Source organism: Camellia sinensis, chromosome 1 (genome assembly GCF_055761805.1).
Source record: "Camellia sinensis isolate YWXY chromosome 1, ASM5576180v1, whole genome shotgun sequence".
Classification (NCBI taxonomy): Eukaryota; Viridiplantae; Streptophyta; class Magnoliopsida; order Ericales; family Theaceae; genus Camellia; species Camellia sinensis.
In genome coordinates, this window is record NC_138961.1 from 125,095,970 (window position 1) to 125,168,058 (window position 72,089).

At 36.8% G+C, this 72,089-nt stretch overlaps 2 protein-coding genes across 7 annotated transcripts; one reads left to right on the forward strand and one right to left on the reverse strand.

Annotated features, from left to right (window-relative positions):
- Positions 1 to 9,174: 9,174 nt before the first annotated feature.
- LOC114279529 (cyclic nucleotide-gated ion channel 1) lies at positions 9,175 to 30,538 on the forward strand. Of its 2 annotated transcripts, none has more exons than XM_028221784.2 (8): positions 9,175 to 9,496; positions 11,209 to 11,370; positions 18,597 to 19,164; positions 19,684 to 19,896; positions 20,194 to 20,474; positions 23,007 to 23,118; positions 28,697 to 28,933; positions 29,661 to 30,538. In XM_028221784.2, the coding sequence occupies exons 2-8, from the start codon at positions 11,327 to 11,329 to the stop codon at positions 30,357 to 30,359; spliced, it is 2,154 nt and encodes a 717-aa protein (XP_028077585.2). In that variant the 5' UTR covers positions 9,175 to 9,496; positions 11,209 to 11,326; the 3' UTR covers positions 30,360 to 30,538. The 2 variants fall into 2 exon arrangements, with proteins under 2 accessions (XP_028077585.2, XP_082739893.1); XM_082883767.1 differs by having other exon boundaries at positions 9,196 to 9,464.
- Positions 30,539 to 33,194: 2,656 nt separating this feature from the next.
- LOC114279530 (pyruvate kinase family protein) lies at positions 33,195 to 45,656 on the reverse strand. Of its 5 annotated transcripts, none has more exons than XM_028221785.2 (5): positions 45,453 to 45,656; positions 43,397 to 43,495; positions 36,441 to 36,874; positions 34,115 to 35,764; positions 33,195 to 33,581 (listed from the first exon to the last, which is right to left on the reverse strand). In XM_028221785.2, the coding sequence occupies exons 2-5, from the start codon at positions 43,454 to 43,456 to the stop codon at positions 33,446 to 33,448; spliced, it is 2,280 nt and encodes a 759-aa protein (XP_028077586.2). In that variant the 5' UTR covers positions 43,457 to 43,495; positions 45,453 to 45,656; the 3' UTR covers positions 33,195 to 33,445. The 5 variants fall into 5 exon arrangements, with proteins under 5 accessions (XP_028077586.2, XP_082739844.1, XP_082739849.1 ...); XM_082883718.1 differs by having other exon boundaries at positions 34,115 to 35,767; positions 45,453 to 45,606; XM_082883723.1 differs by lacking the exon at positions 45,453 to 45,656 and adding an exon at positions 45,297 to 45,395 and having other exon boundaries at positions 34,115 to 35,767.
- Between the last annotated feature and the right edge of the window lie 26,433 nt (positions 45,657 to 72,089).

Here is a 72,089-nt window from a genome sequence, read left to right on the forward strand (position 1 = left end):
GGTGCTGATAATATGCCTCCGCCAAGGCATTAGCTTGGGAGGACTTAGAGCAAGAGCTTCATTTTGTTGGTTCTTTTTTTTTGTGTATGTTTTGTACAGGCCAAGGGCCTTTAACTGTATTGGACTTGAATTCCACTTTTGTTATAATCAAAAACTATCTTGGAAAGTTGCAAGCCTTTAGGGCATTTGTATCTGTTTTATTTTCATAACTTATCTCTTGTTGTGACATATGCTATAGATTCAGGGTTAGACTTGTGAATGTATATCTGCATATGTTACCCTTTTGTACAAGTACTTGAGATTAATAGAAAACTATTTCATCGCATGTTATTATATAATTAATTTTGTGAGTGGTTTATTGTAATTATTTCGGGGCGTTACAATTCACTTCAAGTATTTTACTTTATGTGATTGTTGAATGCTTTCCATGCCATGGTTTTCTATTATTTCATATTCAAGATATGAGATGAGTCATATTATGAGAGACGAGTCTTGTTGCAACCCTAACTTAGAGTGAACGACTTGTGCTACTCGAGATGGTTCGTGCATATACATGGAATGTGATAATCTCTTGATTGATGTTTTGAACTTGTAATTGTGAAGTATTATTTGGTTCGAACCATAACACGATTGATTTCCAATTTTGAGACCTTATTTATGTAGTTAGTGGTGAATTCATAAGCTTAAGATTTTCCCAAAATCGCTATCTCCAACTTCAATTTTAATTGCTAATTTAATCTCTTAGTTTGTTTTTATTATTATTAGTTTATGAACCATCATCTTGTTAATTTAGGAATTTAACAATTAAGTTGGTTTAATTTTACATTTGTCCTTGTGAATTGATACCTGAACTTACCATTATTTTAAGGAATTTGATATAGTTTAATATTTATTTTTGGTGTGTAAAACGACCCACAACACACAAAAACTCCTGAGTGTACTTTTTTCAAATGTAACACTAAAAAAAATTAACACTTCAATGTAACATACTAAAAAATTTCTTAGTGAAATGTAACACTCTAATCAATTTAACACACAAAAATCACTTATTATACTTTTTCTAAACGTGACATTCAAAAAACGTAATACTCCAATATAACACTAGAAATCGCACTAACAAACATGTAGGCTCCGTTTGGTAAGCCTCTCAAATTATAGTTCAACCCATTGATTTGAGTGTGTTGTTTGTTTTGAGCTTTCAAATCATAATTCTACAGTCATTTCTCAAAACTTAATTCAAAACATAATCATTACTTTTCAAAACTCATAACCAAACACATAATTCAAAACTATTTTCAAAACTCAATTCAAATTAATATTTTAATTTTTTAAATATTTTAAATATTTAAATATTTTAAAAATATTTTAATTTTGTTAAGATTTTAAATATTTTAATATTTAAACATGTTACGATTTTTTTTAATTTTTTGAATATTATTAAATATTTTAATTTCAAAATATTACGATTTTAATTTTTTAAATTTTAAAATATTTTATAAAAATAAATTCAAACTCTATTTTATAAAATATTTTTAAATATTTTAATTTTTTTGTTATGTATTTGATTACGATTTGAGTGTAGAGTTGTGAAAGTAATATGAAGTTTCGAGTTATGTGTTTGGTTATGAGTTTTAAAAATAATTTATTAATTGAGTTTTGTTTTATGTGTTTGGTTATGATTTGAGTGTAGAGTTGTTTTTAAATTTAAAATATTAACATTTTATATTATTTAAACTTTTTGAATATTTAAATTATTTATATTTTTACGATTTAAATTATTTGAATATTTATTTTAATTTTTTTCTTATTAAATTTTTTAGATTATTTAAATTATTTAAAGATTTATGATTTAAATTTTTTGAATATTTATTTTTTAAAAAAATTATTTCCTTTGTAGTATTTTCAATTAAAAAATTGATTAATGTTATTTTCTATTAATAATAAAAAATTTTAATTGAATTTTAAAAAGAGTTTGGTTAGGAGTGTTGATCAAAATTTTCGATAGTATGAAAGTAGTGTGTTTTGTTAGAGTTATGACAATTTAAATTAAGTTTTGAAAATTCTTTCTAAAACTCATAATCAAACAAATTTTCTTACTTCATATATCAAATCAAACTTTCAAAACTCAATTCCACACTCAATTCAAAACTCAATTCAACAATTATTCAAAAATCATAACCAAACAAATTTTTTACATTCAAATCATAATTCCACAACTCACAAACTCAAAATACAACTCATACTCTCAAATCATATTTACAAAACTCTACCAAACGCAACCGTAGATTTCCATACTCGACAACAAACACTTCAACCACCAATCCCTCTAAAAAGAATATTCCACACCTCACATTTTTATTCCCATCCCAAAAACGAATCACAAAATTTAAAATATGAATCACAAATGGGTATTCACTAAAACTCAAATGATACCAAATCAAATAAATACAGCTTTCCAAAATAATAAAAAAAAAGACTAATTGATTAATAAGAAAACTCTTAAGACTAAATATATCAACATTCCTCTATATGTGATTTATGGATAAATTTTCCAAAATTATTTTAGTAATAGCTTCATAGCTAAAAGGGAAATTCTTAATATGATATCAAATAATTACTTTTGTAAAAGTATTTTAAGGCTTCGTTTGGCAATTATAGTTGGGGCTAAATTAACCATTAAAAGACAAAATAGACTAAAAAATTAATAAGATAAAATGTCATATTCAAACTATAATCATTTCATTTTTTCTCTCATAAAATCTAAAAAGGTCAACCCAAACAAACTTTTTATTCTCAAGATAAAAAAATCTCAACTCCAAAAAGCCAACTAAATTTTTTTTTGCCAAAAGACAACTAAATGTATCATAATAGAACTCTTTAATATAATCTTCAAATTCTTTAATAAACTATTAAATTTAAGTTATTCTTCTTAATTTTTTTAAATGAATTATGCTAAGTCCATGCATTTCAAATCCATAAATACAAACGGAGTCTAAGAGCATCTCCATCAAATTAGTTATTTTCATTTTTTGGCTAAAATAGTAAACAAATTACTAAATTTCACTTCTATCAAATTAATTATTAAGTTAGCTATTATATTTTTGATGATTTTGACTGAACAAATGTACTAGCTAGTAGTTTACCCTAGCCAAATATTAAGAATATATATATATATATATATATATATTACTTTTCATATTTTGGAATTAATTATGTTGAATTTATAAAAAATAATTCAAAATTAAAATGATTAAAATAATATTTAAATAGTATTGAGAAACGGGGCTTTTTTGGCTATTTTAGCCACAAAAGACAAAATAGGCTAATTTAGTCACAAAAAACAAAATATCACATCCAACCCATAATCATTACATTCTTCTCTAAAAAAAAGGCAAAAAAGTCAAAAAGTCAAAAGCCTTTCCCAAACTAAACTTTTTAACCCAGATTAAAATAGCTAAAAAAGCCAAAAAGTCAAAAAACTAACTCACTTCCCAAACGGAGGCATAATAAAGAATTTGTTTGAGAATGTATTTAAGAAGATGTAAGACCAAAATAATAAAAAAAAAAGAGTAACTTTTAAGTTAAAATATGATAATTTTTTTTAATCATTGTTTATTTATTAATCATTGTTTATTTATTTATTTATATTTTATGGGCGCTAACTCAGGTTTAAATTGCCTATCGTTGTCTATGTGCCGTGTCTATAACGAGGGAAGAAAATCTTGACTTATTAAATACGTTGCATAGAAACTTTGACCACTTCTAAAGTAGGCTTATATATTTTCCATAAAAGAAAAGAAAAAAAGAGGAGTAGACTTTTATATTCAATGATTATTGTTATAAAAATTAGAAAATTTTAATTAGTTAATTTTTTTCTAAAAAAAAGCATTTTCTTCTTTCATTTAAAAATTTAAAAATAAAGCCAATAAATAATGCACTAACACATCTCCTGTGATTTGCTCTTAATATATATATATATATATATATTTTATATTTAATAAATTAAACTATATCTAATGTCAATAAATTAAACTATATCTAATGTCACTGATAAAAATAATTGATGCCATCACCACACCAATGACTACAATTTCATCAGTAACGAGAATGAGGGTTTCCTGTATCAACATCATACATTATGGCATTATCACTTGTTCTTCATTATTATAGAATAACGTTATATTTGATTGCGGGAATTTAAGAAAGGATTTAGAAAAGAAAAAGAAAAAAAAAAAAAATTAAGTAAAATATGAATAAAATATACCTATATTTCACTTAATTTTACACATCCTTTCATTTTTTTCTTTTCAAATCCCCTCATCAAATCATCCAATCACACATAATATAAGTGTATGATTATCCAAATCCTTGACTATCGCCCTTTACTGCGCTTACTAAAGGTTAGCGAGAGAATCAATCACCCTATTTCTATCCCTACTATTTCTTCAAATCTATTTGTGTTAAATTATGATTTTGGTGTTAATTTAAAGAGAGGCAATAGACGATGGCTATGAAATTTACGTGAGTGAATTTTTTTCCCTGTTTTGATAAATCAATATTTACTAGACAAATTAATTCGAAAGACTACTTTCATTGTCTATTAAGAGGAAGTTTAATTAGTGACCTCAATAAATTATTTGTACTTAATTTTTTTTTGAATTTAAGACCATTAAGAGAGCACCCTGTGACCAACGAACACAATCTCTACCTTCCATTTCATTCTACTTATTTTGTGCTTGTATTTGATATTTTTAGTGATTTTTTTATTTTTTTTAAATTTTTATAAAGTAAAAAAATTATATGTTTAAAATAATTTGTTTAATTAAATTCATAATTAGGAGAGAAAAAATAATTAATATATAATGTGACATTTTGCTAATAAAATTAAATTGGGAGCTTTTTTGATAAATCCATTTTCTAAGAGCTTTATTCCATCCAACCCATATTCTTTTTGACTATTCCATTAGGTCCAATTTGAGATAAGAAGACCAAAATACCCTTTTCATCTACTTATGTTCCATTTAGTTCACATTATTTTCTTATATTTCAATAAGTCCTACGGGTGACATAATTACCAAAATACCCTTAATGTGAATGTTCACACCGTCAACGTAAATGTTCATATCGTCAATGTGTAGGGGCCCGGCCCATGTCGATCCTCGTGGGTGCCCGGAAAAATTCGAGTCGGGCAGGGCCGGCCCACAGGCCAAAAAAGTAGGCCCAGCTCGGCCTGTTGATAATATGAATATTCACATTGACAAGTTAACATTCACATTGATAGGAGTGTAAAATTGGCCCGCGGCCCGTGGGCGGCCCGAAACCGGCCCGCCGCCCGGGGCGGGCCCGGACCGGCCCGTTCACAATGTGAATATTCACATTTACATATTAACATTAACAATAACATTGACAAGAGTGTAAAATTGGCCCATGACCCGTGGGCAGCCCGAAGCCCGGGCCCGGGTCGGGGCGGGCTCGGCCCGGCCCGTTGACAATGTGAATATTCACATTGATATGTTAACATTCACATTGATAGGAGCGTAAAATTAGCCCGCGGTCTGTGGCCAGCCCGAAACCCGCCCGCGACTCGTGGGCTGCCCTGGGCGGGCCCGGCCCGACCCGTTGATAATGTGAATATTCACATTGACATATTAACATTCACATTGATAAGAGTATAAAATTAGCCCGCGCCCCGTGGCTGCTCGAAACTAGCCCACGGCCCGTGGGCGGCCCGGGGTGGGCCCAGCCCAGCCTGTTGACAATGTGAATATTCACATTGACATGTTAACATTCACATTGATAAGAGTATAAAATTGACTCGCGTCCCATGGGCGGCACGAAGCCCGTGGGCGGCGCGGGGCGAGCCCGGTCCGGCCCGTTGACAATGTGAATATTCACATTGACATATTAACATTCATATTGATAGGAGTGTAAAATTGGCCCGTGGGCGGCCCGAAACCCGCCCGCTCCCTAGGGTGGGCCCGGCCCGGCTCGTTGACAATGTGAATATTCACATTGACATATTAACATTAACATTGATAAGAGTGTAAAATTGGCCCGTGACCCGTGAGCAGTCCGAAGCCCAGCCCCGGGCCGGGGCGGGCCCGACCCGTTGACAACGTGAATATTCACATTGACATATTAACATTCACATTGATAAGAGTGTAACATTAGCCCGTGCCCCGTGGCTGCCCGAAATACGCCCACGGCCCGTGGGCGGCCCGAGGCGGGCCCGGCCTGGCCTGTTGACAATGTGAATATTCACATTGACATGTTAACATTCACATTGATAAAAGTGTAAAATTGACTCGCGTCCCACGGGCGGCCTGAAGCCCGTGGGTGGCTCGGGTTTGGGTCCGGGCCTACCTCGGGCCGCGGACGAGCTTCGAGCAGCGGACAAATTTTGCACTCCTATCAATGTTAATGTTAACATGTCAATGTGAATATTCACATTGTCACGGGTCGGCCCAAGCCCGCCTCGGGCTGCGATCAGGCTTCGAGCCGCCCACGGGCTGTGGGCCAATTTTACACTCCTATCAATGTGAATGTTAACATGTCAATGTGAATATTCACATTGCCAACGAGCCGGGCCCGCCCCGGCCTAAGGTCAAGCTTCGGGCTGCACACGGGTCACGGGCCAATTGTACACACTTATCAATATGAATGTTAACATGTCAATGTGAATATTCACATTGTCAACAGGCCGGGCCGGGCTCGCCCCGGGCCACCCACGGGCCGTGGGCGAGTTTCGGGCAGCCACGGGGCGTGGGCTAATTTTACACTCCTATTAATGTGCATGTTAACATGTCAATATGAATATTCACATTGTCACGAGTCGGGCCAAGCCCGCCTCGAGCTGCGGTCGGGCTTCGGGCTGCCTACGAGCTGCGGGCCAATTTTACACTCTTATCAATGTGAATGTTAACATGTCAATGTGAATATTCACATTGTCAACAGGTCGGGCCGGGCCGGGCCCGCTCCGGGCAACGGGCGGGCTTTTGGCCGTCCATGGGCCACGGGCCAATTTTATACTCTTATTAATGTGAATATTAACATGTCAATGTGAATATTCACATTGTCAACGGGCCGGATCAGGCCCGCGCCCGGGCCGCCCATGGGCCGCGGGCGAGTTTCGCGCCACTACGGGACGGGGGCCAATTTTACACTCCTATTAATGTGAATGTTAACATGTCAATGTGAATATTCACATTGTCAACGGGCCAGGCCGGGACGGCCCGCCCTGGACTGCTGTCCAGTTTTATACTCTTATCAATGTGAATGTTAACATGTCAATGTGAACATTCACATTGTCAACAGGCAGGGCCGGGCCCGCCCACGGGCCGTGGGCGGGTTTCAGGCAGCCATGAGGTGCGGGCTAATTTTACACTTCTATCAATGTGAATGTTAACATGTCAATGTGAATATTCACATTGTCAACGGGCCATGCCGGGCCCGCCCCGGGCCGCGGGCAGGCTTTTGGCCGCCCATGGGCCGCGGCCCAATTTTATACTCTTATCAATGTGAATGTTAACATGTCAATGTGAATATTCACATTGTCATGGGCCGGACCAGGCCCGGCCCGGGCCGCCCATGGGCCGCGGGCGAGTTTCGCGCCGTCACGGGACGAGGGCCAATTTTACACTCCTATTAATGTGAATGTTAACATGTCAATGTGAATATTCACATTGTCAACGAGCCGGGCCGGGTCGGGCCTGCCCTGGGCTGCTGTCCAGTTTTATACTATTATCAATGTGAATGTTAACATGTCAATGTGAACATTCACATTGTCAACAGGTCGGGCCGGGCCCGCTCACGGGCCGTGGGCGAGTTTTGGGCAACCACGAGGCGCGGGCTAATTTTATACTCCTATCAATGTGAATGTTAACATGTCAATGTGAATATTCACATTGTCAACGGGCCGGGCCAGGCCCGCCTCGGGCCGCAGGCGGGCTTTTGGCCGCCCATGGGCCGCGGCCCAATTTTATGCTCTTATCAATGCGAATGTTAATATGTCAATGTGAATATTCACATTGTCGACGGGCCGGAGCAGGACCGCCCCGGCCGGCCATGGGTCGCGGGCGGGTTTCGCCCCGTCACGGGACGGGGGTCAATTTTACACTTCTATTAATGTGAATACTAATATGTCGATGTGAATATTCACATTGTCAACGGGCCGGGCCCGCCCCGGCTCGCGGCCGGGTTTCGGGCAGCCCATCGGCCAATTTTACATTCCTACTAATGTGAATTTTAAAATATGAATGTTCATATCATTAAATTGCTAATCGTTCAAAAAATATTTATAAGGGTATCAAAATTAAATATAAGGGCATAAGTGTCCAAGAAAATTGTGTAAATCAAGAAAATGGACTTTATGGAATAAAACTATACATACATGGGACTAAATGGGTTAAAAAGTTTCTTCATAGACTTCTTGGGTTAAAACACTTCTAAATTGGACTTATCAGTAAAAATCCCAATTAAATTTGTTGATTTTTTTTTTAGTGCCTTTCTAACTTCTTTTATTCAAAATAAAAAGGCACCTGTCAAACGAGACTTTCCAGAATCAAATCAAACAGAACAAAAATGGATAAGTAGGATAACTATAACGATTGCAGTTACTGGAAAGACCGGACAGCAACTAACCGGAGAGAATGGTACCCATTTTGAAAAGTTACCAATTCAATGAGAGCCCACAACCCAAAAGAATAAAAAATATCAGGCATTCTAAAAGTTTTACTAAGGCACCGTTTGAGAAGTAGAATATGGAGTTTTTTTTGGTTATTTTAGTTATAAAGATAAAATATATTATTTTAGTTATAAAAGATAAAATATCACATTTAATTTATAATCATTACATTTTTTTTTAAAAAAAAAGTCTAAAAAATTAAAAAGTCAAAAAGTCATTTTCAAATCAAACTTTTTAGCTCAGATTAGTCAAAAAATTCAAAAAATTAAAAAATCAACCCACTTCTCAAATCAACCCTAAATATTTTACATAGTTAGAGAATTCGTATGAACTCATATTGTGTGAGATCAACATCCATATAAAATATTTAATAAAATTTCTAATAGAATAATAGAATTTTTGGGTTGCTAACATTATTAAGTAGATTAAACATCTCTCCATCCAGGGAGAAATTATTTATTGCCCGAAGAGCACTTCGCTACACTATTTATATTTAGACGACGGTTCAATTATCTTTTCAAAAAAGATAAATAACACTTGGGAATAAATTCTCCCCCCGACCCTCCTTTTTCTTCACCATATCTCTCTCTCTCTCTCTCTCTCTCTTCTGGTACAAGTATTCAAAACCATCATTGCCGTAGAAGTCTCCGCGAACCTTCCCTCCTCATCGGCTTTCCACCACTTATACACCCCTTCCTCTTTGACCCTTCTGTTCTTCTCTTCTTCTTCTTCTTCTACTTCAAGGAAACCGAAACTCTCTTGTCTCAAACTCTTTGAGTTGGTATGATCAAATCATCATTACCTCACACCTCTGTGCGTCTCTCGTACTTTATGCTTCCATTCTCTAATTTTTAGTCTTTGTTAATTCTATTTTTTTGTTTGTATGATTTTCCTCCTGTTTTAGAATTAGTTCAATTGTGGCCGTGCATTTCTCTGTGCAATATGCGTAGTGGAATTTTTTTTAAAAAAATTCCCCCCCTTTTTTGGTAACTGATACATTTTGATGATTGGAATGGAATTGAACAAGGTATACATTTGTATATTTTTTTGACGGAAAGTTTTGGGGGTTCTTACTCCATGGTAGTATGATTGGTGTAGAAGGTGGAATATTGATTATTTGTGTTGTGTGATTAACGAATATGTGCTACTCTGGGATTGTATAATTTTCCTCTTATAGCATGTTTGTTTGCATTATCAATAACTGCTTTTGTTCCCATAAATGAAGCAAAGTGTTACTTGCTGTCATCGTAACTTGGAAATGTATGTAAGCCTACAAATGTATTCGATCTCTGTCAATAATTCCACCGCTCCTACATATCTAGTTTTCACCATCATAATCATCTTCATAAACTTTTAATTTATTTATTTTTTAATTTTAGGATTACAATTATAAGGTTGTTTGTGTTTCAAAACTTGTTCTGCAAAGGCAGGATTTCTTCTTGTTTATTCTTCCTGAAGAAATTGTTGAATTTTTTTCTATTGATTTTGATTCTCAAGTTTTGAAAAAAAGTTTCGTTCATGTGTTTATTTTGTCGTTTTTTTATTCTATTCTAAAGTTGTTGGAAAGTTTGCAGGCAAGTTTTGAAAAAAGTAAATTTAAAAAAAAAAAAAAAATGCTTGTCTATTTATTTTTGTTTGTTTTTAAGTGGGTTATGTAAAATAAAATAAAAAATAAAAAAATTCTTAATATGTTTGTCTATTTATTTTTGGTTGTTTTTAATTTTTAACCAGTGGGTTATAGGGGTTGGGGAAGTACCTGTGGTATAACAATGGCTTATAGGTAACTTTGGTACCTTTTGGGCATGTTTGATTAGTAAGATTATAGTATAAGATTGGGGTTGTTAGTCCATGGGATCACAATTCCATGTTTGATTGCAGATTTTATTTATTGGATTACACGTACGACGGGCTTTCAATCAGACAAAATTGACAAATTTTTAATATTAAGAGGGGTTGAGGATCATAATGAAAGGAAAAAAAAAAAAAATGAATACATATTAAATGGTTATCTCACTAATTTAATTGGATAACTAATCCTATACCAATTCATGGGATTATTAATCCTTTCACTATTGATGCTGTTAATCAAAAAGGCCTTTGTAGATATATATTACCTGTGACTGTTTTATCCAAGTTGTGCTTTAGGACTACTTGATGTATATATTTACCTGCTTGTCATGCTTGATGTATATGTTTACCTGCTTGTCATGCTTTTTTTGTACAGATACATGTCAATGGATTAGCCATCTTGTGTTGTAATTACTCAACCCTCTATGTAGAAATACATGTCTAAGGATATTATTTCTTGCCTTGAAGAAAATAATTTTTTACCACCTCTTTTGTTATCACTTTTCAGCCATAGGAGCTTTAGTATTGTTAGTGTCTGTGTTGTTCTCGAAGCTGTTATATATATATATATATATATCAGACATTTTACTGTATGGCATAGACAGGTTAGATTGTAGTTGTGAAGAATGGAGATGATTTAAATTTTAATGCAGGGCTTGTTGTCATAATGTCTCCAGGTATTGGCATTCAGCACTCTGTGGATGATGTACTGGTAGCAATTTTAGTATATAAAGAACCTCCCTGTTTTTATTAGTTATATTCAGAGGTTGATCGTCTATTGTGGAACTGCATCTTATGTATGCTGAAGATATGAATTACAAGCAAGAGAAGACTGTAAGGTTAGTTTTTCAACCCTTTATGTCTTGTATACACCATGTTCACTGACTTTTTATATTTGTTGCTGCCTGCTAGTATCCTATATATATTTTGCTTGAACCTAGGTCTTATTTTTCTTTATTGTCCAATGTTCAATAGCGTCTTCTAAGACAACAGGTCATCTATCATGGTGACAACGCTCAGGTTAAGAGAGGTGTAGAAATTTAATGTATAAAGAGAAATAGAGAATTGAGAAATAGAGAATTGTATTATTGATTGATGAATTGATTGATTTAATTGTTGATTTATTGAATGTTACAATGATTCCTATATATAGAAGAGTAGGTGGTAGTAGGTTGTAGATGGAGTAGGTAAAGTGGAGGTGGTAGGTGGAGTAGGTGAAGTGGAGGTGGTAGTGGTGTAGTGGGTTTAGTGGAGTAGGTGAGGTGGTAGTGGTGTAGTGGGTTAGGTTTAGTGGGTGAAGTAGGTGATAGGTTGGTGAAGTAGGTGATAGGTTTTAACAGCCCCCCGCAAACTCAAGGGGGATAGGAACTAACCAACTTGAGTTTGGAGAGAGTAACAAAACAAGAAAGTACATAAAAATAAAAGAGGATAGGAGACACTGTATGGTCGTGTCAGACCGATGGGGAAGACACTGTATGGTGGTGTCATGACGTTGTAGAGGACACTGGATGATTGTGTCAGACCGATGTAGAAGACAGTTTATGGGGTCATGTCGGACCGTTGTAGCAGACAATGTTGTGACAGTTGTTGTGACAGTTTACAGAGTCTTGCTGGACCCTTGTAGAAACTAACCGGAATCAATGTCGGGACAGTTTACAGAGTCTTGTCGGACCCATGAAGGAGCTAACCGGAATCAATGTCGGGATAGTTTATAGAGTCTTGTCGGACCCATAAAGGAGCTAACCGGAATCAATGTCGGGACAGTTTACAGAGTCTTGTCGGACCCTTAAAAAGTCGCACCGTCAAAAGGTGTGCCCAATCTTTCAAAAGGCGTGCCATCAAAAGGCGTGCCCAATTCATCAAAAGGTGTGCCGGACATGATGGCGAGGCACGTGAGTGCCTTGGTTGGCGTGCCCATTTGTCGTCTGGTGGCAAGTGGCGCGTGATACGCGTGGCTGCCTTGGCTATATAACCAAGACGAAGGCAGAGGCTGAGGCAGAGAAAAACTGAGAGAAACCGCTGAAAAATCCTTCGTGTTGCTGAGAAAGAGAGTTCCTTGTGCTGAGAGAGATAGTCTGTAATATTCTGTAACGAGAGATATTCTGTAACACTCTGTTGCCCAGAAAATGGCCTCGTCTTCCCGGAGTCTGCTCACCCTCTTTCCCGACCTCAACGAGTCAACAAGAGAGAGAACTGGAGCGGTGGCACTGGAACCTCAACCGAGTGCCCCGGAGTTTACTCCTCTGAACTTTCCGATGCGGTCTGTGGAGCAAAGAATGGCAGTGCAGTCGGATGTGGAAGCCAATCAGTATACATTAAAGTCATGTGTGGAAACCATGACTGCGGTTACAAACTTGTCGAACCGGCTGCAGAGTAGGGCAAATGAGGTGCAGCAGTTAAACTCCCAGCTAGTTCTACTCCAACGCATGTATAAGGATGCGCGAGCAGAGATAAGTGTGCTAAAGGCGGAAAACAAGGAGCTGAAGCGGAAGGCCACCGTGATGTTCCGATTTGGAGGGCCGCCATATGCTGCAGTGGAGGAGCAGAGAGTAGTGATCATGCCCAGTGGAGTGGGAAACACGGAGGCAACACCAGCAAGGGCCGCCCAGGACGGAGGCAAGAAGAAAAGACCGGCGGCAGAATAGAGAAGAAAAATCCCACTGTTCCGAGTTGTGTTGGTTTGTTTTTTATTTTATTTTTATTTTTATTTTTATTTTTATTTTTATTTTTTTGTGTGTTGTAGAAATGTGCTCGGGGTTGATCCCCGAGATGAATAAAATGACAAGGTTGGGGAATGGTGTTGGTGTTATTTTGTAGTGTTGTTGTGTGTAATAATAAAAATAAAATAAAATAAAACAATGGATAAAGAAAATAGATAAAAATAGTTGTGGATGGGTGATATGAAAAACATCAGTGAGATGTTGTTGTTGTTGTTGTTTTTTTTTTTTTTTTTTTTTTTTTTTTTTTCGGTGGAAGAAAAAAAAAATAAGAAGAAGATAATGGAAAACGGGGGATGCTCACGAACAATGGTAGGGATATGGGAAATATAGTATAATAAAATATATATAGATATATATATATATATTAAAAATAAAAGAAAAGTGGGAAGTGGGATTTCAAATGGGCAAAAGGAAGAGAGAGAGAGAGAGAGAATTAATTTCTTCAACTAGAAAATCTGAATGAATCAGAGAGAGAGAGATTGAGTGGGTGCATGATGATGATGTTGGGTCCATGGAGAGAGAGAGAGATGTTGCCCTCCTTGATGTTGGGTCCAAGTTTGATCTTTGATTAGTCTAGAAGCAAGAAAACAGCATATTTTGGGGCCTGGGCTGCAATTTTCTCCAAAGACACAAACATTATAGTAGCCTGTTCAACAACAAAACCACACTCAAGACTGCCCAGCAGTGCACAGATGAACAGAAGCTGCAGCCAAATAACAATAGCAGAAGCTGCAACCAAATAACAACACCATACCAAATGAGCACTCTAACGGATAAACATCCTCAATACCGCTGTCCACAGCACTCTAGCAGATGAGCAGCATAAACTTCCCCCTGCTGTCGAAACCAGATTAGCATCATCAACACTGCTAACCTCTGCACTCTGTTACAGCCTGCTGTAGTGGTGTGACAAAAATCGCCCTTGTAACGGCCACTGCAATTATGTAACAGCCTGTTACTGAGTTTGATCTGGCCATTTCAATATGGAGAACAGATCCAGTCTGCGGGTCGAATTTGACACCATTCAAGGAATGCAGAGCTGCCATTGCTGATGGATGATTAACAAAGGTGGCAACAGCAACAACCTGGCTGCCGCGACCAGTGTACTAAAGGTCAAACAGAGAGGGGTACCTGTTCAGGTTGGTGGTGAGGCAGGTCTAGCAATCCGTAATGGTAGATCGGCCAAATTGATTGAAGTTCCTTGGAAAGGGGCCACTACTATAGCAGCTCTGTTTGAGCAGTCTTGTAAGAAGAATTCACACGAACGATTTCTTGGAACAAGAAAGCTAATTAAGAGGGACTTTGTAACAGCTAGTGATGGCAGATATGTGTAGAAAATACGCGGAATAGGTTGAAGTCCGGCGGGCGGCTAAGGTGAGGTTGCCGCCCGCCGGGGAAGCGAAAAAACTAGGTTCTAAACCCGCTCTGATACCATGTAGAAATTTAATGTATAAAGAGAAATAGAGAATTGAGAAATAGAGAATTGTATTATTGATTGATGAATTGATTGATTTAATTGTTGATTTATTGAATGTTACAATGATTCCTATATATAGAAGAGTAGGTGGTAGTAGGTTGTAGATGGAGTAGGTAAAGTGGAGGTGGTAGGTGGAGTAGGTGAAGTGGAGGTGGTAGTGGTGTAGTGGGTTTAGTGGAGTAGGTGAGGTGGTAGTGGTGTAGTGGGTTAGGTTTAGTGGGTGAAGTAGGTGATAGGTTGGTGAAGTAGGTGATAGGTTTTAACAAGAGGTTTTGAGTTTAAGTTTCGCCGTTTATACTTGTCTTCCCGATTTCAGTTTGTTTATCTACCTGTTTGATATTTTCATTTTCACATGCAAGACGGGGTTGCACATGAGGCTATGAAGCACCGACACTTCAAAACAAGTGTTGTATCCTTATCGGACATACGGACATGACGGGGACACGTATGGGACATATCACATGGCGTGTCCCCTTATTTAATTAATTTATTTTCAGGGGACACGCCGGGGACACACAGGGACATGCCAAGTTGTCTTTTTTCCAATTTTATATAGTGTTTTTGATGAACGTTGAATGTTTATAATTTTTTTTAAGATATTTGAGTTTTATAGTAGGTAACAAATTATATATATATATATATATATATGCATGTATATATGTAAAAGGACCAGTTCAGTTCTAAACTAGATTTATAGCTAAAAAACCATGGACCAAGCCATGAAGTACAGTTCCAATATTTTAAGAATCAAGACTGAAACGTGTTTTGCAAAAACCAAACCAAACCGTCCGGTTTGGTAGATTGTATTGGTTTGTGATTTTTTCAAATTTTTTTGCTCAACCCTAAACATTGTAGGCCTAGGGCCCATGTCAACTATGAAGCACGAGTGCAGGTGCGGGTGCAAGTACGGGTACGGATACTGGTATGGGTGCGTTATGGGTATGCCGATACGGCAAAACCTAAAAAAAATAGGATATGGGTAAGCCATCAATAATTTTTTATTTTTATTTTTTATAAGTTATAGTTTGAGATTCAACTTACAAATCAAAGTTCAATACTAAAACTAAAAGGAGAAATTACAAAAGCAAAAGAGAAATCATAGTTTAACAATGCCAATATTAAAGCAAAGCCCATAAGCTATTTTAATTTTAATACCATTAAATAGGAGAAATTTCAAAGCAAAGTTTCATTCTAAAAGCAAGCTAAGTAAAATTTGGAAACTTGAAATTTCAAGTTTCACTTCCATCAACTTCATCATTGAATGTATTATCTTTCATCTTTGGCACTTTAAGTCAAGTATTTGCAATTTCAAGTAAATCAAAACTCTCTAATAAATTAAACGTATCTCCACCAATATCCCATAACTTTGTATACGGTGTACCCATCTCGTACCCAACTCCCAAAAAATGTATAAAAAGTATCCGGTACATATTTCGAGTACCTAGTAGGCATGCAACCCTATCGGTATGCATACCAGTACTCGGTACAAGTACGACAACATTTTTGGAATACTTGTGCTTCATAATATGTCAGTGGTCTAGGCATGTGAATTCAAGAGTGTTAATTAGCCCATTGATACTTTTAAGTCTTATACTTGTTGGATTTTATTTATTAATATATTTTTTTTTTGATAAATATATTTATTAATAATTTTTATGTGGGCTATTTTTGCTTATAAAAAAAAAAAGGTTTCTATATGGGCTAGTTTTGTGTGTATTTTATATAAGAGGATTAAATATTCTCTTTTAAATCTGATAAACATTCTATTAAATACTTGCAACTATGTGGCGTCATCACCTTTTCTTGCATGTTTTAGTTATACAGTGTTTTTATTATTTTCTTAATGCACTTTTTTATTTTAAGCAAGTCTTTACTAAATTACAAACTACAAAAAGCCTAGATCTATTAAATTCAAGCTCTTATAATCCTTAATGTTATGCCCAATGCTGTATTCCATTAACCTAGGGTTATTCTTTGATAGTTTTTACTGTAAAATATTTACTATCAATTTTCTGTTCTGGTGTTGCTTAGTTGTGGAAGATATTGTAAAATGTAAATTTGAATACCCATGAACTCTATTGCAATTGCAATGATTTTTGTTGGGCTAGTATATGATGTGTTAGATGCTAACAAATGGTTTCTCTAGATTGTTTTCTTGAGTTATGGATCATTCATGTTATGTAAGTTTGGTGCCGTTTGGTAACGTTAACTGTTTAACAAAAAATATGTTTGGTACACATGTATTTTAAAAACTTGGTTTGAAAATAAGTGAGAGGGGTGGTCAGGGGTGGTGGTTGAAAGTAGTTGCTGACTGCCGAAGATGGTGGTCAGAGGTCATTGCTAGCAAGAGGTGATGGTTGGTGGCCGCAGGAATTGGTGGCCAGAAGACGATGGCTAGGGGATGTTCTGGTAAATACTGAGTGGTGGCTGGAGTGGAGGGTGTGGCCGAGGGAGGAATGAATGAAAATTTATTTAATAGTGTTATTAGTTTCCTAGTTTCTATTTACAAAAGATAGGAAGTTGTTTGGTGTATACAAAAGTTTTGAGAACAAAAAAAAATACAAATAGAGAAACATGTTTGGTGAGGTGTCGGAGATGATAGCCAGTGGTTTAGGTTGGATGGATGTGGTGATTGATGATGGGGGTGGCCGCTAGAGTTGGTGGTTTTAGTGTTGCTGGAGGTCATGAGGTGGCCGGAGGGTCACCAGAACATAGCCAGAGGTTACATGCAGTGACATCCAATTGCCTAAGCTCGTCGGTGGTGGTTGGTGGTGATGGGCTAAGAAGCACGGACACAGATACGAACGTGGACGCGGGACACGGGACACGGCGATTTCAAAAAAATAGGGGCACAGACACGACCAGAGTACGACAATAAAATATGTTTTCATATATTTCTATTTCCTATCTAGATTAATATTACATCCACAAACAATCAATATTGACAAAAATTAACTCCAATTCTATTTTTTTTTAATTATAAAAAAGTATTTTTAAATTAACACTTACAATTTATATATTTTTTTAGGGCAAATTACACATACCCCCTTGAGGTTTGGCTAAATTACAAATACCCCCTGAGGTTTGAGAATTTACAAATTCCTCCCTGAATGCTATATTTGCATAACAAATTAGGGGTAAATTGTTATGAAATATAAACCTCAGGGGGCAAATTGTTATGAAAATACAAACCTCAGGGGGCGGGATGTAATTTCTGAAACCTCAGGGGGTATCTGTAATTTAGTCAAACCTCGAGGGAGGTATATGTAATTTGTCCATTTTTTTATGGATGATCTATTAAGTATTTAAATTTAAGAAAAAAAATAACAAACATTCAACATTCAACATTCGATATTCAACATTGATCAGTAAAATGGGGAAAGACAACCTGGTATGTCGCTTGTGTGTCTCCGGAAAATAAATTAATTAAATAAGGAGACACACCATGTGGTGTGTCCCATACTTGTCCCCTAAGTGTTTGTGTGTCCGATAGGGACACGGCGCTTGTTTTGAAGTATCGGTGCTTCATAAATGATGGGTGCTGCATCAAACAAGTGTTTGGTTTGTTTGTTTGTTTATTTTTTATTTTTATTTTTTTTATTAATTATTAATGAAAAATAAACATAAAAACGTTTAATGCTTTCTATAAATGAACAATAGTGAACTTTAAACATTACCAAACGGCAACTAGTGTTTGGGTTTTTAGTTTTGTTTTTATTTTTGGTTTCTTATGTTAGCTGCTTTCACCATAGCTAAAGATCCTGTTTGCCTTCCTTTGGAGTTGATGTTCTTGATGCTCCTTGATTCCACTTGTATTCTCTTTTGCTAGTTCTGGCTTTATCTTTTCATTTATTATTCTATCTTTTAGGTTTCAGGACTGGACCTCAGAGCACAGTACCGGGGAGCAATTCACCACAAAACATGGAATACATTTGGGAAGTTTTAAAACAACAGTAAACTCAGTTACAGATAAGTTTCAAAGAGGCTTGGAATGTGGTTCTGAAAGGATTAGATGCTTAACCAGATCATTGAAATCCTATTCTTTAAGTAACATTGCGGGTAAACGCTTGGGTTCAAGGAAGAAAATTCTTGACCCACAAGGGCCATTTCTTCAGAAGTGGAATAAGATATTTGTATTGTCATGTGTGCTCGCTGTTTCTCTTGATCCTTTGTTCTTTTACATTCCTGTGATCGATGATGATAAGAAGTGCCTTGGGTTGGACAAAAAGTTGGAGATCACGGCTATTGTCTTGCGTTTCTTTACTGATATATTTTATATACTTCATATTATCTTTCAATTCCGAACTGGTTTCATTGCTCCATCTTCTCGTGTATTTGGAAGAGGTGTTTTGGTTAAAGATGCTTGGGCAATAGCAAAGAGATATTTGTCTTCATACCTCATTATTGACATTTTTGCAGTTCTTCCGCTGCCACAGGTAAGAGAGATTTGTGCAGCCAATTCGTGTTCTTTACTATTCTATAAAAATCAATTGCACAAAACATAAGGATAATCCTATTGTCGGAGTAGTAATGGCTGGGTCTAGAGCAAGGTACAACTATTGTATGAATTAACAGGTCATACCTTGCTATGGATCCGGTCAAATTGCTTTAGCTATAGAGTCAGTCGAAGAATAGTATTATGTTAGGCCTGCCTCTTAGACCAGTCCAAAGTATTATGTAAGTAATATCAAATTGTGTGGGTCATATGTATGTGCAATCTCTTGAGCAGGAGTGGCCAATGATTGGTTAGTGAGTTTGGGGAGTGGTATGATTCTCTAAATTCTAATGCATGTGGTGTGATGAGTGCACATGTCGTTTGTAATGGCATTTTTTTTAAAGAATTTTACTCTTTCCAAAAATTTCATGTTCGAAGAGAAGTTGATATCTTGTGATTAAGAATTAATTTGCATGACTTATATTTATGTGTCTTTCTAATTTTGTTGTAATCTTTCCAGGTAGTTATTTTAGTTATCATTCCACACATGAGAGGGTCAACATCTTTGAATACAAAGAACTTGTTGAAGTTTGTTGTTTTCTTCCAATATATACCAAGGCTTCTTCGAATTTATCCTTTGTACAAAGAAGTCACAAGAACCTCTGGCATACTTACTGAAACTGCATGGGCAGGAGCTGCATTTAATCTCTTTCTTTACATGCTTGCCAGTCATGTAAGTTTGGTCACAAGATTCATTTTACAAATTTTGGCTTTCTCAAAGATCTTGAACACTTATAACTCGACTGAAATGTATAGCCATTTAATTTTGTTCAGTGTTTCTTTGGTTTTAAAGTTTTAAATGGATTTCCATTGTACCAATGACTTTGGTCTGTATATACATTATACATCCTAGTTTCTATGAAGTGTATATTAGCAATTTACAAAATGATTTTGTCTTATATTACATGTTCTTCTATTCTTTCTCTTCTTACCAGTCTTGCTGATCATTTAGTGATTTAATGTCTTTTAGGTACTAGGAGCCTTTTGGTACCTGTTTTCTATAGAACGAGAAACTACATGCTGGAAAAAGGCCTGTGGAAATCAGACTGAATGTGTCAATTCTTCGGTGTATTGTGAAAATGGCGCAGCTTTTAAAAATTTTCTGAATGATTCCTGCCCCATACAGACAGCTAATGCTGCACAGTTTGATTTTGGAATGTTTCTCGATGCACTTCAATCTGGTGTTGTTGGATCAACAGATTTTCCACAGAAATTCTTTTACTGCTTTTGGTGGGGCCTGCAAAATCTGAGGTATGAACATATAAGCTCCTCTGTTGATGCAGTCATTTTACTAAAGTAGTTCTTATTACCATTTTTGATCAACAAGCAGAAACATGTTATCCTACCTTAATGAATTAGTTTGCATACAACTCCATATTTTGGTGGTTGCACATCTCTCAAAGCATGCCAAGAAAATCAAATGATAGTCAGTATTTCACAAATGGTAATTGTGCCATGTACACTGGTACACTGCTGGTTCACGCTCCCAGAATTTATCGCTTTTGTTGATGTATAACTGCACATGATAATGCATTATACATATTGCACATGTAAAGCTGTAGCTTTCTTTTCACTTGTTATTGATAGATGTTTGGTGTTGGAAGAGAAATCCTACTGGCATGATTGCATTTTACAGATGGTTACTACCAAAAGATATCTTTGGCTGAAAATTGAGGGTGGTTGTCACAATTGCTAGGGGGTTGTCTCTGAACCCCCTTTACCAGGAGGTTGTTCCTGAAATTCCTTTACCTTTAATGACTGTAGGCAACAAAGTGTTTTTGAATACTTGGGGTAAACTCCTTTTGATCGGTGAAAGTTAGTTGTTAGATTAGCAGCTGGGGGAGTAAAACTCCCCAACCTCTCCTTGCAAGCACTTAAGTCTTGCCTCCCATTTCACTCCCAAGGTGTAACCTAAGACCTCCCCTTAGGAGAGACTTGGTGGCCAAAGGGTTCTACTTGGGGTGGGGTAAACTTTTGAGCTAGGAAGCACAAATACGAACATGGAACATGGCGATTTCCAAAAATCAGGACAAGACATGATATGGGGATATTACCAAAAATAAATAAATAAACTTTCTATTTATATAAATATTGCATTTGTAAACAATCAAAATTAATGAATACTAACACTAATTTAAGATAAAAAACAAACTAAATTTAGATAAGCTAGTGTAACAACCCCGTTTGCATGGTTGATCTTGAGCGTATAAGGCACTACTAGCTTACTACTAAGTAACTTGGGCTTAAGTTTTGGGGTCATGTTGGTGGATCCACATGTTACTTGGGTCAACAAGTAGTGTGGCATTGTTATAGATAGAGACTTGTGCATTAGGCTCCATGGTTCTTATATATAATAAAAAATTTCGTAACAAATGTATGGAATGCAATATCAATTCCTATCAACACAAAATATGAAAAATATAACAAGAACAAGTAATTCCATCATATCCTAAGCCGGTTATTCAATTCTTTAAGGGCTGAATAATAATAATAATAATAAAACCAAAATAGAGAAACAAGAAGAGAAGTTTTGGAATAGATTTGGAGCAGAGGAAGAGAGAATAAAATAAAGACTAAGTTGAAGAGAGAACCGAAACAACAAAATAGGAAAAATTGAAAAATAAGAAGAACGAGAAGAGAGGAGAGACAACCAAAACAAAGAAGAAGAAGAAGAAGAAGAAGAAGAAGAAGGGAAGAGAGAGAGAGAGAGAGAGAGAGAGAGAGAGAATAATCTCTCTAAATAGGTTATGGACTACACCTATGAGAATAATCTTAGGGGGCCGAACCTATATAATTTTAAAATATTCATTATTAATGCTACTATATTAAAGACTTTTTTTTCCCCCAAAACTTTGGGGTATCTCTTGAAAAAACTAAATTATTTTAAAAAATGGACATCCTGTGGCATGATACTGCCATCTCCGTTTCCGACATGGCAATGGCACCTATTTTGGATTGTTGGTGCTTCATAGCTCTTGAGAGTTGTTTTCCTGGTCTGTCTTTATTTCTTGAGGTTTTGCACTGGTTGTTGGTTTCTCAGGGCAGCTACAATTCTTGACACTTGTGTGCAAGGATAAGACACAAATCTGTAAGTTTTCTAAAGAGAATAGCATATTCAATTGTGTATAAAATACAAGAGTACATCGGTTTATGTAACAATCTAACCCTAAGACTGAAAAGGAAACTAGTAGAATATTTACTCAATCCCTAACATATACAAAATATATATACTACCATATATATGTAAATCCTAATATGCTCACAATATTCTCACACCACCCCCTCAAACTCAAGTTGTTTTAGCAGAAAATACTGAGAGTGTTCCAAGAAGAAACTGAAACCGAATAGTGGTGTGAGTCTTGGTAAAGAAGTCAGTAAGTTGCAGAGCTGAAGAGACAAAAGGAAGCATGATAGAGCCAGACTGCCAATGTTGACGGACAAAGTGACAATCAATCTCAATATGCTTCTCCGCTCATGGAAAATAGTGTTATGGGCAATCTACTCAGTTATGGAAGCTGAACAGTCTTATGGAAGCCGAGTCTCTCTCTCTCTCTCTCTCTCTCTCTCTCTCATATGCTTTTACACAAATAGATGATTGTTGCTGATATTTCTGCATTAACATGTATATGTGTATGTATATAGTATATACATTTCATGTATATCTATGTATATAGATAGATACTTATGTTTTTGTATGCATATGATTATTGATGGAAACTCATTCCTTGTTGATTACTTATAAAAGTAGTCTGTTATCATGTTTTCACTTGTTAACTTTTGCAGTTCTCTTGGTCAAAACCTCGAAACAAGCACCTATGTATGGGAAATTTGCTTTGCCGTTTGCATTTCCATCTCTGGCTTGGTGTTATTTTCATTCCTTATTGGAAATATGCAGGTTGGTGTTGAACATTTCTGTATTATTGCTTTCAGTCTGTTGCATGTGAACATGAGAATCTGTGGTGTCTAAGTTACTAGTAGGGAACAAGATAAACCTGGTTAAGATTGTGACTTAGCAGTCAACTCTTGTCATGGGGCACACATTATTAGACCCAAATTTTTGAGTCACTATAACACCAGATCATCTATTCTTCAAATGCTAAAGAAAAAATGCTTTTCTTTCGGCATCATCTAGTCAAGGATCAAAATTTCATCTTGATGTGTTGTTTCAGTTAGCTTGGAAATAGAAATATTTCAGCGAAAAATAAAATAAAATAGAGGATATGTATTGAAATATTTGAAAACAGAAAGTAAAACCTACATAAATGATTATACAAACTAAATAAATAAAATAATTGAACATGTTTTTATTCTACACATCTTTTTTCATAGAAGCCATAGGTTTAAACATCTTATTACATAATGTAAAAGGACATAAATAAACAATTTGGAAGTAAATTCAATGCAAAACATGAATTCATAAATTGATGTCAAACAAATCAATCTTATTAAATACAATTGTATGCAATTCTAAATGCGCATAAGGTTCTAACCAGTGTTGTCAGTATCTTACAATTCACGATACGTATTTTACGATTCGATACCTTTCAAAAGGAAATTGATACTATCATCAATACATATATTAAATTAAATGTATCTTACTATACATATATGATACGTGATGCATAATGTGATATGCGATACATAATGCAATACATATGTTACATAAATACTTAAATTTCTTTAGCAAATTTGAAAAAACAAAATATTCAAATTATTTTACGTAAATTAATATTGTCAAAAATTTTCATTAACTTATTTTAAAAAAGCTATTTTTGAGATGAGAATGATACTTTTTGGTTTATTTTTCGATCTTTTTGACATATCTATTATATGGTTTAAGAATCTTGCTTGTTAATTTATGCCTTGTGAAGATAATATGTATTATTGCATGTAGATATTTAATTTAAGTGTAAAAAATATATTGATATAGAGAAAGGAGAGAATAAATTGTATGTATTATTGATTGATATATATTGATGTACATTACAATGATTCATGATTCCTATATATAGAAGAGGGTGAGTGTGTAGTAGGTAAGGAGTAGGTGAAGTGGAGGTGGTAGTGGTGTAGTGGAGTAGGTGAGGTGGTAGTGGTGTAGTGGGTTAGGTTTAGTGGAGTAGGTTTAAGTGGGTGAAGGTTTAGTGGAGTAGGTAGATTTTAACAGCCCCCCGCAAACTCAAGGGAGATAGGAACTAACCAACTTGAGTTTGGAGAGAGTAACAAAACAAGAAAATACATAAAAATAAAAGAGGATAGGAGACACTGTATGGTCGTGTCAGACCATTGGTGAAGACACTGGATGGTGGTGTCATAACGTTGTAGAGGACACTGTATGGGGGTGTCATAACGTTGTAGAGGACACTGTATGGTGGTGTCATAACGGTGTAGAGGACACTGGATGGCTGTGTCAGACCGATGTAGAAGACAGTTTATGGGGTCATGTCGGACCGTTGTAGCAGACAATGTTGTGACAGTTTACGGAGTCTTGCTGGACCCTTGTAGAAACTAACCGGAATCAATGTCGGGACAGTTTACAGAGTCTTGTCGGACCCATGAAGGAGCTAACCGGAATCAATGTCGGGACAGTTTACTGAGTCTTGTCGGACCCATGAAGGAGCTAACCGGAATTAATGTCGGGACAGTTTACAGAGTCTTGTCGGACCCATAAAGGAGTCGCACCCTCAAAAGGTGTGCCCAATCTTTCAAAAGGCGTGCCATCAAAAGTTGCGCCCTCAAAAGGCGCGCCCACTTCATCAAAAATCGTGCCCGACAGAAAGCGTCGAGCCATCAAAAGGTGAGCCGGAGACGCGGCGAGGCACGTGAGCGACAGAGCGGCATGTCGGCCGCGTCGTCTGTGTCAATATAAACCAATGCGGAGGCAGAGGAAACCAAACCAGACTGAAACCTCTGAACTTGTTATTCTGAAACAATCTGTAAATACTCTGTATCCAACCCTTATCGGAAACACTCAGCAACCCAAAAAACATGGCCTCTTCTTCCCGTTCAGCTACCCAGAATATGGCCTCTTCATCCCGTGGTCTACTCACTCTCTTTCCCGACCTCAATGAGTCAACAAGAGAGAGAACTGGTGCGGTGGCCAGTGAACCTCAACCAAACACCTCTGTGTTTGCTCCGTTGAACTTTCCGATGCGGTCGGTGGAGCATAAAATGGCGGTGCAAACTGATATTGAGGCCAATCAGTATACTCTGAAGTCATGTGTGGAAACCATGACTGCGGTCACAAAATTGTCGCACCGGCTGCAGAGCAGGACAAATGAGGTGCAACAGTTAAACTCCCAGCTGGCTCTGCTCCAACGCATGTATAAGGATGCGCGAGTAGAGATAAGTGTGCTGAAGGCAGAAAACAAGGAGCTGAAGCGGAAGGCCACCGTGATGTTCCGATTCGGAGGTCCGCCATATGCTGCAGTGGAGGAGCAGGGAATAGTGATCGTGCCCAGTGGAGTGGGAAACACGGAGGCAACACCGTCAAGGGCCGCCCAGGACGGAGGCAAGAAGAAAAGACCGGCGGAATAGGCGAAGAAGTGAGGTCGGTGGGTGGCCGTCTTGGTGTTGTGTTTTGGTTTGTTGTTGTTGTTGTTGGTTTTTTTTTTTTTTTTTTTTTTTTTGGTGTAAAATTGTGATCGGGGTTGATCCCTAATATAAATAAAACAAAGTTGTTGTGCAAATCTGTATTGTTGGTTTTTTTTGTTTTTTTTGTTTTTTTTGTTTTTTTGTTAATATATATATATAGGAAAAAACGAAAATGATAAATACGGGGATAAGAAGAAAAAGAAAAATAACTTGTCAAAAGGTTGAGGGACATGCCATGTGGGTGGATGTTTTTTTTTTTTTTTTTTTTTTTTTTTATTACGAAAAAAGGAAGATAAAATAAAATAAATAAAAGGAAAGTGGGGTGCAAAAGGTGATTAAAAGAAATAAATAAAGAAAGAGGGTGATGATGGATATGGGTATAGATGTAATAAAGGAATGAAAAGAAAGAAATAAATAAAGAAAGAAAAGAAGAAAAGAAAATGGGTTTGGACTATGTGCTGCTGTGTGTGTCCCCTCCATGTGCTGTCTCCTCCTGTCATCATACGAAATGGTGGGAAAGTTGACAAATTGGTGGGTGTCATTTATAATAATGGAAATAAAGGTGAGGTAGTGGATGTGTTTGGGAACTGCGTGGAAAGAGAGTGCAGAAATTTAGTAGTCGCCTATTCAGATATTAGAATACGAACCACTAGTTCTCACAACATCAAAAGACCAGCAGTGGCCTCTCATTCATTTGCAGCTGCATCATCTGATGGAGTGTTCTCTCCTTCACCATCTGACGGACCACAAGGCGATTTCCGGTATCGGGTTTGCTGTTGTGTTGGCTGCAGTTTAGGTTGAAGTGCCTTGAGTGGTCCTTTGGGCTTCTCTCCACCTTGCTTCCCCAGAGCCCAATCAGCAGAGTCAAAGTAAGCACGTTCATGGTCCTTACAAATAAGTGGTGGTTTCTTGAGCCCATACTTGCTCTTAACAGCTTCCTCCTCCTGTTGGGGTGATGGCATGGCCTTTTTCAGAGTCCTCTGGGACATCTTCATCCACACCTTCATGCTCTTTGACATCTTCCTCCATGCCTGACATAGTGTTCTTGCATCAATCCAATGTACAGCAGCGGTAAAAACAAGCTCTCGAGAGAAAGGAGAGAGAGCTTAGAGATCTCTTCTTGCAGAGTTACGGCTGTGGAGAGTGGAAGGTATGTGTAGAAAATAAGCGGAATAGATTGAGGTCCGGCGGACGGCTAAGGTGAGGTTGCCGCCCGCCGGTGAAGCGAAAAATACTAGGTTCTAAACCTGCTCTGATACCATGTAAAAAATATATTGATATAGAGAAAGGAGAGAATAAATTGTATGTATTATTGATTGATATATATTGATGTACATTACAATGATTCATGATTCCTATATATAGAAGAGGGTGAGTGTGTAGTAGGTAAGGAGTAGGTGAAGTGGAGGTGGTAGTGGTGTAGTGGGTTAGGTTTAGTGGAGTAGGTGAGGTGGTAGTGGTGTAGTGGGTTAGGTTTAGTGGAGTAGGTTTAAGTGGGTGAAGGTTTAGTGGAGTAGGTAGATTTTAACATTAAGAAATTTTGCTTTTGCAATTGACATAATTATACATTGTTTAGTGTTTTATTCTCATAAGATATTTGTTTTTTATAACTATATTTATTTTTCAACCTATTTCTAATGGTATTAAAGTATTTTACGATACACAATATGATATGATATGTAATTCAGAAAAATTAAGAGACGATACACAATTCATATCCCGATTTGACAACAATGGTTCTAACCAAATTAAAATTACAAAATTACTAAAAATAATAATAATTACAATATTAAATATCAATTAATAGTAAACAAAGGTCAAAGGATTCCCAAGGCGTACGAGGCCCTTTGTGTAATCATGGTTATTTTATTTAATTTTATCTTATTTTTTCTATAATAACAAGATTAAGAATAAGGTTCAATAAAAGCCATTGAATGTTAGAAACTCATAAACTGAAAAAGGCTCAAATAGTTAGTTGGGGAAGAGAGTTCATAAGAAAATGCTAGATTATAGTAGTAGTAGGATGTAAAAACAAAGATTAGAAAATTCCAGTGATGATATTTATAGTCTTTGCCATGCTAGAATGATGTTTCTTTGATGACAGATTCTGTAATTTTAATTATAAGCATTCCGCAATTTCGTATTTGAATGCTACCTGAAAGGAAATGGATAGATATGGTGTCTATTTTGTACACAATGTCAACATTATTGATAGTTTCATATTGATATAGCTCCCTTCCTAACATTTTTATTTTTAAAAGATATGGACCTAAGAAGTATGAACACTTCTAAGAAGGTAGCATGTTCATGTCCAACACATCTTGGACATTGACATTTGTCAGACATATATCCAAACATGTTCTACTATTGTTTAAAATTTCTTTTAGTCTTGGACACGCTCTGAACACTTAGGGGACTCATGTCCTTCGCTTAAGACACACATGAAACACATTACAAGTTTGGACAAAATGGCTTGAGCTCTATCTAATGAAAAAGAAAAAAATGTAGATTTGTACCTACTAATCGTTTCTTTTTTTAGTTTTAGAAATTCTAATTTTAAATGAATGAAATATTTATGTATATGATGGCATATAATAAGTATATATAATAAAAAATAAATTTTGCATGTATTCTCCACATGTCGCGTTGTTTATTTTTTGAAATTTTTTGTTTTAGTGTGTTTGTATATGTGTCGTGTCATTTGTCCATGTCTGCTTCTTAGATACCATATCATCTTTATCGAAGACCAATAAACCGGAGTCTTAAATAACTGTCCATAATGTGATTGATTTACATTATTAGGGGGCCAAGTGATTGCTAGGATAAAAAAACTGCGGCAGTCCTAGTTTGATGGTCTAAATAATGTACTTTTGGTGTAACAGACATATTTGCAATCCACGGCAGTAAGATTGGAGGAGATGAGAGTCAAAAGGCGAGATGCAGAACAGTGGATGTCCCACCGTTTGCTCCCTGAAAATCTGAGGGAGCGAATTAGACGGTATGAACAGTACAAATGGCAGGAAACTAGAGGTGTTGATGAACAGAATCTGATCTGTAATCTTCCGAAGGACCTGAGGAGGGACATAAAGCGCCATCTCTGTTTGTCTCTGCTCATGAGAGTGAGTTTTTTTTGCCTCTTCAATTATTATTTTTTCTCTCCTGCTGTTTTTTATATGTATCCTTCCAAGGAGTGAGAATGGTATAGTTGATTATATAATGTATATCTTCTTTCCATAGCTTTCAGCCTTGGCTGCTACAGGTCTGTTGTCTGAATGGAGTTCGGGTTGCAATTTAGCTAAATTAATTCCTGGTTATTATTTTCCTGCCTTTTGTTTTTTGAATTTTCTTTTTTACTCTCATTGGTGATTTCAACACCTCCTGTGGGCTTGTGCTTTCTATTTTGCACTCTTAAATTGTCTTATTAATTGATAATCCTATTTCAGCCATTAATTAGAGTTTAGAATAGCTAGTACCAAGAATTAGGTGCAATTGCAATTGAATGCCTATTTTTTGTGGATAGGATCTATTATGTCTTGTTTTCTAACTGTTTGGAAGGTTTACAGTCATGGGTCAAGTACTCGGATGCTACAAAACCTATTTGGAGTTTATGAGCATAGGTCATCACACAATTTACTTAGATAAGGCAATTTTCATTTTTAAATCTTGAAGTATAACTTACTCTTTAACTAGAGAAATATATTTCTGGGGATCAAGAGAAAGGGAGGGAACACACAATACCGTCATTGAATTCATTTTTGGTTATTCTTTCTGCAATTTTAGATAGACTTCCGCGATTATTAGATCATGAATTAAATCTAATCCATTCTTTTGGAATCTTTATAAAAGGTGCCAATGTTTGAGAAGATGGACGAACAACTGTTGGATGCAATGTGTGATTGTCTAAGACCGGTGCTCTACACAGAAGAAAGCTTCATTGTTCGAGAGGGGGACCCAGTCGATGAGATGCTGTTCATAATGAGGGGAAAGTTATTGACTGTGACCACAAATGGTGGAAGGACCGGCTTCTTTAATTCAGATTATCTCAAAGCCGGTGACTTTTGTGGAGAAGAACTTCTAACCTGGGCTCTTGATCCCCATTCCTCGTCTAACCTCCCAATCTCAACAAGAACTGTTCAAGCCCTCAAAGAAGTTGAAGCATTTTCCCTAACGGCGGATGATTTGAAGTTTGTTGCCTCTCAATTCAGGCGATTACACAGCAAGCAGCTCCGACATACTTTTAGGTTTTATTCACATCAATGGAGGACTTGGGCGGCTTGTTTTATACAAGCAGCGTGGCGCCGCCATTGTAGAAAGAAGCTTGAAGAGTCTCTTCGGGAAGAGGAAAATAGATTGCAAGACGCACTAGCCATGGGTGGTGGGAGCTCAACTAGTTTGGGTGCTACCATCTATGCGTCACGGTTTGCTGCTAATGCTCTTCGTACTTTACGGCGCAACGGCGCACGGAGAGCAAGGTTGCCAGAGAGAAGACAGCCGATGCTGCTTCAGAAGCCAGCAGAGCCTGATTTTACTGCTGAAGATAAGTAGTTTTAGTTAAATTTCTTTAGTTGTTTTTACCATAATTTCTTGTTCAAAGTGTGGCATTGGAAGCACGCATGATTAAATAGTTAGTCGATTGTATCAGTTGTTTGTATATGTATATTGCGTTGTGTATGAGAACTCCAATTGTTTTTCTAGTGATAAATAGGTTTCAATTTCCAAACAAATTTATGGATCACTGGGATTGGTTTTTTATGGAAGTTGAAGTGTAGTCCTCTTAGAAAAATACTTCAGGGTGTGTATATGTTGTGGCTTAGGGTGGTAAATGAATCGAATCAAGTCCATTGGTAGATTGTTGAAGATTGATTTGAAAACTTTACTAGTTTCAAAATATGTTTAAACTATGCTTGTTTACCTTTAAGTTGATCTCAAATGAGCTATAGTCGAGTCAATCATGTGCCAGGCTTGAGCGGTTCAAATTTTTTTGGTGCATATAATTGAGTCAAATTGAGTAGCAAGAGTTATTCAAACATGATTTGAAAACTTGGCAAACTTTTAAAATGTATTAAAACTTGGCTTGTATACAAAATGAGCTGATTTCAAACGAGTTTTAACAAGGTGATCTTAAATGAATTTTTATCGAGTTGAACTTGATTAGTTTAATTTATTTTACAACCCTACTTGTGATGAATCTGGATTCAGGGTGAGTTTGACTTGCAGCAACAGAGACGAAAGAATGCCATTCCATGATCATTGATAATAATTGGAGAACTTGAAATATCGTTCCCTGTTGCATGTTCAAGTTTCTATAACTAAACCATTAGTTTGGCTGCAATTTTGCTTTGACAATGAGCACATGGCAACTAACTGTGAATCCAGAATTTGGCCCTGATAACATTGGCAGATTATAATACATGGCATTCTTCCCTGAGGTATAATACGGAAGTGTTACTGAAATGGAATAACCACACCCAAGTGCCCAGGATAATGGTTGTAATACTAACCACCTAGTATCAAAAGTCATGACCACTCAGCTGGAATTCTACTCTATTTGTCTCGAAAGAGAATTGAGTTCTTGCTATAGTTTGCGAATCCGGTCTTGCAATTGCAGTTCCTCGGTATTGTTGAGGTTAAGCCAATGCATTTCAATTTCATTGTTATGCAGCTGCTGCCAGTACTGGTTAAGCAGATCCACTTTTGCTTCTAGGACCATGGAATAGTGGAGTTGGGGATCCGTGAGCAGCTATGGGGCCTTGTCCCGAACCTTTTTGAATGATCCAAACCGTTCGTATCGTAAGGTTCATCGAGTAAATCATTCATATAAAAAATTAAATTGATTGGATATATGTAGCCTCATAACCTACGTTATATAGACTCGAGTACGAGTATTAGGTATGGGTATATGTCTAAGGGTCGGACTTTCATAAATTTAAATTTTAAGCTTTTGGAATACATATCCAAATTTGGATATGGGTACGGAAACACGTCATATGCATATATATATATATATATATATATATTACATATTATATAATATTATTGGATGAGATGTTGTAAATTATGTAAAAATATACTAAAAATTAAATAAGATTAAAAAATATATATATGAAATTTTTATATCTAATTCTTGTGAGAGGGTAAAAATATTTCTTTACCAACAAATGTGAGTTTCTTCTTTTTTTATGTATTGTCACAAATTAAAGGATTTGAGTGTCTAAATTAGATACGAGTATCGGACACATATCTCATACTCTTACCTATGTCATATTCGGTGGACACGAGTACCGTGGGAGAAATAGAAGAATTCATGTAACATAGCTAATAACAAGAGCACATTTATTTTTTTAAAAATAGACGGTTAACACAATTTTAGAGGTTGTTTGGGGTGTCCTAAATAAGTGTAATTTTTGAATTTTTGGATTAAAAAGTTGAGGGAAAAAATATGATTGTTTGGGATAACTTTTTGACTTTTTATGAAAAAATGTGTATTAAAAAATTATATAAATTAGTGTATAGGGAAAGATTGAAATAAAATAGGTTGTACGGTACCATGAGGTAAGGGACGGCGTGCAGCGTGTAGCCTAAAATGATGATTCCCTCCTTTTGGCCATTGAATGGACGGTGTTATTCGGTCCGTGGGGACCCACCACGAGTCTTTTTTTGCTAATCGGAACAGGCAATATATAGAACTCGTTAAGTACTATATACTTGTGAAAAATCACATTGATCAGATATCGATAGCTATCTGATCGGATAATTTTTTTTTCAACTGTTTACTATAGCACCATCCATTTTGTTTATACAAAATTGATTTGATCATGTAGTTAGAAATATCTAATCAATGTGATTTTTTTTTAAACTTAAAGTACTCGACGAGTTCTACACATTCAACGGTTCAGATTATTAAAATGGGACTCGTGATGGCCCCCCACAACCCGAGCAGCACCGTCTTTACGCTTGCCTCTGTCTGTGTAATTTATTTTCAACAAAGTCAGCAAAAGGAAACTCACGGCAGAGTGAGTTGTACTTTTTTGTATAAAAATAATTTGTTTATAATTTTATTTTTGATGAATAGTGATAACTTTTTAACTTTTTAGTAATTTTTTGTTTTTTTATCTTTTTGGAAGATCCCAAACTAGGCCTTAATAATTTTTTAAAAATAATTAAAACTTGATCATCAGGTTACAAATATCCGAATAATTTTGAGTTTTTCATGGATGTTTTGCTCAACGAATCGTACAATATGAACTGTTCGAATAATCAAAAGAAACTCGCAAAAAACTCCAAAAACAAGTCACAACAGTCCTGCTGTGCCTTGGGCCACAGCAGCAACCCTCAACCATTTGAGTTGGCAAAATTGCACCTACAAACCCATCCAAAAAGTAGATAAAATTCCCTAGATTACAAAAATTATGTATGTACAGAGCCTCATGTATCTAAAATAGATTACATAGAGCCTCAGGTATCTAAAATATTGTTAAGTTCCCTAGATCACATAAACCAAATCCAACCAAGCCTTAAGTTTCCTAGATTACATAGGAGCAAAAAAAAAAAAAAACTCTTGGTGGTGTTATCATACATGGAAATCAGACGGCTGGGAACACAACCAAAATAGCCAGAGACGATAAAATGAATTAAAATAGGTGATTGGATATTATCAGAGGCTTTAATTCAGCTTTCACCTTTGTAGAGTTGCCATGCAAAATGTTATCCAATGTCGATACAGCTTCGAGGATATGTTTCCCTTTGTTCAACATGATGCAACTTGACCTGCCAAAGAAAAACTGGTAATCCTCAATTGTTGTCCTTATTCAGCTATTAAGGTATGATAGCTTTCCAAACCAAACCAAGAAATATAAAAGGGGCACATGACACAGTATTGCTGCCTGTCAATTATGAGCAACGGGTAAATAACAGAGTCTGAAGACCTAGCCTTTGCAATACCTATGCAAAGTCGCTGTTATTGGACAAGTCAAAAAATTGGTTGCAACGATACCAATTAACAAATTTGCATATTCATCTAGTCAAGCATTAAAAAAAAAAAAAAAAAAAAAAAAATCAATTTCCAAAGGATAACTTCTTTAGGATAATTATCTGTTCAAAAAATTAGCATTTGGATTTTAAATTTCATGTCTATAACAATAAATTCAACACATTAGGCTAAGTTGAATTGTGCTTTGTGCTTTGGCTGACCCAAAATATTCAGATATCTTGTGTTGCAAAACATTAATCCCACTCTTTTTTTAGCAAACAAATGAAGCATCAGACAATCAAGATAAGAAAGCATCAACACATCTACTTACCTCCTTCCACTGGCCACATCAGTAATCTCAGCTCTTGTGGGCACACCAGACTTGACAAGCGACTCCAGCACCTGAGTTGCCCAGATGACTGGTATGTGAGCAGCACTACAAATGGATATAATTTCTTCCTGTATATCAGCCAGCCTTTCCCACCCACACTCCACTGCCAGATCTCCCCTGGCAATCATAACCCCTAAAGGATTTGGGGACTTCATGGCCTCCAATAACATAAGGGGCAAGTTCTCAAACCCTCCTTTTGTCTCGATTTTTAAAATAATCCCCAAGTTTTGAAGTCTCCGTTTTTCAAGCTCTTGGCGAAGCACAATGATGTCACGAACATCTCGAACAAATGATACCCCCACCATATCAGCATGAGAAGCAACAAAATCAAGATCCTTGAGATCCTTTGAAGTGAGGCCTTCAAACCGAATATTGCTCTCTGGGATGTTAATGGACTTTTCTGAGCCAAGTTTAGTACCTCTCAGACCTGCATGAGTGATTGACACAATAATCTCTGAAATACTAGTTCCTTGTATCATACCCCATATCTTACCATCATCAAAAGCAATGGGCTGTCCAGGTTTCACTGAATCAAAAAGATACCCAGAAGAACAAGTTATCTTGTGAGCACCAATTGTGGCTCCAGTTGATGCAATTTGATCATCTGAGCTATCTCGTGATATGATTAGCAAGTCTCCAACTCTCAATCTGACAAACGGCTCTACAGCGGGGATATCTACCATGAGTCCTACAGTGAACTTCCCTTTCTTTCCCTTAATATACAATTCCGTTCCTGACTGCACATAAGCAGTCTTTGAACACTCTGCCATCAACCCAACACCAGAAAACACAGGAAACTTCTGCGAGATCTTTAGTATCCTTTGCTTTCCTCTAGCATCAAAAAATTTCACAGCATCACCTAACTCAAGCTTACTGAGAAATTCTTGACCATCTACAGAGATGACAGCATCAGGAGATAAATTAGCAGGTGGGGGGCCTGCTTGTTTGGGACACAGCCAAACTTGAGCAGGGAAGATCACTTCTCCTCTAGCATTCTTCTTAGGAGATATTTTCATTGCACAAGGACCAGCCTTCAGCTTACCTGTTCGGAGCTTTGGTCCAGCTAAATCCATGAGAATTCGACATGGTTTCTCCAGCATTTGAGAACTTCTTTTCACCCTTCTGATTATCTCACTCCATACACTTGGGTTTCCATGTGCGCAGTTGATACGGATAATAGTGGTTCCGGTTGCGACAAGATCAGTTATAAGTGTTTCACTTTCTAGCACTTCCTGGCCAACTGTTACCATGATATGAGTAGTTCTCTCTTCTTGAAGTGGACCCAATAGCGACTCCTTATTAAAGCAGGCCTTTTCCCTCATTACATTAATTGTGAATTCCCCCTTTTTTTGTATATCCGAACTCTTTTGAGTGAAAATCCCTTCAACTACACTCTCTTTTCTATCTAAAGAGTTAGATTTCAAGTTTTCTAACATCTGCGTACCAGCAGAAAGACTTGCAAGGACATGGGAATTGATGGTCTCTAAATTCATAAGTCCAATGGAAGAAAGATCTTCTTTAAGCTGCTCAACATCAAGGCATTTTAATGCCAAATAATGTATTAAGTTTGCAGCACTCACCAAATATTTTCTGCTACAAGCAAACCATGAATTAGGCACTTGCAAATTCGCACCACACAAATAAACTAATAAAGAAGAAGAAAATATTAAAAACATTATATTGGAATTTGTTTCTACAATGCATTCTAGTTCTTCACCTCCCAATATTTTAAACTTTCATTGACATCATGATTTCAACAAAATTATTAGACAATTAAGAAATCTAAGCATACATAATAAGATATTACCTGCCAGCATTACAAGTCTCAAAACATTCATATGTTGTCAGCAAAAAGCATTAAATCAATAAACACCTTGTATATGGAGCACAAATTAATCATCACAGCAATGTTGCAATCAAGTGTGAATAGTTAGGAGATGAATTCAATATTACCAATATGAAGCAAGAGATTGTGAAATTCTGCGGCCACAACACTTCCATGAGGGCACACGAATCAAGCACTTTCAATTAGTGGCAAACATAAAGCATGAAACAAGACATAATAAATAAATAGATCTATCAATAACTAAATAGTATAGGATTCAGTCTAAATATTCCTTAAAGAGATGGTGGGTAACATCAATGGATGGTGATGCATGCTTAATAGTTGTTCCAGTTAAAAAAACCCATAGGAGATTATCAATAATGATGAAAAAATTCCATCAACATTAACCATTATATTAGCCATGAAACAGTATAGATGTACCTGTGACACAGTTTAAGTCGAGAAGCATTCCATTGTTCCATTGCTAATACATGTAATTGAACAGCCTTTAGCTTATCAAGAAGGTCTGCTTGGTTCTCCAGGCTAACAGCATTTTGAGAGAGGCCTGATCCTAACTGTGATAGGCTAGCAACAACTTCATCCCCAGGATCTTTAAAATTCCCATTATTCTCTGAAGCTGTAAGCATCTGATCATCAGTGAAAGTATGAGAAATGCCTCTTTCAGCTTCATCATTCTCATTTGGAATAGCAAAGACAATCGTCGTCGGAGCTGGGTTTCTTCGTTGTCTTTTTAAGAGTTGAGCAATTTTATCCCTAAAAACTCGCTCTTTTAAGTGAAGTATAGATGGCTGATAAGTGAACTTCCCCAAAAAGTTGGTGGATCTAAAATTTGAGGTATTAGCTGTCTGAATGGCCTGTAAATGAGGAATATACCCAGGCTCAGCAAACACGTTAACAGAATTGAATTGCAGCTCCTGAGAAGCGGTATATTCAGGCAGAGTAGCTTAAACAGAGGAATATTGCCACACATAAAACAGAATAAAGTAAAATAAAAAGAGAACTAAGACTCATTAACAATATTGGGTAAACAGAGCTCTACTGATATATGTATAGACAGTTGAGGGGAGGTCAATGCATAACAAGAGGATTACTTGAGAGAGACACTGATGTAGGCTTAGTGGATTGGAAAAACAATACTACAAGATTATTCTGGGCCGTAGTCATCATTAATATTTCCATCTCCCCTAAACATTTTTGAATTCCTTTTGTAACCAAACCAAACCAAACCAAGCCTTAAGTCCCATCAAATGAGATCAGTTACATGAATCCTTTTCCTCCACTTGACTCTATCAATGGCCATTTAGTTAGTCAAACTAAGAAGATTTATTTCTCTATTTACTACACGCGCCCACGTCAATCTAGGTCTACCCCTTCCCCTAACACTTCTATCTACCGCACTGTATCACATCTCTTTACTATTGCCTCTGTTGGCCTCCGTTGTAAATGATCAAACCATCTCAATCTATTCTCTCTCAACTTATCTTCAACCGATGCTACTTCTACCCATTCACGAATATACTCATTCTTAATTCTATCTTTTTTAGTTTTACCACACATGCACTTTAGCATCTTCATATTAGCAACACTCATCTTATCTGCATGTTATTTCTTAGTTGTCCAACATTCCGTCCCATACAACATTGCTGGTCTAATAGCCGTTCTATAGAACTTTCCTTTTAGTCTAGTAGGTACTCGTTTATCACACAGTATCCTAAACGCACTCCTCCACTTAAGTCACACTGCCTTAATTCTATGGACCACATCAGCTCCAATCTCCCCTACTGTTGTGATGATAGATCCTAAATAACGAAAATATTCACTCTTAAAATTACACTCCATATACTCTGTTTTTATTCTGCTTATCCTAAATCTTTTGGAATCAAGTGTTTATCTCCACGTCTCCAGCTTAGTGTTAACTCCTTCTCTAATCTTATCTACTAACATGATATCATCTGCAAAAGCATACACCATGGCATATCATTTTGAACATTTCTCATCAACTCATCCATATCTAAAGCAAAAAGATAAGGGCTTAAGATTGATCTTTGGTGTAACCCCACAGTAATTGAAAATTCACTTGTCTCTTCAGCGGGTGATCTAATAGTGATCACCACACCTTCATTCATGTCCCCAAGGTCCTAAAAAGCGGTTGCGGTCGCCGTAACGGTGGCGGTGACGTGGTTGTGGTTACAGTTGCGAGGTGTAAAGGCCGTAGCGTAACGGTTGTGGTAACCGGAATCGTGAATTTTTTTATTCTTCACACAATTTGAAAAAAACTTACCGATACGTAGATTTTTTTCTTTCTATAATCATATTTATTGGGTTTTAAAATAAATATTGATCAATTTTTGTAATTTTTTAAGTATGATCCAATATATTTCATATTTTTAATCACTATAAACTAAGGCTCCGTTTGGTAAGACTTTCTAACTACGATTTGAGAATATGAGTTGTTTTTTGAGTTTGTGTATTTTGAAATTATGATTTGAGTGTAGAAAATTTGTTTGGTTATGATTTTTGAATAGAGTGTTGAATTGAGTTTTGAATTAAGTATGGAATTGAATTTTGAAAGTTTGATTTGACATGTGAAGTAAGAAAATTTGTTTAGTTATGAGTTTTGGAAAGAGTTTTTAAAACTTAATTCAAATTATTAAAACTCATAACAAAACACACTACTTTCACACTATTGAAAATTCTGATTAACACTCATAACCAAACTCTTTTTAAAATTCAATTAAAAAAATTTATTATTAACAGAAAATAACATTAATCAATTTTTTAATTTAAAATACTACAAAGGAAATAAAAAAATATTCAAAATAAATATTCAAAAAATTTAAATCATAAATATTTAAATAATTTAAATAATCTAAAAAATTTAATAAGTAAAAAATTAAAATAAATATTCAAAAAATTTAAATCGTAAAAATTTAAATAATTTAAATATTCAAAAAATTTAAATAATTTAAAATTTTAATATTTAAAATTTAAAAACAACTCTACACTCAAATCGTAACCAAACACTTAAAACAAAATTCAATTAAGAAATTATTTTTAAAACTCATAACCAAACACATAACTCGAAACTCCGTACTACTTTCACAACTCTACACTTAAATCGTAACCAAATACGTAACAAAAAAAATTAAAATATTTAGAAATCTTTTTATAAAATAGAGTTTGAATTTATTTTTATAAAATATTTTAAAATTTAAAACATTAAAATCGTAATATTTAAAAATATTCAAAAAATTAAAACATTAAAAAAATTGTAACATATTTAACTATTAAAATATTTAAAATCTTAACAAAATTAAAATATTGATTTGAATTGAGTTTTGAAAAGAGTTTTGAATTATGTGTTTGGTTATGAGTTTTGAAAAATAATGATTATGTTTTGAATTGAGTTTTGAAAAATGGGTGTAGAATTATGATTTGAAAGCTCAAAACAAACACCACGCTCAAATCAATGGGTGGAACTATAATTTGAGAGGCTTACCAAACGGAGCCTAAGTTTTTTACATTTTATTTTAATAATTAATGACTTCATATGTCATAAATTCATATTACGCTTGTGGCAAAAAAAAAAATTTATTAGACTTAGATGTATAAAATTATTATTTTTAATTATTATACTTGCGGAAGTATATGCAAATTTTAACTTGAATAGTTTTAAAAAATAAATTATACATGCTAATGTAATCATATAAAAATTAAAAAATAAATTTTAAAGAATTATTTTTTTGAATTTAGATCACTTGAATATTCATTCTCTTTTTAAATAACCTGTAAATAAAAATAAAATAAACTAATCAACAAAAATTGACACAAATAGTTTGTTAAATAATAAGCTTTTTGAGTTTTGGCTTTTTTTTTTTTTTTTTTTTTTTTAACTTTTATAAAATATAAAATAAATTAATTATAACATAAATAGTTTTTAAAATAATAACCTGTAAAAAAAATGATCTTAAAAAGTGTCATTGAAATTCTAAACACAGACCTATATATAATATAATAAAGATAGCTATTGATTTCAAATAAAGATAATACTAAGGGTCATTCTCTTTTATTAAATTATGAAGGTTCTGGGGAAAGTTGGAAAGAGCAACAGAGAGAGCTTTAAATAATAAATACATAAATGCCATTATATTATAATAAAGACCAGTCATTATCAAGAAGTCAAAGAGCCTCACTCTATACCCACAGATATATATATAGAGAGAGAGACAACCCAATGAGAGAAAAAAATAGAGACAAAGAACGTGATAGAGAGAGAGAGAGGACAAAAGATACCTGCAAAACCCTAAACATCGAAGATCGCAGCCCAGATTTCTTCGAATTTTGAATTATACTTCAATTGTATAAGCGAAAGAATTGTATCTCTTGGTATGTATCTTTGATTCGAAGCATTTAAGCCAAGTTTCCTTTGTTTTCCATTTTTCCTTTTATTTTTTTGGTAATCCAGTTAGGCCTCCCTGGAAATAAATGTTCAGTGCGCAAGATGCGCACTTGAGGCGTTCAACCTAGACCTATTTCCCCCATTTCCAGCTTTTTTCGAAAGAAACAGTTCCAAATTGTTACGTAACGGGCTGTTACGGCCGTTATGGCACCATTACAGCCGCTACGACAGCCGCCACGGCCAACACACCTGTGAATCTCAATCACAGCGCAAAGGCAGGAGTAACGCGTAGTGCCTATGGCCACAACCGTTACGTAACACCGCATTTTGAAACCTTGCATGTCCTTAATCACATCAATGTACCCTCTTGTCACCCCTTTCTTCTCTAACACCCACTAGATTATATCCCAAGTCACTCTATCATATGCTTTCTCAAGATCGATAAAAACCATATGAATGTCTATTTTCTTCTCTCTATACTTTTCTATTACTCTCCTCAAAAGATAAATTGCTTTCATTGTTGACCTACCTAGCATAAACCAAATTGATTCTCTAACACCTCTATTATATCTCGCAATCGACGTTCCATCACTCTCTCCCACACTTTCATTATATAACACATTAGCTTGATTCCTCTATAGTTGTTGCAATTCTGGACATCATCTTTATTCTTATAGATTGACACTAAAATACTCTTCTTCCACTGCTCTGCCAATTTCCTGGTCAACAAAATCTTCTGAAATAACTAGTCAACCAAGCAACCCCCTTTTTACACAAACATTTCTCAGCTTCAATAGGAATATTATCGGGTCCTAAAGCTTTATTCGATTTCATCTTCTTAAGTGCAATCTCCACTTCAAAGTTCCTAATCCTGTGATAGAACCTGTAGTCTTGGTTTTCCTTATTACTGGCTACTTCCTCCCCTTTTGGCTACTTCCATGTTCCTCATTTAACTTCTCAAAATAGTTCTTCCACCTCTCCTTAATCTTTTCTTCCTTCACCAACACCTTAGAGTCCTCAATTTGATGCACTTGACCTGATTAAAATCTCTTGTTTTCCTCTCTCTCATCTTAGTAAGTTTGTATATTCTCTTCTCTCCCTCCTTACTATATAGTCTAGTTTATAGGTCATCCTAGGCTTTCAACTTAGCCTCTCTTACTACTTTTTTGACCTCCCTATTAGCCAATCTGTAACACTTAAGGTTTTCCTCAGTTCTATCATTCTGCCACTTTTTAAAGCACTCATTTTTCGTCTTTAGTACTATTTGAACCTGCTCCCTCCACCACCAAGTTTCCTTAGAATTGGATCCCTTTCCTTTCGACTCTCCCAGGACTTCTCTTGAGATTCCCTCATACAATTGGCCATCGAGTTCTACATAGTGTTAGCATCATCTTCCAAGTTCCAAGTATCTTCTATATTCATGATATTCTTAAATACTTCCAGCTAATCCCTTTTTAGGTCCCACCATCTCGTCGTATGACACCCAATATCCTTCTTAGCTTGGTATTATCCCTTAAAGCATAAATCTAGTACCAAGATCCTGTGTTGAGACATCAAGCTCTCTCTAGGAATCACCTTATAGTTGCTGCATTTTAGATAGTCCACTTTTCTTACTAGAAAGTAATCTATTTGGCTCCTAATTGATCCACTCTTAAAGGTTATCAAATGCTCATCTCTTTTCTTATACATAGTATTGGCCACCACCAGGTCAGAAACTAACACAAAATCTAAAATACTCCCTCTAGCCTTATTTCTATTACGAAAACCATACCCACCATGCACCATCTCATAACCTAATTTATCGATTCCTACATGGCCATTGCAATCTCTACCTATAACTATGCTCTCTTCTACAAGTATCTCCATTTTTTAAAAAGGTCTTTAGGCTACAACCTGCAGAACTAAAAAACATGTCAATCATTCATTTATGTTGCTTTAAGACATACACAACTTCATCCAAAACGTTTGAACTAGAAATCTGACTGGGCATGTAGCATGTTGTATTCTCTTATGTATTAAAATACAACACTCCATCCAAATCTATCACAAAAGAACAAAGATAGAATCTAGTTAGGGAAAGAAAATCAATAAGGAAAATAGAGTGAGCAAAAAGAAGCATGCTACAAATCACATTGACTTCTCAAACAAAAGCAAAGGCAGAGCAGGACTCTCTATGAAGCGTCAACACTTCAAAACAAGTGTTGTATCTGTGTCGACTTGGATACATGGACACTTCGGCGACACACAAACACGGCAGGGACACATATGGGACACACCACATGGCGTGTCCTCTCATTTAATTAATTTATTTTCAGAGGATACGCCGGGGGCACTTCGGGAACCCACTGGGGACATGCCAAGTTGTCTTTTCTCCCATTTTATTTAGTACTTTTGATGAATGTTGAATGTTTATTATTTTTTTCTTAAATTTAAATACTTAATAGATCATCCATAGAAAAAGATATAAACTATAAGTGTTAATTTAATTTAATTTTTTTAAATATAAAATTAGAGTTAATTTTTGTTAATAATAATTATTTGTGAATATAATATTAATCTAGATAGCAAATAAAAATATATGAAAACATATTTTATTGTCATGTCCCCGTCGTGTCCGTGTACCCATTTTTTGAAATCACCGTGTCTCGTGTCCGCATCCGCATCCGTGTCCGTGCTTCTTAGAGGCCTGTTCTAATGTGAAGCTCATCTCTATGCTACAAGTGTATTAAGTGGCTTCCTTTCAAACAGTGCATACAAGAGTTCATCAGTGTTGGTGGAACAATAAATTTGACTGCTCAATTCAGATGACAACCCATATGCAGCCTAGCTTCCATAGTTCCCCACAGCAATCACTTCACAAGAAAGTTTAGTTGCATAGAGAAGAAGTTTCTCTGCGATGCAAGGATTTAATATATAAGGGCACACTAAATGCATTAAATTATGCATGCATCATGCTTTGCGGGGAAGGGCTAATTACATAATTTGAAAGTGTTGCCTGATTAGTAACCACACAAATTGAGGATGAACCCATCGTCATCTCTACGCCAGTATCCACCACCAATGAATATCATCCAACCTGCAAAATAGACTACCAAAACAATTTAACTTGTCTGAAAATTTTGAACATAAATGTCATGATTCATGAGATCAAAGAAACCTACTATCAAGTATTGAAGTGTCAATATGAAAATGTAACACAACATAATCACATAAATTTCTAACAAATTATTTCAAGGGAGGCTATGAGGCACGGACACCTCTCCGGAGGTCACATGCAGGTGTTCGACATGTGTCAGGTACGGACACAGGCTAGAAGCGTGTCGGGCATGCTAGGACACGCTAAGAACCATTTCTTAAATAAGAAAAATTTACCAAAATGGCATACCCAAGGTTGAAGAATTTAATGAAATTAAATATTTGAAATAAAATAAAAATAAAATATTTAAAAATATGACATATAATAAATATATAAAATTATATTTTTTGTACATGTCTCCATGCCGTATTCTGCATTTTTAAAAAATATGCATGTCTGCGTGTTCGTGTCATGACACGTGTCCATGCCCATGCCTATGCTTCTTAGAAGGGAGGAGAATATGTTTATAAGGATAGAAGAAAATAGGGGCAAAATTTTTATGTAAAGGAGTAATTTTATCTTCATTATCAACTGGAGCAGCAGTTCATCCGCAGTTACATCAAAATGCAGATACAATTGTGCTCCAGTAATGCAACCATGCAATTGGATCTCATGTTACCTTTTTTATTCATGAAATACCATCAGTATAGAATTCAGAAAAGCCTGATTTATGCTCTAATATTCCCAAGGAGATGAAGATAGAACTCCCATGAGAGATCTTGAAACCAACACTCTTATTTAGAAATTCATGAAATTTGAGCAACATAATATGGAAAAACACAAAATTACAGGTAAAATAGGAAGCATAATTTATATTCTTCATCACTAACAAAAAGGATCTTTCCTCTATGGCATGCATGGGTAACTGGCAGCATGGACCATGTCCAGAGAAGCCTAAATTAAACCCCAAATTGACGCTTAAATTTTATATTCCTAAATCTTCTGAAATATCCACAAATCAATTCCAGTTCCTTAGTGAGAAATTTTAAAACTAAAATAAAATTCAGAACCATTGTCAGAAGGACTGAGAAGTTAAACAAGCCAGTTTACATCAATACTTGGAGAAGCTACCGAGTACTAGCATTTTCCAAGCACAACTACGCTGATCTTTTCTTACGCAGTGATGCACTACATTCGAGAAACAAGTAACACAACCAACTCGAAAAATATAGGGTACATCAGTAAAACAAAAAAAAAAGAATCCTGGAACTCTTTAGAACAATAACTAGTCCCGGGATGCCAGAGGGATATATCAGATACAGCCATCGGCTTGTACATCATCAACAGTGCCACATACAATGTCTAACAACTCCTAACAATAAATACTAATCTTAAGCATTGTGCACACAAATAGAAATATTATTCATAATAAAGATTACCCTTTAAGGCTTACAATAGCATGTGGAATATAGGTCTACTAGGAACTTAAATTTACATAATCTGCAGAAATATTTGCTCGAATTGGGTATTGAAAAAAAAATGTCAAATTGCATGGACTTAATTATTTTTGATGTTATTTGCTTATTACTTAGATTCCAAAATTGAAAATTGGTATTGAACTCAGTTCAGTGCGTCCATGTCTATTATTAGCATTAAAAGAATGAAAACTTGCAATTTTTATTTAAAAAAACAAAAATGATTTTTCGTTTTCGTAAACAGAAAAAGTTAATGAAGAACCAAACCTAGCAAACAACCATGGTATCATTTCCCATCATTCATATCAAAATCTAAAACCTAATACCTCTGCAAACGTGAAATTCCATGAAAGCATTTGAAAACTAGATGAAACTCAGTACGACCGATCAAACACGATAAAAGACACAAATCGAATTTGAAAAAGAGAAATTAAACAAGAAATAAATCAAGAAAAAATCATGTGCAAGGTCGGAAAACTTGCCCCGTAACTCCAACAGTGAGGGAGAGAGAGAGAGATCCCAAATTTCCAGGAGTGTGGCCGACTCGTGCCAGATTCGCCTATCGGTTCAACTGGTTGATGTGGCAGAATCTTTTAAATTTCCGGATTTTGACTATAACCTTTTTTTTTTTTTTTTTTTTTTTTTTGACAATAACCCTCCTCTTCGATAGTCATTTTAATATCAGTGGTGATGTTGTATATATCCATTAGTATATTAATTAATATATAAATTAGTATTATATCATTATTATTGACTTATTTAGTATATAAATTATAAATATTCAAAAATTTTAAAATTATGTCACATTATTTATTAATACACTAGTTAATATATTAATTGGTATATATAATATTATTCATTTCATATATGTTTGGTAACTTTTATATTTATTATGATTTTTTTATATAGTTATAGAATTTTTAAAAGTTATAAATAAAATTTATTTGATTTTTGTTTTTATTTTTAAAAAGTTATAAATAGTTTAAAAAATTTATTAAATTTTGTAAACATAAAAAAGTTGATTTTGTTTTCTGTTTAATTTTTTTTTTTTCATTTCTTCTTTTTTCTCTTGCCTTTTTTGACTACCACTTATTGCTCTCCCGTTTTAGCCTCAATTTTATTTATTAAATATATTTTATATAATTTAAATTTTTTAATATAATAAAACCAAAATATTAAAATATTATACTTAATATTTATTTATTTATCATATTACATATTTTAACTCTCATTAAATATAGATTGTTATCTATAATATATTATATTCTTTTATTTTTATTAATTTTTTATTTTTAAAACTACAAAACTAACATATCTCCACCTCCGATATGATATGAGGTGGGGGGCCGAGGACGACAAATTTGCTCCAAACACACTTCATTGTCATTCATTCTCATCACTATCAACTACCATCACCAACAATGACTTCATTCGTCAGCCACCTTTGGCTATCACATCCCTCTATTGCCAACCACTTTTCATTGCCACCAACTACCTCTTACCGGCAGTAAACATTTTTGGCCACCACTTTCTGTTGAAAATCACTTTCAATTACTACTTTAACAGGTTGACTGAACATTATCTCTGACTATTCACAATCACTTTCGACCAACATTCATTGTGGCCAATAATCACCTTTAACCATTGCCAACTACCTCTTATCGGTGACAACCACTTTCGGCCATTACATCTCGTTACCAACAATTTTGGAGGCATTGATCTTGTTTTTTTTTTTTTTTTTTTTTTTCCTTGTAGATTGGTTTGGTTTTGAAGAAGTTGTTTGAAGATGGTACCGTGAAACGCAAGGATTCGTTTATTATCTCCAAACTCTGGTTTCAATCAATCTTTATTTTGCTTAAATCTGGTATTAAAATATTAAAGAGATCATTATATATATGTATTTGCGTATGCTAAGATGATAGTATAGTGTTGCTTTACTCTCTGTTTAGAGTCTCTCACGTCTCATCTTTTCTGAAACACAAAGGTGATTTTAATTTCTTATAAAAAATGTAATGATATGCAGGTGTAGTGATCATGCTCCAGAAGATGTACCAGAGGCACTAAACAGAGCTTTGCAAGATTTGCAGCTTGATTGGTAAGTGCCCCTTTATTTAACTTCTACTATTTTTCTTCATTTTGCATTTGGTCAAGGTTTTGCATGCATAATTCTAATGTCAAAAAATGAATTATGTGTTTCATATGATGCTCTTGAGGGACATGAACATTATTTAAGCACTGCAAATGATTTTTTCCTGCCAACTTTGGTTTTATGCTTCACTTGTTATAAGGGCTTCTGTTACTTCTCAACATGCAGGATAAGGTTTCCATATCCATGGCAATGGGGGACTCCTTGGTTTAAAAAACCTACTCTTAGAAAAGAATGAAAAGATTGAAAAACTACTTGCATCACCACTTGGAATACTAGAAAACTGACCATTTAATACTAAAGAATAAAGATGGATTGGAGGCACCGGATGTAATGTTTCCTCCTTTATCTCGTTTGTCTTCTCTATGAGAACTTTAGGCTAAGGCTCTAGTTTTTAGGGTTTTTTTTTTTTTTTTTTTTTTTTGATAAACAAAAGTTGGATAACATGATGGTTGAAAATGTGAAATACAACTGTAAAGATGGATTAAATATCAAATTGCTAATACTTCAAGGATGTTTTTGAGGTCTAAAATGAAATGTGTGAGGTTGCTGGATTTTTATGCTATAGAGAAACTCTGGGAATTCTAGCAGCAAGAATTTTAGGCGCTTGAGGTTGGGCTTAGGTTCCAGAACTTAGGTTTTCAAGGTATCAAAGGTAAGGGCTGGATAATATGGCACCTTGAGGTTTCAAAGGTAAGAATTGAACTAACCAGCCGTCCAGTTCAAAGCAATTTCAAAGAAAAAGTTTCATTGCCACACCCTATTCCCTCTCTTATTGTTATTAAGTTGTATTCTTATAGGTCTTTCAATGTGAGTTGCAAATTGCTTTGCTCATTGTGGCAAAATTATGTGTCCCCTAGGTTTAGTTGTCAATTCCCTTTCGATGTTTTCCATCTCCTCATAACACTTCTCCATTTTCTTTCTTGTCTGATAATTATTTGCTAAGAAAATTTAGTACTTCTTTAGTATGTTATAATTACATTCTGTTGGCTACATATTTTGTACAAGCCAATTACAATTCGACGCGTGGCAAAATAAGGATAATATGGGAAGACTATTCAAGTCTTCAATCCTGATCGTACACGTGGCAATTAGTATTGGTTATTACGAGATCTGAGTAGCAGTGGATCAACAAAGAGATGTAAGGTGATGTGGCTTCAACAGTTACTCACATTTCAAATTCAAATTGAGGAGGGAAGCCTAACTGCAAGTAATGGCGTAATGGAGCTAATCTTAAGGCAACATGATCAGCGATCATGGAGGAGCAGTTCGACGGTTATAAATGCAGTTCGATGGTCATCCTTGAGCAGTATAAATAGCTGAGAAGGCCCCAAAAAAAGCCCCAGACCCAGATCCAAAAAACCAGTCTTATTATACTTATTTCATTTTTACATTTCTAGTCTTACATTTTCTGTATTTTAAATTCCTGTACTGCACTTCGTTCATAGGAGTAGTTTCAAGTAGATTGTTGATGTAAACCTCTACGAGGCTGAGTTTGAATCATTATAAGTTTTTTCATGTTAATGAAATACTTCAACTGTTCTTCATTTAATTGTTATTTTGCTTAATTCTCCTAAATCAAGCCACCAGTAAAAGTCCTCTTCATTGAGGCTGAAAGAACTAAAACGCAATCGTCTGATAATTGGTTGGCAATTAATTTTCTGTAAGGGTTGATTGATCCTTGCTGGCACGCTCGCAATTACAATAATACCCTTCGAAAGCCAAAAAGCCAACATATATTTTTGGCACGCCCAGTGGGACCAATTGAAATGGCTAGACGTAGGAGACAAGGAGGAAATGAACGCTTGGAAGAAGGTATGGAAGGAGAGGTAGAGATACCTAATCCAGAGGATAATGTGATAACACATCCTGTGAAAACTCTCATTTTATCAGAACCTATGGTCAAACTGACCAACACTTCGGAACAAGTACCATATGTTCGTAATATTGGACGAGACCAAGGAATTGGACCATCCACTGTCCCATCTACTCAGCCAATGAATCCATGGGGTGGCTTAATAGATGCAATGGGATAGCAATTAATGAACACAATGGAAAGGTGGGCAACATCCTTTTTGGATCGAATGAATAATCACCAATTAACAAACGTAAGACACATGGAGGAAGTTTCGAATGTCCCTCAGCAAAGATTGGCTAGAGATAAACAGCCTATGCAAGTTAATGGACATTCTAATGGTCAAACTAGTAATCAGAACTGTGAAAGACCATCACCTCAATCTTGGTACGAGCCTATTCCGAGGCCTATAGCAGGTCAAAATGCCTCAGTACTTAACAGTGAAGCCATGCAATTTGGTGGATCTGGCCCAGTACAAGAAAATGGCATAAGAATGGTTCCAAATCCTATGTTCGAAGCCATACCTGGCACAAGGGGTTTCACTAATCCCTTATTCGAATTTATACCCGGGGGGTTGGAAGGTTTTACTACAAATGGAAGAGACACAACACCAGTTCCAGCACCTTTCGCAGGTCCTTTCGCAGGACAGGCTCAAAGGGGTTACCTACACCCCCAACAGCAACCTGCACCGCAGGGACAACCAGTCCCAAATATACCACCTTATGGACCAAGAGGACCACAGGCACAAGTTTACCCACCAAATCCTATGTTTGCCCCTCTAGTAGTGGTTCAGCAGGCACAAAATATGGTTCCTAGGGACCAAATTGCTGACATTGTTAGAGAGATGTGTGGACCAATGGCTCGGGGGGTCCAGACTCCAGTGTATAGGAAACCATACCCAGAATGGGTGGACAGGGTACATGAATACCCAAGAGGTTTTAGGATACCAGATTTTGCCCTTTTTTATAGAAATGAAAACCAATCAACAGTGGAGCATATTGCTAGGTTTGCTACTCAATGCGGTGAATTTAATAACAATGACTATATGAAGCTAAGGTCATTCCCAAATTCCTTAACTGGGGGAGCATTTGTATGGTATATTAACCTTACACTTGGCTCTATTCAAACATGGCAACAAATGGAAGAGGCATTTCATGCCCAATTCTTTCAATCGGAGCCAGAAGTTTCTATGGCAGACCTGGCAAGGTTGAGTCAAAGGCCTGAAGAGAAGGCTACTTAGTTTATTGCCAGATTTAAAAGGGCTCGAAATAAATGTAGAGTCATCTTGCCAGAGTCAGAATTCGTAAGATTGGCTCAAAATGGCTTAAAGTTTAGGCTTCGAAAGAAGTTTGACTCAATAGAGTTCAGGGACTTAGTAGAACTGACTTATAAAGTATCTAGGTATGAAGCATTACTAGAAGAGGAACACGATCGAAATAATGCATCATACAAGACATACTACAAAGATCCTAACTATGAGATTGATGCAGCAGAGATTGTGGGGAAAGAACCTGTGATCTGTGAAGCATTAATTCATTAGGATACAACAATTGACCAGCAGTTTAAAAAGAAAGACCTTCACAGGAAATACTCTTTCGATTTAACTAAGGCAGATGGCATTTTTGATCATTTGCTTGCGGCCAACTTGCTTAAGTTACCAAAAGGGGTTAAAATTCCATCTCTTGATGAACTTAAAGGAAAAGTATATTGTAAATGGCATAATTCTTGGTCTTACTCGACTAAGAACTGTATTCTTTTTCGAGACAGGATCCAAGAACAAATTCGGAAATGAAGGTTGAAATTCCCTGCCAAAGTTGAAAAGTCCATGGGGATCGACAGTAATCCATTTCCAGAAATTGGAGAGGTGGCAGCCAATGTCATTATGCCGGATTTTTAGAACCTGTCTTTGAAAGAATTGGAAGAAGTCAATGTGCAGATGCTTGTGGCCAACCAAACAACTATCAAGAAAGACACTGGAAATCTACTAGCTATTGGACAAGGTTTCTTACACCAGAGGGAAGACTCTGAGGAAGAAGCACTGGATGACGATTCCTTAGAAGCAGCTGTAATGTAGATGATGTGTCCTAGGTGCAGACTAAGCTACAAGTGGTTAAAAGGACTTCCAATTGATGGGAAACAATACTACAAGGATGTGTAGAGATGTCCTAAACCAACCAATGCTTACAATAAAAGGCCATATCCATTTGATGTCAGGTAGCAGCCATTGAGGGTTGAACCAACAGGTGATAAGATGCATTCCAAAGGCAAGAGGCCTTTACATGAATCTAGGCCGCTTAATTATTACAGAATGGAGAGCAGTCATTCTGAAAGGAGATTGGGGAGAGGTTCAGTTTATAGGGTCAAAGCTAGAGATTGGCCCCCTAGACCAGCCTCACGCAGGACAGAAAGTGGATACCTTCATCAAAGGCCTGAGCTAGGCCCAAGGCATGAAGTCAAGGCCAAACAGTGGCCTTCACAGCCAGCTTCAAGGGTGATTTCGAAGGAGGAAAGAAGCAGTTCAACAGCGGGGTCAGTAGGTTCGTGGGTACCTGGAGTCCCAGACTGGTTTGTGATGCAGAACAAACCTACAGAGGTGTCTACCTAGAGAGAGGTTGCTGGAAACCAAGGTACGATGGTTAAACCTCCTTTGGTGGCTCCAAACAATTGGGTCTTGCTGAAGCACCCAAAAACAAAGGAACCAGATATGGTCCCCGTAATTTCTAGATCACAAAGGAGAAAAATTCAGCGCAGGTACACTCAGTACCAGCAAGACCTGAAAGAAAGTGGAGAGAGTTCTTCATTGGTACAGACAAAAGAAAATAAGGATCCAAAGTCAGACCATACTCCAAAACCAACTCTACAAGGCAAAGTAGGTTGCAGCAGAGAATAATTGGCCAAAGTTCACTTTGAACTGAAAGCCAGAGAGAAGTCCAGTTTAGCAGGATTGGAGAAGGCATTGATGGAGAGTGACAGCGAGACGAAGAAAGAAGTTGGCTTGGACCAAAAGAAATAAATAGTTGAGGAAGAAATGTTCGAAGCCTTCATGGCTGAACAAACATTTCTGGTTGAAAAGTCAGTCGTGACAGACCATTCAAAGGATGCTGAACAAGGTGGCCAAAAGGATAAACAGACACACCCAGCCATTCAATTTGGCTCAGTGTCAGTGAACATGGTACACATACTACCGCATGAATTCCAAGTTGGAGATGAGAATCAAGAGGGGCAAGAAATCGACCCAATTTCAGTCTCTAGTGAAGACTTACAAGTAAGTATGGTGCAAGATAATTCCGGAATGGTTACCCCAATGGAAACTGAATATGAGAGTAAAGAGGTGGTGAGTATTAACCTCTCATATCCTATTGAGTATCCCTCGAATTCTATGACACAGCATGTCAAGCCTTTGTATATCAAGGCCTTTTTCGATGAGATACAATTGAACCGAGTCTTGGTGGATAATGGGGCAGCGGTGAATTTACTACCGAAATCGTCCTTGAAGAAATTAGGGAAAAGGAATCCTAGGTTAATCCCAACCAGTACAACCATTGCTGGTTTCGCTGGAGACAGACAGATGGCTCAGGGAATTCTACCCATCAACCTGAGTGTTGGAACCAGGGATTGTATGACGGCATTCTTCGTGATCGATAGTAATGCTAAGTACAATGCTTTACTTGGTAGAGATCGGATCCACACTAACAAATGTGTGCCTTCCTCTTTGCATCAGAAAATAATGATGGCCTTGGGCAATGGAGAGACAGAGGAAATTGATGCAGATCCTCAACCTTTCATAACCTGCGCAGACTTCGCAGAGGCCAAGTTATATAGTGAGGGAGTGACGCCACTCAGTATACTGAGGAAATCTGATGGCTCAGCTGAAGTGACGGCTGATGAGGAAGTGACACACCTGAAGCACTTAGTCCAGGAGAGTGCCAATGAAGAGGTTGTCGTTAAAGATGACAATGATGCCTGGTTGTAGGCAAAGAGATGAAGCACCAGAAGCCAAGTCTTTGGCTCTAATCAAGTTTTCAATATTGGATGTAAAGTCAATAGTCCAGAAAGTGCAGGAGCAAGAGAGGGAAGCCATGATAATTGGCTACAAGCAGGAGCAGCGACAAGCCAGAGTTTTGGCCCTTGATAAATACTGTGCATTGGACATTGAAACAAAAGTCCAGAAAATACAGGAAGAAGAAGCCTTGTGGACAAACTTTGTCTATGAGGAAGAGAGTAAAGAGGTTGAGTCAAAGAACCTGGGAACAGAACATAGCAAGGAGATTGCTTCGAAGCCAGAAGGAATCAAAGAAGGAGCTTCAGTAAGTTCTCAGATACAAGACCCTTTAGAAGAAATAAATTTAGGGGAAGGATCTGTACAACAACCCATTTATATAAGTGCTTGGTTGAATACTCTTGACAAGGACCAGTTGTTGGTTATTCTGAGGAGATATAAAGATTGTTTTATATGGTCTTATAATGAACTACCAGGATTGGATAGGTCATTAGTGGAACATAGGCTCCCTATGAAGCCTAACTTCAAGCCATACAAGCAAAAACCAAGAAGAATGGGTCCAGAAGTGATTCAGAAAGTTAAGGAGGAAATTCTTACGCTACTCAAGGCAGGCTTTATTAGGACAGCCAGGTATGTTGAATGGCTATCTAACATTGTGCCTGTAGTTAAGAAGAATGGCAAAATAAGGGTATGTATTGATTTTAGAAACTTAAATCTAGCAACTCCAAAAGATGAGTATCCTATGCCTATAGTAGATTTGCTGGTAGACAGTTCAGCAGGGCATCAAATTCTATCAATGATGGATGGGCACTCTAGTTATAACCAAATCTGCATTGCAGAGGAGGATGTTCACAAAACAGCATTCAGATGTCCTGGAAATATTGGCACCTTCGAATGGGTTAAAATGCCATTCGGTCTGAAAAATGCTGGGGCTACATATCAGAGGGCTATGAACACTATCTTTCATGACCTCATTGGAGGATATTTAAAGTGTTATATTGATGATATTGTAGTTAAATCCCAATCCATGGAGGAGCATCTGTTTCACTTAGAAGCAGCTTTCAAAAGAATGAGAAAGTTTAAGTTGAAACTCAATCCTCTTAAGTGTGCTTTTGGCGTATCATCTGGAAATTTCTTGGGCTATGTAGTACACAAGAAAGGAATACAGATTGACCAGAATAAAGCCAAAGCCATCATTGAAGCCAGATCCCCATCAAGTAAGAAGGAATTACAGAAGTTCCTTGGACAGGTTAATTTTCTTCGAAGATTCATTTCTAACACTGCAGGGAAAACTAAAGTATTTTCTTCCTTGTTAAGGTTAAGAGATGAAGAGGAATTCGTATGGACAGCAGAGCATCAAATTGCTTTCGAAGAAATCAAAGCCTACTTGGCCAACCCTCCAGTGCTAATGCCACCAAAGGATGATAAGCCCTTAAAGTTGTACATAGCTGCAGCAGAAGATTCATTGGGAGCTTTCTTAGCCCAAGACAATGAAGAAGGCAAGGAGCAAGCTGTTTATTACCTTAGTAGGTTTTTAAATTCTTGTGAATGTAAATATTCAGCTGTAGAAAAGCTGTGCCTTACATTGTATTTTGCTGCAATGAAATTAAGATATTATCTTTTGCCTACAACTGTCTTGGTAATTACAACCACAGATTTGGTTAAGTATATGTTATCTAGACCTATGTTGAGGGAAAGAATTGACAAATGGGTATTAGCCTTGTCAGAATTTTATTTAGAATATGTTCCCCAAAAGGCAGTGAAAGGATAAGTTTTAGCCAATTTTTTGATAGACCATCCATCTCAAACAGAGAACCAAGAGATAATGGAATTTGGTATGGCTAGTGTTGAGCCATGGCAAATGTGGTTCGATGGATCGAAAGCCAATGGCCTAACTGGAATTCGTATAGTGATTAAGTCACCACAAGGAATAGAAACCACACATGGTTTTAGAGTGGATGAAATTACTTGTTCTAATAATCAAGCTGAATATGAAGCCTTAATAGTGGGATTGGAAATTCTTATTGGATTACAAGTTCATGCAGTTGATATATTTGGAGATTCTCAATTGGTGGTTAACCAAGTAAAAGGGATTTTCAAATGTCAAAGTATAAGCATGTTGCCATACTATGTTGTTGCATTACATTTGCTTTCTTAATTTCAAATAGCAAATGTAACTCATGTCCCAAGATTCTTGAATAATAGAGCAAATGATGTGGCTCAAAAAGGTTCGAATTTCAAGAGGAGGGATAATACTCAAAGGGACATAAGCCAAACAACATATAGAAATCTATACCACCCTTAAATAAAAGGAATGTAGTCCTAGAAGTCAATCATAATGACTTATAGGAACAAGATTGGAGGCATCCAATAATGCAGTACTTGGCTGGTCCATCCTCGAGGGCCAACAGGAAAATTAAATTGCAATCTCTGCAATACTTCATATATAGCAATGCTCTCTACAAAAGGGTGGAGATGGTTTATTGCTGGAATGTTTAGGCTCAAAAGAAGCATTAACAACTATGGCTGAGGTTCATGAAGGCATCTGTGGTGCTCATCAGCCTGGTGTGAAAATGAGATGGTTGCTTCGAAGGCATTCCTACTATTGGCCAACTATCCTCAAAGACTGCATAGAATATGCAAAGGGTTGCCAGGCATGTCAAAAGCATGGCACAATAAGGCATGTGCCTATAACTGAATTGCATCCAGTAGTAAAGCCTTGGCCATTCAGAGGATGGGCCATGGATATGATGGGAAAAATACACCCACCCTCTTCGAAGCATCATTGTTTCATTTTAGTGGCTACTGATTACTTCACCAAGTGGGTCGAAGCTAAGCCATACAAGGCTGTAGACCAGACTGAGGTCATTGGATTCATCAAGGATTTAATCCATAGGTTTGGCATCCCACAAACTATAACTGTTGATAATGGACTGTGTTCGATGGGAAAATGGTGAAGTCTTTTGTGGCAGAGTTTGGAATTAGCCTTGTTAATTCCACCCTCTATTATGCACAAGCCAACGGCCAAGCTGAATCATCTAATAAGTCCTTGAAGAAAGGAATACAAACGGTCGTGGAAGACAATCCTAGGGATTGGCATAACTTATTGTTGGATGTATTGTGGGCTTATAGAACTTCCCCAAGGTTAAGCACAGGAGTTACTCCTTACGCCTTGGTGAATGGGCATGATGCTGTGTTGCCTGTGAAAATTAATGTTAAATCTTTGAGGGTAAGATGCCAAGACCAGCTAGATCCTGAGCAATACCATTAGAGTATGTGCTCGGAATTAGAAAGAATAGATGAAGCCAGAATTTTGGCATTAAATAACATTCTCTTTCAAAAGAAGAAAGCAGCCAAAAATTACAATAAGAAAGTCAAACACATTGGCTTCGATGAAGGTGATTTGGTATGGAAGACAATACTCCCAATAGGAATTAAAAGCCATAAGTTTGGTAAATGGTCACCTAACTAGGAAGGACCATATCAAATTCATAGAGTCTTGCCTTTCGGTGCATACCATTTGAGAAATTTGAATGGATACATACATCCCAAAAAGATTAATGGCAGATATTTGAAGCCTTATTTTCTAACTATTTGGGAAACACAAAGAATAGAATAAATGTCAAGCAAAAGAACACAAGAGTACTCAAATGATAAATCAGAATTTGTTTTTTCATAAAGAGTTGAGTACATTTTGCCATAAATTGGCCCAAAAATCATTACAATGTCTTAATTGTTCTTTTACAACAGATTTCCTATTGTTAAATGATGAAAACAACTAAATAGCTGCAGTCATTTCCTCCTTTCGATCGGTCAATCCTTGGTTGGTGATTTGCAGTTTGGTGTCAGTTCGGATTAAAGCCTGGTTCACTGCAGATAGTTCCTCCTCAAGTTGAGCTTTCCTCTCCAGTAGTTGAGTTCTAAAATGGGAGACAGAGGAATGTTGTTCCCTTAGCCCTGAGACTTCAGCATGTACTGTGGAAACAAAGCTCTGGTCTCTCACCAATTTCTCCTCTGCAGCCGTGGCAGCATGGCAAATGTTGATGTAGAAGTCGATCGTAGCTGCTGCCTGAGATAGATGATTCGAGACATTCATGCCAGACTGTTCAGCAACTTTGTAGCACTGAAGGAACCCATTTCTTATTATAGGCCTTTGTAAAGCCTCAAAAGGGATCCTCGAAAAAGAGATTAATAATTCCAGGCAGATGTCTAAGTTCATTAGGGGTTCAGAAGGCTTGCTACTGGAGAAAGATGAGCTTTCAAGAATTTCTAGCAAGGAGTTAGCCAAGACTAGTGGCTTAGCCTCATCATTGGCTATTGGAGAGGTAGAAGGTATGTCGAATAGACGGGCTAGTCTTGCTTCGAAGATATCTACTTCATCCGTAGACATGAGAGGCGCAGAGAGAGCTGTGGTGGAAGGTACAGAGGACTGCATAGGGATAGGAGAAATGGGTGGAGCATCTTTAGCAGTCTCTATGATCCTAGCCACCAAAAAGTCAAGGGAAGAGGGGCTCGAACAAGGCAGAGGTAATAAACCATGGGTTAGAGAGCTGCCAGTACCCTTTATAGGAGAATCAACTGCCATTAGAGATGGGGTAGCAGTTGGAATTTCTTGGAAGAATAAGGAAGAGCAAGGTTCGAAAGAGAACCGAATTGAGGTGGTTCAAAGGTCAGATGGGGAAGATATGGAGTCAAACCAAAAGAAAGAATTTTAGGAATGCTTGGTCTCAATGAGGGTACATCAAATGTAGGCTTGGGAAGTGGAAGGATGATTTGAATAGTCCTCACATTCTGCAGCTGATTAACCTCAACTGAAACTGAGGGAGCCTTCATTAGAAGAATAGGCTCAGTAGTTGTTGTTGCAAAAGGAAAAAAAATGTAAAATAATGTAAAGTTTCAATACCAAAATTTGACAAGGAAAACAGCAGAAGCATAAAAGAAATTACTCATTTCAGAAGTGTTGGCAATAATAGGAGAGCTACGAAGGGAGTAATGTTCGCAATTTGTTGCCTTCTTGCAATTTCCCTTTGCAATTCATCAGCAACAACAACTTCATCTCTCAGAAATTGTTGCTGCCATCTCTTCTCAGCTCTCTCGAAAACGATTATGGCCTTAGAGTGTTCCTACTCTATTGACTTGGCAGCTGCCTCATATACAGGATCTTCGACGAAATCAGAAGGAGAGACAGTCATCTTTCTTTTCTTTTTTTCTCTGTATTGTTGTCTCATCTTGAATCAAGTCAGAAGAATGGACGGTCACTTTTTTCCTTCTTTTCGGGGGTGACTCTTGCTCTTGAGTTTCTTCTTCTTCTTCTTCTTCTTCTACTTGAACCTCAGGTACTTCATTTTCAAGCTCAAGTAAAAGTCTCCTTTTCTTTTGTTGCTGTTTGCTTTTGAGAAGATTTAGAGCCTGGGTCTTCTGAGGAGAATCTCCCTGTGAGGCATTCGCACCACCTTCGTAGAAGAAAAACTAAAGATAAGGGTAAGAGCATTATAAAGAAGGCAAAAGGAGAAGAGACAAGGCTGTATACCTTTCTTCAAGACGGCTCGGGTAACTCTAGGAGGAGTTGAGGCAGCGGGAGCAAACTGTGTAGTAGCAGGCACGGGAACCGAAGTGGTAAGGGCAGTGGAAGAAGCAATAATTCCAACTCCTTTGGGCTTGGGCACATCCAACACCATCAGTAGGCCTTGAGAAGAAATGGCCAGGTATACTTCCATAGTGGTGGCCCACCAGTTGTGGTACCTCTTCAACATGTTACCTTAAGGAAGAAAATGGGTATACTCAAAATCGATCAAGTCCTGTATAAACTTAGAAGTTGCCTCTTCTAGTCTGGACCGTCGAACTTTCAAATCCCGGGTGGTAAGACTTAGATTGGTGTTACTGCAGAGAGGTATTGAGACCCTTTGTGAGAAGCCAAATTGTCTAGCAAATTGAGCAGGACAGTAGGGCTCAGCAATGCATTTGTAAGCTCTGGGGTTCAAGGTCCCAATGAATAATTCTCTAGGGATTAAAATAGAGGCCCATATGTATTTATGAGCAGGTGAAGCACAGAGCCTATCACTTAAGAAATTCTTTAACCAAGGTGGACCAATGGTGATGGGTTCGAAGAGACGGAAGCAATAGGAAGGAGGAGAAGCTGGAAGTTGGTGGAAGAAAGAGAAGTAAAAAGCAAAAGTAGAAAGATAAAGTGAAGCATTGGCTGGCCTCATGCCATGAGTAGGAGGGTTGTGTTCAAAAAATTTAAGGCATTTGGATTGTAACTTAGTGAAATAAGCAAAAAGCCAAAGCTCAAGAATCCAAAATGGCCCCCCTTGATTGGCATCTAAGGGTTTCTCACAGAAAAGAGAACATGCTTTATATACGTGACCTAGAACCTATGGAGCTAAAGCCACCCTCTTCTGTAAAATAAGGGCTTTGGCAAGTGGGGCAAATTCGGGCATGATTCTTTGAAAGGAGGTGCAGAAAAGGAACTTGCAAAGCCAATATAATAAGAAAGAAAAGAATTTCATATCGGTCACAGGGCCCTCCCTTCTATTCTCAGCCTTGATAAAGTCACTATAGGATGAGTTAAGAAAATGAAGGGAAAAGGGGACTGCTAGGTCAGGATAATCTGGTCCAATGGGGGTTCTAATGGGAGATAATCCTAATAGATGACAAATGTCAAGGACAGTAGGGGCCATCATCCCACATCTAAATTGGAAGAAATTGAAAACAGAATTCCAAAAGCACAGGGCAGCAGGAATTAAGAAAGGATCCTCTGAGATAGTTAACCTGGATAATCGGAGAGCATCAAAAAGGCAGAGTTCTTGAAGGTCCAGAGTCCTATCAGGGACAACCCTATCATACCATTCTTGCCACGTTGGTCTCACTGTGGGCCAACATCGGTGGGGGCGATTTGTCCTCCAATTCTTCTAGTCAAGGCCACCTTCGTAAAGGAGACAATGGTCTTCTAGACGAGGATATAGAGTTGGAAACTCAGTAAGAATCTCCTTGAATATAGGCCCAAGCACATAATCTTGTTGCTCATGACGGCGAGGGATGATGATGCGTCCATCGATGGCACTTTTCTCCCCAGCCTTGTACTTCTCACATTCTACATCAATGATCCTCTTCAGGGTTACAGATAGGCTCGCACGCTCTATGACTGTCACTTTCAATGAAGAAGAAGCCATTGATAGAACGCTTTTTCGGAGGAAGAAGCCAAGAAAGGAAGTAGAGAGAAGTGGAAGATCGGTAGAGGTAAAGGGTTTGTGTGTTGAGCGAGTGAATGATTTCAGAGCACGAAATAAAAAGGGTTTTAAAAGAAAAAAACCTTTGTGTTCGGAAGATATGTCGCATAATTCGTTAAGTACTAAAAGTACAAACACGAAGAGCTTCCTCCAATATTGATACTTTTGGAGGAAAAAACACATCCCAGATGTTGAAGCCAGCTTCGAAATATAGTATTTGGCTTCGAAACCAAATTTTGGCGCCAAAAGTCAAATAATAAACGGCTTCGAAACTAAAAAACTAGCTTCGAAGTACATTTCATACTTATGGATGAAAGAATGCTCAAGTATTAGTTTACTTCAAAGAAATTAAAGACCTGTTTTAGGTTTCTTAAGGAAAGTAATATCCTTTGAAGCAAAACTTGAGATCCCTTAAGGATGGGAACTGTTGTTCGCAACATCAAAATCAATAATTGGTTTGTATTTAAGAAAGATTCTCTTTCTAGACTAAAACAATGCAGCCCCAAAAAGGAGCTTTCATATTTTTGAAAGTATGGACTATTATTCTAGGAAAAAATGGTCAATTTAAAACTAATTGATCATACTGACCATGACCATATGTTGGTTATGATCGAAATATACTTTAAGGGGTAGCACTATTGAATTCGAGGCACTGATTCTAAATGAAAATTAGCAAAAATTGTCAACTATTATTCCATAAATTGGAAAAGTTCATGTTGGTTTTTAGTGTTTTAGTTTAAACAATTGAGTCCAGATTCAAAGCATAAGGTTGTTCATTTCGAACCCCTAAATTTGCTTTTAAAGACAAATGGAGACGAGATCAAACAATGCCAAATAAAGAAAAAAAGTCTTAGTGGTATTAAAACAAGAGCAATTACATCGAATGACCCTATTTGGGTACAAACTCAAACTCATAAAAATAGGGAACGGAATAAATAACAAGATCGTGAAATTTAGTCCAACTATGATCAATGAATTTCTGTTCTTTCTTTATTCTATCCTCTATTTCTTCTAACATTGGCTGCATGAGTTGATGTGCTCTCACTTCGTAAAAGAGCTCTTCAGCCTTTATTTCGAATGCTGTTTCTCTCAATCCTTATTCCAATTCGTCTATATCCAAGTCATCCCAGTACGCAGAATCTTTATTCTTGAAATCATTAAATTCTTCAATGAAGTTCTCTGCTTCGTACTGGGCATGAACTCGAAGGGACGAGAGCTGGTCTAAAGATTGTATAGTAGCCATGAAGGTCCGATGCCAGTGGAGAAGCAATGGAAGTTGGTCCAAAAACATGTGAAGCTTTGCTTGGGCGAGGAGATTGAGGACATGACCCCGAGTCAGAATATCACAAGCCCATCGAAGGTTCTTGAAAGGGACTTCGTCCTCAAGAACACTGAAGGGCAAGTGAGAGAAAGCCGCGAGCAGAAGTTGAGCTTGCTTCCACTCAGCTGGAGTAGGAGAAGGTGGAGGCTTGTAAGGTGGAAAGATCCTATCTGCGGAGAGGGCAAGCCTCAGTCTCTCTGTCCAGCAAGGATTTGGCAGAGGAGAAGGTGTGGATGCTTCTATTTGAGGAGGTGGAGCAAGGGCAGAAGGAACAAGGGCATTAATATAATCAAGCCAGTCAGAAGAACAAATCTTCACTTTTTGGGCTAAAAATGATGGATTGTACCCTTGTGTCTCTTCTAGGTGTCGAGCGGCGTGCACTATCTTTGTAGGCATGGAAGATGTATACCATGCCACAAGCAGATTCTCCTCCAAACTGTGTCGATGGTCAATGGGCACGTAGGGATAGACCACTGAGCTTCGCGCATAAGAAGGGAACTCTAAAGGGTCAGTAAACTCAACAAAGTGATGGTTGATTCGTTCCCTCAAATCACAGGCCTCAAGTTTTGACCAGCTTGTCCAGTCAGAAGCCCCAGAAGAGGAAGAAGTTGCAGCCCTATCCCATGCAGAGGGTTGTGAAGAAGAACTTCCCATGTCCGTATTTGCAACTTTCTGAATCAAAGGATTGAGAGCAGTTTGTTTGCAGTCCAAGGGTGAGTCAGAAGAAGAACTTCCCATGTCCATATTTGTGAGTTTCTGAATCAAAGGATTAAGGGCAATGTGTTCGAAGTCCAAGGGTTGATAATTTGCAAAGGTATCCATGACATAAATATAGAAATGTGAGTAAAGGTGGCTAATTAATGCATGGAGGTTCTTTCGAGGAAGAACAGCATCATCATATGACTTTTCGTGTGCTCGATCAATGGAGGGAAAAATTGATTCGGCCATAAAAATGTATCAGTTTGTTCGAATACTAAGGTGGTGGGGGTGTTCAAAAGATTGAAGGAGAGTTTAATGCAGATAATGAATGACACTTGCATTTTTGGGAGAATGCAAAATCCAGGCACGTTCTAAGACGTAGGAAAGAGACCTTGATCCACTAATATCACCAAGTATTGGGTATATTAGTGCGGGGGGTAAAGTTGGCTACATATTTTGTGCAAGCCAATTACAATTCGATGCGTGGCAAAATAAGGATAATATGGGAAGACTATTCAAGTCTTCGATCCTGATCGTACACGTGGCAATTAGTATTGGTTATTACGAGATCGGAGTAACAGTGGATCAACAAAGAGATGCAAGGTGATGTGGCTTCAACAGTTACTCACATTTCAAATTCAAATTGAGGAGGGAAGCCTAACTGCAAGTAATGGCGTAATGGAGCTAATCTTAAGGCAACATGATCAGCGATCATGGAGGAGCAGTTCGACAGTTAGAAATGCAGTTCGATGGTCATCCTTGAGCAGTATAAATAGCTGAGAAGGCCCCAAAAAAAGCCCCAGACCCAGATCCAAAAAACCAGTCTTATTATACTTATTTCATTTTTACATTTCTAGTCTTACATTTTCTGTACTTTAAATTCCTGCACTGCACTTCATTCATAGGAGTAGTTTCAAGTAGATTGTTAATGTAAACCTCTACGAGGCTAAGTTTGAATCACTATAAGTTTTTTCATGTTAATGAAATACTTCAACTGTTCTTCATTTAATTGTTATTTTGCTTAATTCTCCTAAATCAAGCCACCAGTAAAAATCCTCTTCATTGAGGCTGAAAGAACTAAAACGCAATCGTCTGATAATTGGTTGGCAATTAATTTTCTGTAAGGACTGATTGATCCTTGCTGGCACGCTCGCAATTACAATAATACCCTTCGAAAGCCAAAAAGCCAACACATTCTCTTCAATATTAGAATATTTTAAAGCTTGTTTGTAGTTAATGTTTTAGCAATAACTAAATGCACACATACTATGTTATTATGCATAACTTGTGCATCAGACAACTGTATACTTGGGGGCTGTATAGGTGATTTGAGAGTATTCATTAGCAGACAGTGAAAACATTTGCTTGCTATTTGATCATTCATTCTTTATGGTTTGCTTATTTTTTCCTTGGTGACATTAGGAACATATTGGATGGTTAAATAAAAAAATTAAAAGTGAGACACATGTTGATAAATTGCTTGCCTTATTGCATAGCTTTTCGGCTATGTATAAAGTTTATCTTGTTGCAAAAGAAAGGATAAAAAGCAATGATATGGTTGATGTAAATTACAAATATGTAAATCATATATACAAGTACATACACAAAAATATCAACACATATGAACCCATCACATACAAAAAAATTTAAAATGAAATTTAAAAAAATATATACATATAGTGTTATATTGGCAAGTAACTTTGACTTTTGCAATGGTAAATTAGAATGCATGGTATAGATGGATGCAAAATATACATACTTAGAACACACATATAAGTGTAATTAGTATTTCATTTATGTGGATGTGAGTGTTTCATTTTTGTGTTTATCAAATGCTCTTGATAATGCTTGTTGTAGGCGCACCCTTGGACTTCATACTACAGTTCGGACTCAAATGTCACAGTTCTTAATCTAATCTCACAATGTGCAATGTGAGATTGATAAATCACCAAATAGTCCAAATCCAACAAATTGTTTTGGAAAACTGATTTTTAAGAAAGAAGTGCCAAGCATGGATTGTTTTGCCAGATACAGAGTCGCCACCTAAATATTTTATTTTGGGGGAATTTAGGAAATCCTGACTTGTGCCTAAGGCCACGTGTCCATCATCACCAAAGTTGCCTCAGCTCGGGAACTTGGGTACGATTGGGAAAGGTCATCTATGAGCACCCCCGCTCGCCCGATCAAAGATCGGCCTGTACTAAGCATGATATCTTGTTTTTAAAAACACATGCATTCTTATTCTGGTTTAATTAGCTAGAATTACTATGTGATGCGCACAACACACAAGTATAGACTAGATCGCCTAATTTGGAACAAAGCATCGCATATCCGTTCGTTTGGAAATGGTTTGAAGTTTGCTACTCGCAAGTAGGCTAAAACACGGATTTCAATGAATCGTTCCAATTCAAGCAATCCAACCTTCACCCACAAGCATTCAGGCAGTTATATCACATAAGCAATTAGTCTCATGGCAAGCAGGCTGGCATGGCAACATTAACACACATGCAGTATGCTAAAGCATAAACACTCACAGTGTACTCCGAGCCAAAATAGGGAACTAGTTAGAAATCAATGCATGACCCTAGTTCATGTTAAGATGGCTAATGCAACACATGCAAAATGCAACTAGAAATAGGCTCGGCTATTCTAAGATGTCATGTGAGATACGACAACTCGATACATGTATTCAAGTAGGAATTGAAATACAATGCAGTTAGTATGATGCGCTGAGCCCGGTGCATGCAATACAAATAAATAGATACAAACATGCGAGCATAAGAATGCTAATTGAAACATGACCTAAAACTAACCATTGAAAGCAGGTAAGTAAAAGGGAGAAAGACGTGGGGTTGGAAGACATTCACACACGCACGCACACTTATTATAAAATTTACCCTCTCGACGGAGGGTCCGAAAGAATAATACAAATTAACTAATTAACTAACTAACAAGCTAATTAATTATTACACAACACTTAACTAATTAAATGAATCAATTAAGTTATGAAAACAATAAAACAGTCTCGAGAAGAGGGATGCATGCATGTTCGGTTGGCTTCGCTTGGAAATCCGTCGCCATGCCACATGTTGCCTCTGATTGCACTGCTTTGCACCTCTAAAAACTGCAAAAGTCTCAAGGATGCTTCTAAACCACTCTCTGAGTATTGTGGGAGGTCATCGACCAAAATATAGGGCCATCGACCGTGGGAAATTGGTCATCGACCAAACATAAGGATATCGGCCAAGTATTTGTTGCCGATCGGCACTGAATGTGGTCGATCGACCATCTCTTCCTGTGAAAAGCTCCTATTGCTGCAGTAGAGGACAAACAGAGCATGTCAATACAATTTCAAGACAATGTATGCACAACCACCCTCCCTATCATGTCATGAGCTCAAGGGAGTATGGTTCTAGACCCTCGGGCCACCAATTACGCATTTTAATGCATGATGGCCAAAGATGCCAAGTGTGTAATTTATATCAAATGAAATGCACACAACACATAAGGGGCCCCAACCTCTATCATGCTTGATTAAGAGGCAAGGGATACATGCATAATGCTATGCAACCTAGGCATACAAGCAAGCTAATGCAACATGAGCATGCAAACAAGCAATGTGCAATAGACATACAACCTAAACAAGTAAACATGCAAGGCATATAACAACAATGCTAATGACAAACATGCAACAACATGTAAGGCAAACATGTAACAACATGTAAAGGGACAAGTATATTTCGACCAATGTAATACCTACATGATGAACTTAACAAAGTAACATAATCATGCAAGCGTTACAATGTAATAGGCATGCAACAACAATACCGATGATAAGCATGTAACAACATGCAATGGGACTAGCATGCAAACATGGAAAGAAACTTAACAAAAGGCATGCCAAATGCAATATAACTCAAGCATGCAACAACATGCAATAGGCCAAGTATGCAACAACATGCAAGGCAAGCATGCAACAACATGCGAAAACGGACTTAAACCAACATGGACAGCTCTCAAACATACCCAAATCAGTGGCCAAAATGCTAAGAAATGAAGGACAAAAGCATATACAAATATGCATACTAATTGGCCTATCACCTAAGCATGAAGACACAACTCTTAAGCACACTTAAAAGAGTGAAAAGTATGCAAGTGTGACAACACTACATGCTCTGAAATGATGTTAGAAATGATGCCAAATCATACATATAATCATAATCATAGCATGTATAAGGCTTAAAGCCTAAGACTAGCAAAGGGACTTGAACCAAAGCTACACAAAGCAAAGAGCATATGGCAAGTATAACCAGAAATAGTCCTAAATCATGTCAAAATGAGCCTAAAACATGCAATGGCCAAGGCCAAAACATGCTAGAAAGGTGGGCTCAAAACATGGAGCATGCAAGGCCACAAAAGGGGTGTTACACTACACCTATCAAAACCGAACATGGTATGATTTAAGCAACCAAAATCAGAGTTATGGCATGTTAGAACAAGACCAAAAACACATTGAAATGGCATCCTAGAGGCCTAAACATGGAGGCATACACAATGGTCCATTCATGAGGCATAAGACATCAACTCTTTAAAACATTAAAGGAGTGATAAGTGCAAGTGTATGAGCATACTATATGGACTAAAATAACATAACAAGTGATGTCAAATCACTAAAATGGCCCAAGTAAAGCATGCTAGTGACTTGGACACTTAAAGCTAACAAGCTAGAATGCCTTATGGCTATACAAAGCATGACATATATGGCCAAAACAACTCAAATCAGAGCTCTATCATGGTAAAACAAGGCTAAAAGCTTCATGGAGTTGAGCCAAAATCATGCTAAAATGATATGTTACAACATGATGCATGTTGAGGCAAACAAGAGGATTGCAAGACAAGTATATGGAGCATATAAAAGGCCATCAAACCAACTTGAAACAGAGATATATTATGGCAAAACAAAGCCTAATACACACTGAAATAAAGCTAAAACAAGCTAAGCATACAAGCCACCAACATAAGCCATTTATGCAAGCATTTAAGAAGACAAGGAGAGGGGATGACCGTTTCCTATTTAAGACCTCAAAACCACCTTTCCACCACTAAAAATCCTCTAGATTTTAGTGGTAGAAAGGTCATGCAAAGCTAAGAACAAAGGCCAAAAGGGATGGCCTAAAACAAGGCCTAACAAGGCCTTGGAGGGGGTAAACAACCCCAAACCAAGAAAAGACCTTAAACAAAGGTCTAAAGAAAGTAAAAAAAGAACTTTTTAGATAAGCTTAAAACAATAAGCAAGAAGGGCTAAAAGCTTAAGTAAGAATGGGGTATTAACAGCAAGTTTGCTCACCCTTGAAGAACACCTCCAAGAACACAACAACAACAGGTTTCTCTGATCAAAATCACCTCAAGAACCCTAACACCAACTCCTTAGTACCTCAGCAACCAAGGATGGTGTTCTACTAGGTGCTCTAGTGCAAAAGTATGAACAAAACAACCTTTAAGGCACAAACACATACACAAACATGTGAAGAAAGAGAGATATAGAGATAGATAGATACAACTCTCTAACCCTAATTTTTCAGAACCTCTGAGAAGGGAGGAGGAGTTCCCTTCTTATAGAAGTCCAAATTCTAAGCTTCCCAAGCAAGCTAAGGCAAGGGACAATTGTGGATGCCAGCTGTGCCAGCTGGCATAAAATATCTGCATAAAGCAGATGAACAGGGTTCGGCCAGAAAATATGACCGATCGACTAACATAATTGCCGACCGACTAAAAAGAGTGCCGATCAGCCAACACTTTTGGCCGATGGCAAGAAAACAAGGCCGATGGCTTCATGCCTTGGCCGATGGGTTGAGGGGATGGCCAACAAGCCACCCTCTTCGTTCAGAAGCAAAAACACAAGTGCTTGGTCCACAACCAAGCACAACATAGTCAAGTTGAGAGATCTTGAGGCAAGGCGCGCAACCGAAACCTCCGAGAACTCAAAACGAACATGAGCATGGATGATCATCGAGTGTTCAAACGATGACGTCTGAGTCTTGAGGACGGTCAAAAATGTAGTGTCTACACTTGTCCTTTTGATATTTGTTGTGTAATTAGTTTTAATTGCTTTGTCTTCCTTCTTTCCTTCTTTCATTTTTTTTTTGGTTACCAATTTTGCTTGAAAATTTATACAAAGTAATTGATGCTTCTAACTGGATGCCTTTTGAAATGATCTTTGTTTATTTGGAGTTTGTCTTGCATATATATATATATATATATAGGATTGATGGGGACAGAAGGGATGTAATTAGTGCACGTAGGTTGGGAGTTGAAGTGAAAAACGTCGTAAACTTAGTTGAAAAAGGCTGTTCGGGGAGCAAAAATGCAAGGTAGCCCCCGAACCCCTCTATGGATGTCACGGGTAGCTTTCTCTTGACATAGAGGACCTGTGGAGATAGACGAGATGTAATTAGTGCACGTAGGTTGGGAGTTAGAGTAAGAAACGTCTTAAACTTAGTCGAAAAAGGCCGTTCGGGGGGTGAAAATGCAAAGCAGCACCTAAACCCCTCTATGGATGTCACGGGTAGCTTTCTTGTGACATATAGGACTTGTGGGGACAGACGGGATATAATTAGTGCACGTAGGTTGGGAGTTGGAGTGAAAAACGTCGTAAATTTAGTCGAAAAAGGCCGTTTGGGGGGCAAAAATGCAAAGCAGCCCCTAAACCCCTCTATGGATGTCACGGGTAGCTTTCTCATGCAAAATAGGACCTGTGGGGATAGATGGGATGTACATGTCTTACCCACACCAGACGGGACCTGATGGATTTCAGTAAAATGAAATAGATTAAAAGACTTGCAATTTAAAACAAAGTCTATGGTCTACTAAGTATTCCTAAACTCCACTGCCTACTTCAAACGCACTCCAATTAACTCCATTTTTGGCTTTTCCTTTTTTGATAAGTACAGTGAAGTTCATATATGGTCCAACATCTCAGTTTATACAGGTTCTTTAGTAGCAATGTAAGCAAGAAATTGTATACTAATTTAATAGGTGTTAAGTTTAGATATTGCTAGGAAATGCATTTGTAACAAACAGAGAACAAATGTTACAAATAGTGCTTGACTACCTATTTCTTCAGAAATTGAATGTCTAAAGCCATAAACTTAGTCGAAAAAGGCCGTTTGGCGGGACAAAATTACATTGATTGACATTTCATTGGGGTGATGTATTATTGGACGCATGGCATAATGGGTTTTTGTGTTTGATGAAATTCTAGGTTTGTCTCAGTTTGGTCACTCAGAAACTGTAGGAGAAGAAAAAAATTTAACGACTTTTTTGATGTGGGTTAATGGGTTTGTTACTGATGTGTTTAACGAAGTTTTGTTATATTCACATTCTGTTGGAAGTATTAGAGCTACATTCTTTTGTCTGAAAATTTAGGCAGGTTTCTATTTCTAGATTTATATATGCATTTTCCACATATAGTTGCTCTTGAAACTATTGATTCAATACAAATACCATGATTAAAGTTACCATATATAGTTGATTTACACATAATAATACTTGAAGAGTTGGAGAAAGTTTAAAATAATTCTAAATTTTGTTAATCAACAAGGTCCCTTATGTTAAACCATTGTAGTACTTGGTTTTTATAGAAAAATCAATCCTAAAATCTTGGGTTTGTGCTTCTACATCAGGTACTAGTATGAGAATAACAGAGTAATGGATGTTTCTTCTCCTGATGTGAGCTTACAGTTATAATATCACCTTTATGGTAATGGAAAAATTGGACTTGATGTGCCTTCAAAGGGAACTCAAAATCAACTTCTTGAAAGACTGGTCATTTTTTTTGGGGTAGCCTATTATATACATTTTTGTTACTCTAGGTGGTGGTTTACGTTTTTTATTCAAAGTTTATGGTCATCTTTGTGTCACTGGATTCCTTTTTAATCTTTTTCCACATTTGGGTTCTTTACTTAAAACAATTCTGTTAGATGAGAAATTAACAGGTGGATGAGAACGAAGAAGAGTTGCCTGATTTTTGCAAATTCTATGAGAAGTGTCACAAGTCGAAGAAGATGAATGACTGGATTGATCCCCGATGCAGTGACCTACATGTAAGAATTTAACAATAGATCAATTGTATGTAATAATAGTTAATACAATTGTTTATCTAATTCTGGTTTTTAAATTTATTTTTTTATTTTTACAATGACAGAATGAGCTGTTTATCTTATTCTGGATTTGGGATTGGCCCACGACGCTTTTCTACCATATCCGAAGCTGCATCAAGAGCACGTGATAAGGAGATAGAGACCCTGAGATTGGAGATTCGAAACATGTACACCTGATATGTTTTGTTATTAAGATTTTATTTAATTTGGATTTTAATTTTGGTTTGGATAGTATATGTATTTGTTGGATTATACTATGTTTATGGATTCTTATTTTCTTTGATATGTACGGTTAATAGTTGAGTTTTGTATGTGGTTGGAAATTGAATGCTACAGGTTGTGAAGAAATATTTTTATTGAATGGTTGAGAATTGACTGAATAAATGAATGGATGGATGAATAATTTTGTATATGCACAGGTTACAGGTGGCGCAAAAAATATTACAAAACAAATTATAAAAACTAAATTATACATTTTGGCGACTAAACAAATATCACAGGTTGGCTTTTGACTACTAAAACTTTTGTCGCCAATTGTAAAAAAGTGAAACTTTTGGCTACTAAACTTTTAGTCGCCAATTGTAAAAAAGAAACTTTTGGCTACTAAATTTTTAGTCGCCAATTCTCAAAAAGTAAAACTTTTGGTTACCAAATAGTTAGTCGCCAAACATACGTGCTCAATTGGCTACTAAATAATGTAGTCACTAAAAGTAAAAATATATATCTATTTAATTATTTTTAAAAAATATATGGCAACTAAAGTTTTAGTCGCTAATAGGTCACTTTTGGCTACCAAAAAAATTTTAGTCACTCATTGTCTTCCCCGACAAACTATTGGCGACCAAACGGGCGACCAAATATATTAGTCAACAAAAGTGATTGGCGACTAAAATAAGGCTTTTGGCGACTAAAATTTTAGTCGCCAAAAGTGAAATTTCTTGTAGTGATAAGTTATGCGCGAAGAACAGACATTGATGACTAATCCAGTGTCAATCAAAATGATTGGAATCCATTTAATTCTACATTCCAGTGACACTTATAGAGGCTTATTGTGTCCTGATCCTTACGGTGGTAGCACTTTGTCAGAGAAAGCCATCACGGGGACTGTTTCTCTTGGGGTGATTAACGACACCAGTTATTTCAAAGTTGTGTCGATTGACAACTTAGCCTTGCTTAAGGGTGACAACATCGCTTGTCAGTGTTCTCGGGAAGCCATGAGAATCCCCTAGATGGAGATGTTTGCCTAGATCTTTTTCAGCTGTTTTAGAATCAGGTCTTCTTTCATCTCTTTCTCTTTGTCATCTTCTTTGTCTTTGATTGATGACTCTCCTCGATCTAGATGTGGAGGCTTCTAGTAGAGCCTACTCGTAGTAAGATGATCAATTTCTTCCAAGTACCAAGTCTCGTCAGGCACATTGTTTCCCTATTCATCGTTAGTGTGAGCGAGTTGTAAGTCATCATCATTCCACCATTTGCCTTTGTTGACCAAAAGGCAATTGTTAGTCTTTACTCGAATCATCCCCACATTATACTCTGGTTGGCTTTCTAGCTCTTCTTTTTTCTCTCCGGAACCTTTTCCTTTGCCAGTATTTTCAGATTTTCAAGTGTGGATTTTTGGTTCATCCATTTTTCTCTCGGTTTCCCAATCAGAAACTTTGCCACTGCTTGACCAATTGTGATTGGCATTGGAATTTCTCGGATCCCACCATC

Bases quoted from the DNA above. Each gene is read 5' to 3' on its own strand.
- LOC114279529 (XM_028221784.2), top strand. From the start codon at position 11,327: ATGTATGCTGAAGATATGAATTACAAGCAAGAGAAGACTGTAAG. The intron at 11,371-18,596 runs GTTAGTTTTTCA...TCTATCTTTTAG, and splicing joins AAGCAAGAGAAGACTGTAAG to GTTTCAGGACTGGACCTCAG. The intron at 19,897-20,193 runs GTAAGTTTGGTC...AATGTCTTTTAG, and splicing joins TTTACATGCTTGCCAGTCAT to GTACTAGGAGCCTTTTGGTA.
- LOC114279530 (XM_082883718.1), bottom strand. From the start codon at position 43,456: ATGACGATGGGTTCATCCTCAATTTGTGTGGTTACTAATCAGGCAACA. The intron at 36,875-43,396 runs GTAATTAGCCCT...CCTCATTTACAG, and splicing joins AGGCAACACTTTCAAATTAT to GCCATTCAGACAGCTAATAC. The intron at 35,768-36,440 runs GTACATCTATAC...GTTTGCTTGTAG, and splicing joins CGACTTAAACTGTGTCACAG to CAGAAAATATTTGGTGAGTG.